Below are 72,089 nucleotides of genomic sequence, written 5' to 3' on the forward strand. Positions count from 1 at the left end.
GGTGTCACATCTGCAATTAAGTTCAAACACTTGAGTGACCGTCGCAAGCACAAAGACATTAACTATTGTGTCTAATACAAGTTGCTCACAAAATTGCAGCTAAATTGATCGAATTTTCATGAGAACCAGATAAGTGCCAAGATTCAGAAAGTTGCAGGAAGCTAGCTGATGCTCGAAAGGAATAGTCCAAGCTGACAGAAGAAGTTTAACAATTCTCCAAGTAAGTGTGATATCTTGTATTGATTAAAGTTATGGAACCTTCATCTTCTTCTAAAAAGAGTAGGAAAGGAAAAGAATTAAACCTTGAAGAAAAACCCAAACGACAGAAGAAAGAGGGTAGAACTCTAGTTCAGGATTTGTTGGACCAATTTCCAACTTCCAGTGTAAGGTCCAAGAAAATAAAAAATGAGGAGGAAGGATTAGAAGACAGATTTGAACATCTGGGAGACATATGGACTGAGATCAGAGGACATGAGTTGTTTTTATTTGGTTACAAGAGAAGGGAAGCTCCTGAGAACATAAGCAACCTGTGGAAGAGGAACTTAGGGAAATTGGTGGTGCCGAATGTATTTGTAGATGTTGAATTAATGAAAGCCCTAGCAGATTCCTATAATCCAGAAACCAAGACCATATATGATTACCGAGGAAATCCTATGGTGGCAATCAACAAACAGACAATTGATATGGTGTTTGATTTGAACTGGGATGTAGAGGAGAAGATTGACATGCAGAAATTGTCACAAGAGTTTTTCAATTTAGAGGACATCTATAGGAAATGGAGATTACCCATTCACCGGCCAAAGGTTGAAGGATCCATAGTTCCTTTCAGTACAGTTGACAAGGTGCCCTTTGATGTCAACCAATTCCATCCTTACTTCAAGTATACGTACTATGTCGCAGCCCAAGCTCATCCTCTCATGGATATTGGGGTTATAGTTCTATGTGCTGACTTGCAATCAAAAGACCCTAGGCCGTTCGGTTATGCCACTTATGTTGCAGAAGCCTTAAATCATGGGTTGGAAAAGATAAAAGGAGACCTTGTAAATATTCATTTCTCCTTGTATTCTTTGTTGTTGCATGTTATTCTTTATTGTGGACAAGAGTCCAATTTCTGGTCAGATGATTTTAGCATCAGAGCTTATGATAAAAGTGGTTTGAAGAAACCAGTCCAATTGTGGGTCTCTGCATGGGACCAAAGATTTACAAACAACCAATATTGGCACTTGCAGGAATACTTTGTAAAACCACTCAGTGCAGCCCTCGGACAACATAGAGACTATACTTTGTCCCCTGAGATCAAAAGATTCCTCAGACCGAAAGATTTCTCTCCAGAGTCTCAGATTGATCATAACTGGGGTGATTGGTACTGTCACCCTAATCATAAAGAAATCAGAGTATTCGGGTATGAAGGGAAGCCATACATGCTCATAATTACAGTGCCAAACAGGGTGGCTAGTCTGGAGATTGTAAGACAATTGTCTGCTGTCAATGCCAAACATCTCACAGATTTTGGTAAACAATCTATTGTGCTAGGGCTGCTAGTATTTTCTGATTTTATTGTTAAAAGTTCCAAAAGTTATCATTTACTCCAGAGTAAGTTAGATTATTATGGCATGACTCTGGGTAGTCCTAGAGAGAAATTTGATCCTGAGGGATATGTGAAAGCTGCAAGAACATCTCAGAAACTAAGGGCTGGAATACATGTGGCTCAAATGCCAGATGATTTGATCAAGAATCTTGAAAGGGAGAAAGCCAAGGCCTTGAGAGAAAGATTTGAGATGACTTGGGAAGCTTTCAAGTGGAAGAGAGTGAGGGGGAAAGTAGATGGAAATCTACTTGGAGATCTCCAAGATCCCTTGGAGGTAGCTAAAAAACTGATTCAGCATGAGGCAGAAATTATGCATGGAGTGCCCCCACAGTTTCTCCATTTTATCAAAACTGGGAGAGACAGTGAGCCATTGGCTCACATTTCACCAAAATCAACTGCTAGTAGCATCCCTGCTGACTCCCCTAGAGAAGACTATCCCCCTGGCTTTGAGGTAGAAGTGGATATGGAAACTGGTGAATTCAATATCAGGGCAGTGGTTGATATCAGAATGACAGAGCATGAAGATTTTGTTGCAGAAGAAGGGTTCACTTCCTCAAAGGAATTCCTTTCATTCTTATACCAGTACAAAGGGGCTCATGTGAGAAGAATCATGGCTGGGAAACCAGAAGAAGAGCATATGAAAAGGCTGCAGGATGAGATTGATACTCTCATGAAGGATATGACCCCTGAAAAGGGGAGGAAGATGCTAAAAGAGGCTGGTGTCATTATCTTTTCAGGGTGGGACATGAATTCAGCACTTATGTTTGACAGATTCCTGAAGAAGCAAGACCCGAACTAGCAGGTATTACCCCAAGAGGTAGATAAGTTGTTTACAAGTTCAGGATATGATCCTGATCAAAAGGTTCTTTTGTAATGGGCACTGTACCCGAAAGGGAAAAGGCCAATTATTATGGATACAGAAGAAACCTTTGGACATCTTATGGTCCATCAAGTAGGGAAGACTGACCCTAGGGTCACTGCAAAATTGAATTTAGATGTAGCCAGGCTAAATGTAGATCAGACAGAGTTTTTGGTCAGGGAAAATATTACTTATAAGGGTTTATATGAAAAGACTAAAGATGAAAACCAGAGGCTACAAACAAGGATACTGCAGCATGAGACAGGAACTCCCATAAGTGAATATGCTGCATATCCCACAGGTCGAAGCTTGGATGATATTTCAGATGCCTCATACTGGAAGTACAAAGCAGAAAAGGCTACCAAGCAGGTTGAAGATATGAAGCAAAAGATGTATAAGGTGGTCAATGACATAATTGATCACAGGTTCAAATCAATGATGCCTGCTGCGGAAAAATATTGGTTTACATATACTGGAACTATAAAGGCTTTCGATCAGCATAAGCAGCTTGCATCTAGAGTCAAAGGGATCACTGATGTCACGCCAGAGGAGCAGGCAGAGATTGATACTTTTGCAGGACCCCATGAAGAATTTGGGAGTATGCTGGAAAAAGAAATACGAACTTTGGATAAAGGGAATACCCCTAGGGTGCCCTCTTTTTATAGAGAAGGTATATTGATTACCTTGGATCAGTGGAAAACAGAATTGGTAAATATCAAAGAGCAATCATTTCAGGAACTGCAAAAGAAAGAAGACCCGACGACATTAGCGAATTACATCCTGTCGAGATACAATATACAAGAGTTTGAAATGAAGAAGTTGGTTGACACTGTCAGGCTTTACAAAGATGACAAATATACCGAACACATGGGAATGTTTAGTCTTCTTGTGTTTAGATTAGTTAACAAATCGTCTTCCTGATTAATGTATAAACAAAAGGACACGTCTCTTGTCATGACCCTTCGTTTACATATATAAAGCGAAGGATTTTTGTATGAAAAGACAATGAAAACATACGGCCAGATAGAAACACGGCTTTTTGGGCTAATCAAATGTAATCGAAGATTGAAGAATCAATACGAGATCAAATCTTTGTTCCTGTTCCTAATTTGCAGAGTATTCTTCTTTGTGGCATTTGTGTGTGATATTATCATAATAGATAAGATTGTTTATATTCTTTCAGTAAAGTACTCATTCTGTGTTATTTCTAATTGAATTAAAAGATTTATTTGTGGATTGTAATCGTTCCTGATAATTATTTCTTGTGTGGTCTCATAAGGTTTGGGTTAAATGCACACAAGCAATTTTATAATACAAGTGATTAACTGAGCTCATAAGGAAATAACAATTGACAGACCTATAAGGGATAGGTTTAATCATTGTCTCATACAGCATATATTAAGTCCATAAAGAAGTAACTGACTCTGTAGCCCAGAAAACATAAAAGGCACTGATCATTAAATATAACCCTCATTACAATTTACAAAATTCACAACTGAACAAACAATAATAGGAGTAGTTGAGTAGGAAACATAGAGTAAGTTGGCAATAGTGTATACATATAAAATTCTAAGCACAAAGATCAAGTAGCTTCTACAACAACAATCTTGAACTCATCTGCTATATCTCCGTCCTAGGAATTTATGCCATACTGAGACTAGGAGATATCAGATTAAGACACTAAATCTGCTATAAAAAGGCATTAGTTGAAGGAACAACTAGTGAGTAGGTATACCCGCCTAGGTCCTGCAGAGCCTAAAGTGAGAGAGTTAGTAACCAAATAGGTTCACTCTATAAGTTGGCCAAGTCAATTGGAGGGTTTGATCATAGGAGTTGGCATTTCCTTAGAACTTATCCAATCTGTTGATTTGAGACCCAACAGGTATCACTATTAATCAAATGTGGATATGGTTCCTTTACATATTTAAAGAACTTTGGAGAGTTAAATGCATAAAATGTCTTTCTTTTATCATAAGGAGTAAATTATCAATAAGATCATTATTGTCACGTGTCTTTTAATCTTCATGTTGGCTACTTTCTAATTCTAAATACTAAAAATCAATTTGGAAAGTTATATATCCCCTATGAAAATGATACAAAGGTATGGAAACTATATCTTGGCCTTTATGCACCCAGCTAAGAAGGTTGGGGGCTTGGTAACACAAATCCATGGATTTAAGGTAAATGTTTAATTGCTAAATAGATTGTGCTTTCTCTTCAAAGAGATGCCCCTTGGAAAAACCTCCATTGCCATCAAATCTTCTAGGCTATTGTAGGAGGTCATTAGAAAGTATCCACCCTATAGAACAAAGTAGTCAATTCCAAATGCTTTTAGTTGAAAGATTTTCCCTCTAAATATACCGTTTGGAATGCATGACAAGAAGTTTCAAACTTCCTCTTATTGAAGATTAGCTATCTTAAACATGGTCTTATCTTCTCAATATATTCTAGTTTATTAGAATTTCTTGATCACTTCTAATGAATCTTTTACCTCGATTCTAGATTTCCAAGACAAGAAAATCCATATAAAGGACTATTGGCCATTTAAAAAACTTTGACACTTGCATATTCTTTAATATAAATTGTGATGGTCATTAATTATTGAAAAAAAAACACAAAGACCAACATATCTTAACTATATTTTCTAGCCTAGTTGATACAATATAGTTTACAATATAATTTATACATGACAATATACAATTACAAAGTTGATTACTTTTCTTAATGGAGATTAATCCAACATTGACCATCTTGTTGGCTAGTGTTCACCATTTATTTAGCATTTCAACACCACACACATTTTATCCAAACCAAAAAGAAAATGTTAAACACATGTTTTGAAAGTGGAAAATTTCTAACTTCAATTAAAGTTCCAACTGGTTCAACCTTCCAACTCTCTTCCCCTCAAATTTGGGTTGAAAATATGCTCTTCTTGATTTTAATTTTTTTCATAATTTATCCATGAAACTATAAGGTGGATTATTGTTAGACACATATGTTGCAAGGTGTGTGCCCTTGGTCTCCTTGTGTTGTGCAACACAATGCTCATGTTTGTGACATGGCTTAACCAACACCTGTGGATTCTATAAGTCTAGTAGTTGTATCAAGCATTAATAGGTCGATCTTTTGGTGCAATGGCAACCATACTTCTAACAAGTGGTATCAGAGCTTGAGTCACAGGTTCAAACCCCCTCGTTTGTGATGAGGGGGGAATTGTTGCAAGGTGTGTGCCCTTAGTCTCCTTGTATTGTGGAGCATAACACTCTGTGACATGGCTTAATTGCCTCCTATGGATTTTATAAGTCTAGTGTGGGGATTGCAAGAATAGATTTTCAAACTTGCTAATATCTAGACAAACCTTTCCATGAACACCAAAATGGGAGTAAATCACAACACCTTGATCCTTAGAAAATGAGTTATTATCTATGTTGTTTCTCATGTAGTTGTTCATTCTTTTTGTTCTTGTTATATTTTCTTTTAATTTAGCTAACACCTTTTTTGGCATATTGAAACTTTACTTTTTCGATATTTTAAAAAATATATAAATATAATTTTATTTACACTTTTGGCATGAAATGAAAAGGATATTCTATATTTTTATTTACGCTTTTGGCATGAAATGAAAAGGATATTCTAATGTTTTTCTTATATTAATTATAATTATAATTTAAAAGTTTATTGAATGTTCAAACATTATGTTTATGATTATCTATGTTGAAAAGTAATATTATTTTTTATTAATAAAGCAGTGAGAACAAGGGCACTGACCCTTTACATAGCAAAACTATTAAAAATCATAGCGCAGAAACAACACTATAACAACAATTAACAACAACTATCAACAAAAAGGAACCAAGTCTTTAGAAATCAGAAACAATAGCAGAAAACAAAAATCAAACTACTGGGGTGCCTTGCGCACCCCAATGGCATCCATAGCACTGTTCCATTCATTTGACAGGAACTTGTAGAGGTCCCTAGTCTCCTGCTTGTCCTCCTCAACGTCTACATAGTGTTCCATCAGCAAAGAGAAGGTGAACGCGGAGCTATGTAAAACCTGCACATGGAATTTGTTAAGGCCCACCATTTGGGCTTCCCAAGCCTCCATCTTGTTCTTGAGTCGGTTGACATCCTCCTTGATAGTCTGCAAATCAAGCACGAGGTCGAGGTTTTCAATTCTCTGTGTGATGTCCAGCAAATCCGTGCTCAGCGTTTCCATTTGTTGAAGAGTAGGGACCTCCTAGGTGTTCTTAGTAGCCATGTCATCCGTAGTTTCTTCGGTCTCTTTGGGCACACCACCAGCAAGGGAGTTATCACTATCATTAACCAGGCCCATCAGAGGGATAGAATGCATCACTTGTTCAGTCATTTTTAATTCCAGGTCCAAATTACCAGATTCCAGGGCTTTGCTATCAAAGATTTCCACACCCATAAGACCCTCAGTGCCTGTGTTCACAGGGGTTGTATCCTTAACATCAATGGGGTCCTAGGTTTGCATTTCAGAGATACTCATGTCAACGGCACCAACAGTGATCGGAACCATGGGGTCCCTAGTCGCATTCACATCCTCAGCATCCCCATCAAGGGCCCCATAGTGGTATTAGGGCCCTCTTCCTTCTTGTCCTCAATGGGGTCCTCCTCAAAGTCCAGATTCTCAATCACCGAGGTCTTCCTTTTGCAGCTTTTGGAAGCAAGTCTGGAGGATCTCCTTTTAACCTCGAAATTCGGGGAAGGATTGTCATTCTCAGCATCCTCAGAGGAAGAATTGTCATCAAAGACAATGCGTTTGTGTTTAGCGGGGGTTTTGTCTTTGCCCTTGGACAGGGAGCGGGAAGCACTGGGAGATGCAGATAGAGTTAAACTAGGGGAGACTGTCGATAAGGAAACAGTCGAGGCATAAGCAGGCAGGGACATGGTGGTCGTAGCAAAGCCCTCAAGGGATATTGGAAGAATCTAGGGAAAGCCATAGACAGGGCCGCAAGCTGCTGGGGAGTCGGCATGGGGGGCTGAGAGAGCGAAAGATTCCGAGGGGGGCAGAGAGCCTCATGGAATTTATACAACCTGTAAATGAGGCCCTAGTGGAGGAGGTAGGGTGGCTTATCCCCATGCTTGGGGTCTATGGTGTCTTTAACAGAGCTCTCTATAGAGTGCAATAAATAAAACGACAGATAAAGCAAATCATTGTTACGGAAGTGATTGAGGAGGGGCAAATGATAGTAGTAGAATACCTTATACCTGCCTTCGAGAGTGAAGTACTTCATGATCATGAGGCAGATCATGTTCCACGGGTGCTTGAGCTCCTCCCGAGCAGACCCACCTTGCAGCTTGACGGGTTCTTCGCGATTACGGAAGAACCGTTTCAAACCTTTGTTGTTTTCAACATGACTGGTACGCTTCCAGCGGCAGCCATCAAGGGTCGGTTTTGTAGCTTGGGCAATAGTCTCCTCAGAGACATCAAAGGCAATGCCGCCAACCGAGACCCGCCTCCCAGACCAGGAGGAGGCAAAAGCAACCGAGAGTTGTTCATCATGGCCCTTCAGGCAATCCAGAAAATCGGCAACCCCACCTTCAACATAGAAGTTGCAAACAATGGGGTCGTTTTTAAAATCATCTAGATTATCCAGTTCATATCTAACTCTGTCGCCCCCCATGTCCTCCACCAACAGAGCTTATTTAGTCATGACAAAATTAGCACAGAGAAAGTTGCAGAGACCCTTCGAGAAGCAAGCCAAGAAGAAATAATGGGAAGTGTGCGAGCCCGGAATCAATAAATGAGAAACGAAGTTGGGCGCATGGCAAAAAATAAAGTCACTTTTAGAAATGATTTCCTGGTTACAAGGCATTAAGAGCCAGCAAATACCGGTGGCAACCAACACTTTTCCAATCCAATCGTACCTCATCATGACTTTGCAAGCCCAAGTGAATTGCCAACACAGCAACGCGTGCGTCATCGCCAGCCTGGCCAAACGAGTCACCACCACATCAGAAGGGATCAAAGGGATATCCCCAATATTTGAATTATGAAACCACCACCTCCAGACTGCCCCAAGGGAAGAGAGGAGGGTAAGGGAAGCACTTGACAGCCGCTCAATCATTAGTGAAGATTTTGGATTTCTCTTCCTAGAGAAGGAAGTTAGCATGGTCTGGGAGGGAGTTGTGACTCCTCCAACATCTCAACCCTGAGAGGTTTAGGCCAATGGCTGCCATGGCATCCACCACACGGGTGTCTTCCCTGTAGATATGCATAATTCTGAACGAGTCAAGCCCGGAGATGAGCCTCAAGGTGTCCCTGATGGTTCCCTCAATTGTCCAATTAAGCTTATTATGCCCTTTGGCAGCATCAATGATAAGCTTGGAGTCCCCCTCAATGTCCATAATCCTGATTCCCATGGAGAGGGCAATGCGGATTCCCTAGGCTAAGGCCATCGCTTCGACCTAATTAGAGGAATGCCCATTCAGGTTACCCGCATAAGCAGCAACAAGGGCCCCCAGATGGGATCTAATAACCCCTCCACCAGCAGCCAAGTCCCCCTGGCAACCCCATCAAAATTGAGTTTAAAATTCGTAGTGGGGGGGAACCAAACTGTGCTTTGTCTGAGAAGTCTCTTAGAGAAGTCAACAAGAGAGAATGAGGGGGGAAGGTTCCAGCATCTAGCAATTTCTCAGTCCCAGGTAGAGGGGGGTTTGGACGCCATCCGGGTTTTAGAAACAGAGATGTTCTCAAGAATCAATTTGAGGAATCGAGCAAACACAGTTTCCATAGAGGCCTCTTTGTCTCTGAATATCCTGTCATTCCTTTCCTTCCAGATACACCAGCTCACGTGGGGGGGATCTGCTTCCACGGTTGTGGATAAGGGGGTTGGAAGAGGGGCCCCGAAACTCCTGAGACAGATTTAACAAATTATCGTTCATAACCCAATAGATATTAATCTTACTGTAGACCATCCCCCATAGCTCTCGAGTGAAGGCACAGTGGAGGAAGAGATGGGCAGGACTTTCTTCATCATTTTTGCAGAGGATGCATTTGTTAGGGAATTGGAATCCCTGCTTGACCAAGTTGTCTTGGGTCAAAATTTTGTTGAGGAGAGTAGTCCACTAGAATAAATTAACCTTGGGGAGGAGTTGGGGATTCCAGACCTCTTTCCAGATAGAGGAGTAAACGGGTTCTCTAAGTAAGCTGGTGTAGGTAGTTCTAACAGAGAAGTCTCCAGAGGGGTCCCACTTCAAAATAAATTTGTCCTCCCTAGGAAACAGGGGGAGGAATATACCGGCCAAAAGCTTCTGGAGCTCTCTAGCAGCAGGGAGGAGGAAGGGATGGTCAATGCAACAATCCTCCAAGGCCCTCCAAGTGCAATTGTTGAAGTAATCGCTGACCCTTTCACCAAAGAAGCCTTTGGTGGCATCCTGTAGCTGTCTCAAGGAGGGGGAAGAAGCAAGGGGTCTCTCTCCTAACCAGCAATCTTCCCAGAAGAGAATGTTCCTACCATTTCTAATAAGCCACTTCAAACCATGAGATGTTCCTACCATTTCTAATAAGCCACTTCAAACCATGAGATAAAGGGTCCCTACAACTCGAGATGTTATTCCAAAATTTGGAACCCCTGGGAAGGCCCTCCTCTTTCAGAACAGAGGAAAAGTCCCCATAACCCAGGCAATTTTAGTCATAAGGGCCTTGTTGAACCTTGAGATCTTATAGGTTCCCAAGCTGCCCATGGCCTTGGGAAGACAAACTTTGTCCCAACCCACCAAGGAGAGCCTCTTCTTTTCTTCCATTCTTGTCCAGAGGAAAGTCTTTTGAATGTTTTCCAGCTTAGCAGCCATAACCGCAAATATCTTGAATAGGGAGAGAAAGTACAAAGGGATCCCCTGGAGGGAGGAGGAAAGCAACTGCAATTTCCCAGCACTACTCAGGAATCTACCTTTCCAACCAGCCAACTTCTTCTACATTCTTTCAAGGAGAGAGATCTAGAAGGAATTAGAGACATCTTTAACAGTCAAGGGGAGGCCTAGGTAGGTGCCAAGGAGGGAGGCCCTTTGACAACCAAGGATTCTGCAGACTTTATCTTGGAGTTGGACATTAGTGTGAAAGAAGTAAATGTTTCTCTTTTCATAGTTAATGTGTTGGCCAGATGCCAGAGCATAGGCGTTGAGAAAGGATTCAAAGCCTTAGCTTCCCAAACAGAGGAGATACCAAAAAGAATAGTGTCGTCAACGAACTGTTGTAGAACATTGGGGGGTGTCGTAGAGACAGGTTTGATGCCCAGAAGAGCGCCCCTGCGAACAATAGAGTTCAAGTTATAGGCCAACACTTCAGCAAGGATGATGAAGAGGTAAGGGGATAGAGGATCCTCTTGTCACAACCCTCTGGAGGCCTTGAACTTCTCTAGGGGGCTCTCATTTAGCAGCACAGTGTAGGTGAAAGTAGATATGCATTCCCCAATAAGTTTGATGAGTTTGTCTCCAAACCCCATAGCTTTGAGAACTTTGAAAACGAAGTTCAAGTTGACCCTGTCATAAGCCTTGGAGATGTCAACCTTGAGTACCATCCTCGACTGATGACACTTATCCATGGAGTGAATAATCTCATGAGTAGAGATGACCGCATCAAGAATCTTTCTACCTGGAACAAAACCCTTCTGGGAGGGGCTAATCAAAGGATCCAAGAAAGGTTTGAGCCTATTAACAAAAACTTTGCTGAAGATTTTATAAATAGTGTTGCAGAGACTGATAGGGTGGAAGTCCTTGAGAGTAGATGCCTCCTGGGTTTTAGGGACAAGGGCAATGAAGGTGTGATTGAGTTTGTTAAGGAGCCTTCCCGATCTGAAAAAATCTCTAGTAGCCAGAGCAACATCAGGGCCCACCACATCCCAGAAATCTTGAAAAAAACAGGGGAAACCATCAGGACCCAGGGCTGTGAAGGGGGCCATAGCAAAAACAACAGACTTGACTTCCTCCTCAGAAACAGGGGCCAAAATAAGGTTGTTATCTTCCACCGAGAGGGGTGGTGGGAGGCAATTGAGAAGATCCTCCCCAGCAAGGGCCCTCGAGTCATCATCATCCCTAAATAAAGTGGCAAAATAGTTTGTAGTCAGTCTACTCAAACTATCAACATCGTTGACCACCAGATTGTTGTCGTTCATGAGGGAAGAGATGTGGTTTCTACGCCTGTGGATAATAGCAGATCTATGGAAGAAAGTTGTATTTTTATCACCCTCTTTGAGCCATTGAACCCTAGATTTCTATTTCCAGTAGAGTTCCTCTTTGTGGGAGTTTTCCTTCCATTTTCTTCGGAGGGCAGCCTCCTCCATATGGGTGGCTTCAAGGGAGTCACCTTGATCAATACGCTCTTTGATAACAGTCAGTTTACTATTGATCTCCTTTTTTTGCTTGAAGATATCCCCGAAGGTGTATTTGTTCCAGCCCCAGACGTTTCTTTTGACCAAGTCGAGCTTCTGGGCAATCCTGAACATAGGAGTACCAGGTATGTTGATGCTCCACCATCTTTTAATGCAACCCTTGAACTCTGGATGAGAGTTCCACATAATTTCATATCGAAAAGGATGATTCTTCCTTGCAGCATTTGTGGTATTCCAAAGGAGCAGGGGGTTGCAGTCAGAGACCGTTCTGGAGAGGGCAATGAGCTTCAAGGCGGGACCAATTCCCCAGTTGCTCGAGATGAGAAATCTGTCAAGTCTTACCTGAATAAGATCCTTTCCCTTCCTAAGATTGGACCAAGTGAATTTTTGCCCCCGTAAGTCCACATCCATCAACCCGTTCCTACCAATGAAGTTGGCAAGATCAGTCATGCTGTCAGAGTACTCTGGAAGGCCTCCCAACTTCTCAGAGGGGATCAAAGGAGAGTTGAAATCACCTGCAATCAACCAGTGGGCATTGGCATTATTTTGTATTAGAGCAGTTATGTCGTTCCAAAGATTTCATCTACCAGATCTGACATTGGGGGTATAAACATTAACAACAATGCAAGAGTCCATCGGGGAAGAGAGTTTAGAGACCAATCGGTTGGCCGAGGAGAGAAGACTGCCAGAAAAAATGGTAGGGGTCCCACATGGTGACCAAGCCACCAAGCCAAATTTTCCCAGCAACAAGGGAAAAGGAGGACATAAACATCTTAACTTCTTAGAGAAGGACCATAATTTTATTTTCAAAAATACACTTCTTAAGAGCATATTGCTTTTGGGGGTTGTTAAGGCCCCTCATGTTCTAGGAGAGAACCTTCATTTCTTACCTTTTATGGACATCTCCAAGGTCCGTTGCCTACCATTGGCAACATCCCTTGCTGCTTTCTTTTGTCTTGATAGTCTCTGCGATGGTCGGCCCTCTTTGAGATTCGTCCCCACATCAAGCTTTGCATTCCTGGACGTGTGTCTTTGAGTAATCCAACCCTCGTCAACAGGAGTCATGCAGCCACTGGAGGACACACTAGGAGCACCAGGTGAGAGGATACCCTGGTTCAAGGTGGGAGACACCAACGGGGAGCGAGCTGTCTCTGGGGCAAGAGAGGGGTCCCTCACAATCTCACCATCTTCCAGTTGATCAACTAGTGAAACCGAGCTGATCGTCGGGGAGATGCATTGTTCCTTCCGGGCCGAATTAGAGGCTTCCTCCACAATCTTTGCAAGAGATTTGAGAAGGTTGTTGATACTCTCAGCAAAGGGGTATTCTTCCATAACTGGGTCCTCGACTGCTAAGGGAGGTAGGTCCAGGCCACGAGTAGGAGTCACAACAGGCCCCACAACTAGGTCTTGATGAATAATAGGAGAATTTGGCACAAAATCTTCCACCAGGGCCAGGCCCTTAAGCTTGAGGGACGGGGGGGCCACAACCTTGCATTGGGAACTAACATGCCCAGATTTGCGGCATTTTTGGCAGAAGAGGGTGGCATTTTCATAAACCGGGGCTTGAGTCCAGCTACCAAGCCTGGATTTGAGGGTTATGAAGTTGGGGAGATTCATGCTCACAAGTAGCTTGAACACAAAAACGAGCATAGACCAGGTGCGATTTGGTTCTGGTGATATCATCAACACCTACAAAATGACCAAAGGAGTTCCCAATCCATTTAAAGATGGACTTATCCCAGTATTCAAGGGGAAGCTCCGGGAGTCGAACCCATACCTGAGCAGTTTTCTGCAAGTCAACCACAGGGTCAAAGCCAACCTTCCAACGACAGAGGGAAAGGTTGTTTCGACCATAACACCAACATCTAGAGAGGACAAGGGCGGCATCCTCCTCAGCAAGGAATTTGAAGAGGAAGAGGGCGCCAGGCATGGCACTAACAGAAACACTCCCTTTCAGTTTCCATTTGTCCTTGACCCATTTTCTGACCATCTCCACCATGGGGCGCAAGGAGAAGAACTTTCCCACCAGAGTATTGGCCATGTCCTGTAAAATGTGGTCCAAAACGACGTCAGGAAGCTCTAAAGACGTTCCCTCCTCGGTTTGCGAGTAGACGGGGACAATGTTGGGTTCCACAGTCTCAGCATTTCCAACCAACACATTTTTCCAACCTTTGAGATTCGTGTTAACAGCTGGAGGCTCCGTGGTTAGAACAATCGACATGTCGGGAATAGGATCAGAATCAGGTCCTGTCCTTTCTGTGCTTAAAAAGAGACTATCACGCATGTTTTTTGGTTTTGCCCCCATGCTCAATGATTGTGGGATTACCTTTTTGCCAAAGTCCCTGTCCTGTTTTCTCCGCTTTCATCTTGGAAAGCTGTGCTGCTCGGGCTAGCCTCACACCTAAATATCATATCACAAACCTTAAAGCACATTATATAAAAAACATTTGGAAAATTTGCTGTCTCGCTGCGTTCTCCCACACATTCTATACCATTCAATTGGAAGCCCTGATCATTTGTACCTTTCCCCCGAGTCTATTTTGCAATCTTCTCTCCAATCTATTCCTGATTTGCATGCCACACTGGGGGAGATACAAATTCAGTTCAACACTTTTGAGGCCAGACAAACAGGGGCTGACCGCAGAAATAATGATTACACTACTCTTCCAATTAGCTAATTTCCAGACTGGTAGGTGGAGATGATATACAATGGAATCAACAAGCTCTATGTCCTATGCAATGGATCTCCAGGCAGCTCTTATCTTGGGAGTGTTTTGACAGTTCGTGCAGAGAGACCAGAGGTGCAGATATGTAGCAACTCAGATGCAGATATGTGACAACTCAAACTCAGAGCCTCTTGTTATTATTTTTGTAGCCTCTATTCCTCAGCTATTAATCTATCCAATTCCTATTTATCAATCAATTGGAGAGACTACAGCTTTTATAGCACATACCAAGAATCTCTGCGAGCTGAAAGTGAACGAAACAGTGAGCAATATGTCGGTGATCAGCAACAAGATGAATACAGTGACAGAAGTCATAATATTGTAATTGATTTTAGCACTACTGTACTCTCTGTTCTGAGGAGAATGTCTCATTTTATGTATTGAGGTTGTAGTTTCTTGAGTTGTGATGCTACAGCAGTTTATATTTTTGCTGCTGTAGCTTTATTTCTGTACGAAGTTGTATATTGCTGTTGCTTCTGGTTTGCTGCTACAGCAGTATATATTGCTGCTGTTGTTTCTATTTCTGCTACTGTTGTTTGCATTATGTTTTTATCTCTTACTCCGATAATAAAAAAAAAAAATTGCTCTCATGTCGACTTCATAGCTCATGAATTTCCATCAAAACATGTGATAAACCCCATAATTTGCTATGAGCAACCACGATGCACCACACACTTTTCGATCCGGTGGTTGCATATTGACAAAAGAGAGACAAAAGATGAACAAAAGATCAACCGACAAACCAAGCATTCATGCTTGTTTCATTAATATCAACAAATATATGTGGCGCGTAACTTCCCAACTCTCTTTCCTGGAAGAAATGAGGCGTCACGTGTGACCTTTAACCTTCCAATCTAAGTATAATTCTCAATACTAACCAATACGTTCAAAATTATTTTCAAACATTAAATCAACCAATTCCTAATAATGCAGGTAAATTAGCGGCCAATTTATTATGCTTCCTACCCAATGTAGCGACCCTCGAAACATAACCAATAAAATTTAGCATTGAATATAAAATAGTTAATTGCCTTAAATTTGGGGAAAACGACCCTCGAAACATAACCAATAAAATTTATTATGCTTTCCACCTAAGGTAGCGACCCTCGAAACATAACCAATAAAATTTGGCATTGAATATAAAATAGTTAATTGCCTTGAAGTTGGGGAAAACGAATGATGATATTGAAGATACTCATATCTGTGAATGTATACATTAAACAAGTTCAGCGTTCGGATTGTGGCAAATAATGACAATCTATGAGGCTATTCCAGGTACAATTCGAATTATCATTTTACTTGCCAGACTTTGCAAATCTATAGAATAATATACGGGTACGTCAACAAAGATCTCACAAAACTTCATTTTTACTTCGGTTACTTTTTAATAAAAAAGCAGTCAATGTATACATTTGATATTCTCAGTGCCTCCTATTTTCTTGTAAGGTTCCCATTTTTGGCATACCCTTTCTTGGTTATTTTTGGCTTAAGATGTATGTTGAAACTCTTGCATGGCCTATCTGAAACATGTTGAGCGTAGGACGCTGTATTGTCATCGTGCTTAGGTAGAAGTTCATATAAAGTTAAACACAATCCTACAGCAGATAAAATCTTCTACGATCATGAAATATATTCATTGATTGTTTCTAATTTTGAGTTAAAAAAATTATGTTGAAATGAAATAATGCACGCATTAAAAACTGTTTCTGAACGTAGGTGTTCTATAGTCCCTCCTGATTAATAAAATCCGGAAGAATAAAAAATTCCCAAATCTTAGTCTGCTAGAACTGCCTTCTTCCCGATCAAGTCCCATAGTCGGCACAAGAATCCAAATTGTATCTGCTAAGCATAGGATTAGACCATAACAGTAATAGAGACCAAAACAAAGATCCATGTAGTTCAGAATCTTCAGATTTACCTAGTGGACAGCGTAATAAGAAAATAAAGGAAATAGAACCAGCATTGGCACTAGTCAAGAATTGTTCGATGTGGACAAACTCGGTTTGCCAAGACTGTATACACCAAAACAAAGGCACGGGGAAATAAGATGAACATTGCAATAATGAGAATGCTCAGGAAAGCAGGGATATCTTCTGCAGTTCACAAGGGCAGGTTTTATACTCTTAATTTACAAGATAATTATCATGGCATTGACAAAATGGCTATGGCATAAGTTAAGTTGGAAATTACGACAATATGTGTACTTGCAAATATAACAACATACTAAATACTAACATTAGCCACTTTATTCGTTCCTATCGAGGCACCCGTGGCACCTACATGTACTATTCCTAGTCATAAGTATCACCATACTTCAAATGTTCTTGGGAAAGATTGATTTATATATATAAATGTCCACGCAACATCTTCCCAAATATATTTTCAGAAGAGCAGTCTTTAAAATTGTTTCTGATAGTCATATATTTCAAATAAGATCGCAGAGCAGCTTGCATCCACTGAGATATTCAACTCATCTAAGACACCTCTCGTAGCTGCCACACTATTTAGTTTTTATAAAACTCCAGTGAATCTCAGTCCAAACAAACCAAAACTTAATAATTACGTACATGCATTTTATGAAAAGAAAGTGTATCTTTACAGAAATGTAGTTGGCGTTTAGCATAAACTGTGACCACATTGTATGAATCATTATTAGTAGAATTATCTGTAATAGCACATCTCAATACAATATTTCATTGCTATTTCTGTCACATGGATAAAATATACAAATCATGGGCAATCTACAACTCTATATATCATCATTATGAAAGTAGAAGGGATAGTTTTCACTTTTCCATGAAAATAATAAACATTTACAAAGCCAGTGGGAGAAATGCTTGAGAAGGAACGAAGTGATGAAGTTGCTACAGAGCCATATCTGGCAGACTGGCAGATCTAAAAGAGTAGCTTAGTCTTTTTTCTTAATCAGCATATATACCCACCTTTGATTCAGCAATATGAAAATAACATTTCCAAGCACAGTAGACTAAAGAATACATCTATCCAATCCTTACGGGCAGCAATTTCAGGATGCATTCCAATCCCTCACATTTGTTCCTCTGGAGCTTACTTAAGGCTTTTGTATAGATCATCAATAATTTCCTGGGGAAAGCAAATAGTAGAACTGAATTTGTTAGCAATCTACGGTAAAACTGTATAACAACCTGCATAATATAAACTTTACACTGGAAAATTGCTTTTACTCAACTTATAAACCCATACACAGACTTTACCATATGGTCTTATGTTCAGTATAACACAAAAGTTTACTGGAAATAAATTGTTCGCATTAAGCTGGGGGATAAAAAAAGGGGGATAAAACAAAGATCATCTTTCCAGGTCTATCCCTTATACCTTAGCAAGGAATCTAGAAAATGAAATGACTCAATGCGTATTTTTCTACCACATCAATACAAAAAATGCTTCCGTACAAAAAAAAAAAATAGCAACATAAAAATCATGGAGATATACAAAGTGCATGAACCTACCTTATAATATTTCAGTAGTTGTGGCCGCTTCTTTTTAAATGTTGGAGTAAGCAAATCTCTTTCCATATCAAATGGCAGAGGATCAAGGTGTATAGCTTTCAAAAACTCAAATCCTTTCAGCTGAGTTTGCAAAACAACATTCACAATTGTCATATTTCATACAAGTAGCTATGTGGAATGCGAAAGTACCGTATAAGAACCAATATGATGAATTCAAGGAATGTTCCATGATTATGACTTTATGCAATACTCGACAAGGGAAGACATATTAAAGGAACTCTCATGACCACATCCTAAAATAAAAAAGAATGCAATCACATGAATATACCTTGCTGTTTTTAGCTACTGCATTCAGTTCTTCCAAAATGTGTGCCTTTGCCTTGGGATTTTGGCACAATGCAGCAAAATCTCCAGTCTCTCCATTAGCTGTAGCCCAATTCTCAAGTGCTTGTTGATTGGGTGTAACAATAGCAACAAGATAAGACTCGAAACTATTCCCATAAACCCATATCTGTGTCAAGATTGCAGATCATGTGCATGTGCCAAAATCAATATCCTCTTATAGTATATATCTAAATGAAAATCTGAAAATCCAGTATACAATAGATATATCCATATACTGGAGTGCTATAGGATGAAATAAATGAGAGAATAGGGTACCTATCCTCTTCACTATGCTCTTCACATAATAATGGAAAAAATAGGATAAAAAGAAATGTATCTACATGCCAAAATAGTATGGAGACAAAAATACATTGTGATATTTAATGACTCTCGGAGGTACAATCACACGAACAATTTTTTTCCAATTGGCTAATTATGCACAATATTTTTAAAAATTAGATTTCTAATTAACAAATTCTTGAAAAAACTATTCGTGGTTTTTCTCACAAATAATGATTTTTAAATTTATCAAAATACATGTATAAATAGTAAAATCTTATCCTTCTCACCATTTTCCTACAGAACATCTAATTCTTATTTTTCAACCTAAAAAGATTCCCCTTCTATTGGTAACTTTTAGAAGGACGCATTCCTCAAAATCTTCCCTGGCAAGAACATGTTAATTCTGTCTTTCAATATCCTGGTTGTTCTTCCCCCTCATCTACGTAAATCTACAGGGACAATTAAATGCATGGGCAATGCTTTTATTGCTGTGCTATCAGATCATTTCGTACTCAATGATTTTCTACTCAATTATGGCTTGTGCCAGTACATTTATTCACATTTTTTAAGGGAAATTTGAAACTCTGGTGACAGAATGTGCCTATGGTACTAGTAGTCTTTGGTCAATGCCTGAAGAAAGATGTCTTTGGGCCTATGTTTCAGCAGAATGAGCTACTTGCACAAGATTTGAGTAATATTAGCTAGCAATTTGTAATGCAGAATTATATATCCGAAGAGGATTCACGATGATATACACACCACGGAAAATAAAGAGATAGAGGTATAGAGATATAGAGTGAATGAGAGAGAGATAATGAGATATAGATAGAGAGAGGGAGGGACAGATAAGGAGATAAATATATAGGGGACAAGAGTGAGAGAGAAAGCAAGTAACAGAGACAAGTAATGGAGAGAGGTATAGAGAGGGAGATAGAGAAGGGGAAGATAGAAATAGAGATAGAGATAAGGAGTGAGAAACATTGTGTGTGTGTGTGTGTGTGTGTGTGTGTGTGTGTGTGTGTGAGAGAGAGAGAGAGAGAGATGGATATGTATAAACAGATAGAGAGAGTGAAATAAATAGAGAGAGAGAGAGAGGAGTGGAGCGATACAGAAAGAGGGGGTGGTAGGGAGAGAGGGAGATGTATGGATATAAAGGAGAGATAGAGAGATGTATATCTTAGGAAAGATAGAAGGGTGAGAGAGATAAATATATATAGAGGGAGAAATGAAAGAAGAGAGGGAGAGGGAGAAATAGAGATAGAATGAGGGAGAATGAAAGAGTAGGAGAGATGGAAGGAGAGAGAGAGAGATATTATGAGATATAAATAGAGAGGGAGAGGGAGAGATGGGAAGATAGCTAGAGATAGAGATAGGAAGAGAGAAACATGGAGTGTGTGTGTGTGTGTGTGTGTGAGAGAGAGAGAGAGAGAGAGAACAAGATGGATATATATAAACAGATAGCGAGGGGGTAGATATATTGAGAGTAGAGAGAGGAGTAGAGATATATAGAAAGAGGGAGTCATAGGGAGGGGGAGAGAGAGGAAGAGATAGGGACAGAAAGAGGGAGAGATATGGATAGAAAGGAGAGATAGAGAGATGTATATCTTAGTAATGATAGGAGGGTGAGAGAAATATATAGAGAGAGAAATGAAAGAAGAGAGGGAGAGGGACAAATAGAGATAGAATGAGGGAGACAAAAAGAGAGTAGAAGAGATAGAGGGAAAGATGGAAACAAAAAGAGAGTAGAAGAGATAGAGGGAAATATTAATAAAATATATATTAAAAAACAATTAATAAACTACTAGCAATATTAACATTAATTGAAAGAGAAACTCAATATTTACAAATCAAAATTGTTTCTAAATAGAAGGTAAATATAGTCAAACTATTAAATAAATTTAATTTAGAAAATTAAAATTGAACTTTCAATAAAATATTAAAAATATTACAATTGTTAAAACTAAAATTTTAACTTTTACATTAAAACTTAGAAGTAAAACCAAACTTAAAAAGTTAAAAATAAAATGAAACATATTAAAAAGGTGAAAAATCAATTCATAATTTATATATAATGATATTTATATTTATTAAAAACTTAATTTTTAACCTATATAATTTTAAAAATTAAATACCAATACTATTAAAAAAATATTATTATTATTAAAAACAATAATTTATATTATAATATAATAATTTTTTAAATATATTATAATATGTGTGTTTTATGTATTAAGGGCAATGAAACTTCAAATCATACTCTACTTCATTGTAAATTTGCATAAGATATTATGGTATGGTTCTTTGACAAAATGTGAATTTCATTGGTATTCCTCGATAACATATCCACTCATGTGAACTGCTCTTATTGCTCTCCAAAAAGAAACAATTGAAAGTATTGTGGATAAGTACATTATAGATAACATGGCTTACTGCAAAAGAGCAACAAGAGAATTTTTAAAGAAAAAGCTCTTACAAATGACTTGTTCCTAAATGACCTGAACAGTGAGTGCATTATAAGAAAATTTTCTAGATAAGGTCCCATCTTCATCATCACAGATTGTAGGTGAAGAACAACATATTCTTCTATGGTGTCACGTCCATGGTGATGCTATTATGTTTTTTGAGATCAAGGTGCTGGGTGGTCTATTGTTTATTTGTCAATGAATACACCTATTGATGGTTTCAGCCTCCTTGTATTTCAAAGGTGGCATGGATATTCAGTATTTTCAGTCAAGTCAATTCTAGTTTTGAGTTGATTGTTTGGTGTGTATGGGCATACCTCACCCATCAGTGATGTTTTTTGTATACTATCATTGCAGAGATTTTATCTGTAAGCTTTACTTTTATTTAGAAATCTTTGTGATTGTTGGATAGTTTAGGAAATTAGCAGTTTTCTTTGGTATACATGTGAACAAAACATTGATATATTCAGTTTGGAGCTGTTTGGGTTTTTGGCTAGGGACCTATAATAATAAGCCCAGTTTGTTTCATTTAAAAAAACAATACTGTTTGAATTTTACTTGTGCAGTAAAAATTCTTCCTCTCCTTTTGGCAAATGGAGTTCATTTCCTCTTTTAGTGACATCCTCCTTTCTTTATGGAAGTGAACCAGCCTAGTTCAATTGGAGTAACATCAACTACTTAAAGTTCGTGAGATCTGATTGGATTTGGTTTGCCTCGAGGTCAATGAGGAAACCCTAACCGCCCAAATTTTGAATTGGTTTTTGGCAGGAAAACCGGTTTATAAATATGCAAGCCAAAATCGATGAAGATTTCCACTGAATAAGAGAGTGTTGCTGCTGAAGAAGTGAAATCAATCAAGTGCTCAAGAAGAAGAAGAAGAAGAAGAGACTGAGTGTGAGAGAGGTCAGGGTTGAAGAATTCAACCGGCAACAGTGAGGCAACCGGCAGTCAACCATTGAGTTTGACAGAGGAGTAAACTGGTAGTGACGAACCGGTAGTGAAGAGTTGCAGAAGATTGTAGAGAAGGCAAGCAAAGAACCGGTAGAGTGTAGTATCGGTGGAGAGCAACAGTGTAGCTGAGAGAAGAGAGAACCGACAGAGAGCAGAACCGGCAGAGAAGGAAAAGAGGCTGAATCGGCAAAGGTGCAGCAGAGAGTGAGGTGCAGCAGAGAATGGGTTGCAGCAGGAGATAAGGTTGCTGCAGAGAAAAGGTAAATAGAGAACCGGCAGAGATCTATAGAGAGGAGAACCGGTGGAGAGACATACTTGAGAGTTACAAAATTATTTTGTAACAAGAAGATAACTTTGGTATCAAAATATGATTTTGTAATCACTGAGTTGGAGCTCGATGCAGGGGTTGGTGCTCCTTGGGTTGGTGCCCTAAATCAGAGGTTGGTGCTCCTTGGGGTGGTGGCCTAAACATTGTAATCAGAGTTTCATTGTGAGGTTGGATTGGAGCAGTAAACTCCATGAGCATTTCTCACCGAGGTTTTTCCCATCTTGGGTTTTCCTCATATATGGTGGTGTTATGTGATGTCCCCTTTATGTGTGAGTGCATTTGTGATAGTCTCCCATCAAACCGATAAGTCTACTTTCTGTTAGATCTGATAACTGGTATACACACATAGGATAGATAAAGGGAAAAGTTTGCGAACCACTGATTGACCCCCCTCTCAGTGGTACATTGTGTCTAACAGTCTAGAAGCCAAAAACTGAAAGTCATTTGTAACTAATTATGAATTCTGATACCAAAAAATGTCTGGCGGATGGAACTCTTGCAACTACAAGTAACCAAATGCAATCTTTAACCAGATTATTTCAAAAAAAATTGTGATGTAAACTTACATACCGAATCAATAAGAGAGCACAGTCCATAAACATTCTCAAGATTTTCCACTGCAATATATTCTCCTTGTGAAAGCTTAAATATATTTTTCTTTCTGTCAATGATTTTCAGTGCTCCATCTGGCTGCCACTCCCCAACATCACCTGGTACATCAAATGGTCATTTTTCGCTTTGAACAAAACTTTATATCTATATATTGTGATATTCAACACTTCATGAAACAAAAAAATTACATCAACCATATCCAAGTAATCTTTTGCAATTTGTATCACAAACTTGATAACTAGAGAAAACTAAAGACCCCAAGAAAAAACATTTACCTGTATGAAACCACCCATCGACCAAAACCTCATTTGTAAGGTCGTCACGCTTGTAATAACCAGAAAACAAGGTTTTGCCTCGTATGCAGACCTCTCCACGTGGCACTTGTGAAAGTGCATCATATCCCATATCCGGGACAGACTCAAGGCAGGCCTCAACATTTGGTGCAGGTGGACCAACTGTACCCATCATTGACATGACATTTGGAATTGAAACAAAACTTCCGGCACAAGTTTCTGTCAAGCCTGCAGTATAACAGTAAAACAAATCAGGGCTAAGAAATAAATAGACATTGCTGAAAATTATTATTCAAATTAGACAATCCAAAAATGAAAAAATATTAACAAGCTAGCAACCAATAGAATCATGCACTTTTTACACTATAAACTGGACAAACATCAGTAGGTTGTGATGTATATATGAGATTTTCCACCTTGGTTAACATATGCAAATAGAAATATCTGATACATACACATTATTTTGGATACGATGATGAAATATCCAATAAGGACGTTGTTACACCCCTCCCATGATACAGTTGATATTTTCCTTTCTTGCACAAAGATGTTGAGATGAATAAATGGGAAGATATATATATATATATATATATAAAAACTGGAATGTATGAGTATACGTTTCAAACAATCAAGTGTAATTAATGTTTTGATCAATGTTATGACACATGGTTTATGATTGGGCTAACTGCATTTGTGAATGCAAGTGGATGCAAGAGACTTCACCACCCTTCCAGAAGAAGAGGGAGAGCATCATTGGGGAGAGGGTTATAGACAAAAGAAAATGATCCAGTTACCATTTGAGCCAAGTACTACTCTTGTTGAGATAAGCCAACCTTGATCAACTCTAGTAGGATGTGCTCCTTGTTTTGCTTGATTGTGTCAGTTGACCGTAGAGTTGAGTTTACACATCAAACCCTGATCTAGTTGGAAAGGGTAGTTGTTGTCTATGGATCATATATAATAAGCACTAGGGAGGCTGAAAAGGAATCCCTCCAAAGGGTTGGTGGCGGATGCTTTCAGCATCGAGGATGCAATCCGAAACGAAGTGATCGCTGTTATGAGGGAGTGTCTTGGGAGGAACAATATGGAAACATATGAATACATGATTAGTGTCCACAATGAGTTGTTTACATCTGAGCAATTTGAGTGATCCCTAGAAGTCATTGAGGCCATCAAGGTCCTAGCTTTCACTCTCTACTAAACTATATGTACTGTTTTTTGTTCTCTGTTTAATGAAATGGGAGCTATATATATATATATATATATATATATATATACAGTATAAGTATTTGTATATGAAATATATGTGTTAATGTTAATAGTGGTGTGAACCGAGTAATATATATACCAAAGTTTTGTTATTATTAATTGTAAACTTTGAAAGAGAATAATGCAACCACCGCATCTACTCCTTAAGACAATAGCATCAAAGAATAAGTAATATTACCACTATTATATATAATTAATACTATTATCAAGCCTTGTTTTATTTTAACATCACCATTTGCAAGACCTATTCCCATCACATTGCAAATGGATGAGTTAAGTGATCGATTTCCTGAATTTCTGGCAATGGAGTGAAATGAATTTATAACTAGATACGATGCATCAGGTTATGACTGCTTTCTTTCACCATTGCATTGTAAAAGGAGTTGTGCTTCATTAAGGGGGGATTTTTAATTGGCAATATCTCGGTCTAGAAACTGCACGGAGCAAGAGAAGTTCAAAAGTGGGAGCTAGCTAGCACATCGAGTTGAAGAGGAACATGTAATGTCCACTTATGGTCAAACTTAGTAAATTGGGACAATTATCTATCAATGATCAATTGCAAGAGATTTATTTCCTCAAAACTAATAAGAATCAATTGCAAGAGACTTATTTCCTCAATAATCTTAAATAGTGCTTATGGTAATAATAATGGAAGTTGATATCACTTTGCAAATGATTCTTATTGTGGACTATAATGGATATTACTTATATGCTAATATTATTAAATATATATGAAAACTAAATTGGCTGCTATCTCTGATATGGTTCTAATGTTTCTGCAAGATGATTTGGTTTACTTAATACAATAATGATAAGATTAACTTGCTATTTCAGATATGAAAGTTTGATAAGTGTGTATGGTGAAAAGTGAATAATGGAAACAACAATATTGAAAGACTAAATGAATTCAACCACAAAACCCTAGCCTAACAACAACAAAGATCCACCATAACATATGAAGATTACCGAAAACAATGCAAATCAACAAAATCAAAAAGATTATATCATCACATGTCCACTTGGATTTGAATCTCCATTCTTCCTATCTCCATTGATCTTGTTTGATATGTTTGCTCTCAGATTTTATGTGTGCACAAGAGCTCAACTAAGAACGGAAATGTGGTTGATAGCTTGATCGCATAAGATTGATTAGAATGCTCATTAGCTGAATAGGATGCTTAGGGTTGATAATGGAAGAAGCATCTCCTTATATAGAAGACACTTTAAATAAAAGAAGGGATAAGATTAAGAGGTGTAAAGATAAATGGTCAGCTGGGATTAGAGGGTAGGTAGGAGAAATAATAAAATAATGAGAGGGTAGGTAGTGTAGGAATTAAGAGATGAATGACATGTGTCATGGGTAAAAAAGGCTAATGACTTAATTAAATAAATAAATATTTATTTAATTAATAGAAGAAATGTGATAATTAAATAAATAAAATATTTAGGAAAAAGACAATTTAAATAAATAAATGTATTTATTTAAATGAGGAAAAAGGCTAGAAAAGGATAAATGAATTAATTAAATAAATAAAGAATTTATTTAATTAATAGAAGACTTAGGATAAAATAATTAAATAAATAAAAATATTTATTTAATTAGACAGGACAATTTTAGGTATGAAAGTTTGATAAGTATGCAAAGAAATCTTTATGGTCTCGCTAGATTTACTGATGTAAATCTCCTACCAGCATGTCGATATGAATCTGCAATGTCTTGTTGATGCTTTGTCTGATTTGGTTCCTTAAATTCATGCAAATGTCTCCCAATATCAATATGAAGGTCTGCTGTCTCTTATATGCCTTTATGAATATGCATATGGGTATGCTCATATCATTCACAGTGATACATTGCTGTCCCTGATCTGAAGTTATGTTCTTGTGACAATAAGTAATGGTGCTAATTCTGATATAACTGCAGAAGCCTGCAACAATGTGGTGCTCTCTCTCATTTCTATCTTGTTCCTTATGCAACTGATTTCTGACAATGACAATGCTCAACTTGAGCGTCCAATATGGATAAGAAATAAGAAAATAAGCTAATTTGCTGTCTTGATAGAATGAGAACGATCTTCATTATGTTCGATGGGAAATGATTATCTCCTAATAATCATGACTCCTCTTAATTGTGCCTCTCCCTTCGCATCTTTTCATAGAAATCAATTTGTTTATCACAATCAGCATTTAACATTTAACTATTCCAAATCGTTGTCTTATTTATGATTAATCATTCGATTAGTCAACTTCTTCTAAATATCGATTTGTTTTAGCTTATAGACATGTTCGATCATCTTGATCATCTTGTGCCTTGGTGATCTAAGGATACTTGATATCTTACTGATTCAATATGCTGATTGCTGGCCGGCTGTTCATTTGTCGATACCAAGTCTATTAATCGATGTTTATCTGATTATTATGCTGTTTGATATTTTATGATGATGCCAATGGTAAATGGTTCTCAATCAAGCCCTCTGCTATCTTCTCTTCACAGTGATAAGGTTAATGAGTGTTTCATATGTCTTTGCTATGATATTCATACCATCTTCACGTTATCATGATGATTGCTATCTCTGTCCTCATCATATGATGATTGTTGCAATGATATGAACACTATTTGTGTGTGATGGAGATAACTGGTATATGTTATCTTGATTCATTCTCATATTGCATTTTCTGATGTGCTCCAGGATGCTACATAGGAAAATCATCTTATTGATAAGACTTAACAATTTTCCCTGATACACTTGATGCTTATTAACCTAACTATCTATTGAAACTCTTGCTATAAACAATTAGCCACTAACTATCTTGAGGTGTTCAAGGTCTGCCACTCCTTGACCTCATATGTGATTTATTGCTGTTGCATTATTAGGACAAAGATGGGGACCTCACAGTCTCCCTTTCTTGGAGATGCTTGTCCACAAGCATGTTAAAATGATGAACTTTTATGAACTTTTCCATCTTTCTTCCTTATCTCATTGGGTATGGAACTTTTATGACTCTGCCTTAACAATCCTTTGAAGAATTCTTGTATACCCTCCTTGAGTCTTTTGATGTGCTTGAAAGGAGTCAAAAAAAATGGAGTCGTCCTTTGCTTGTTGTTGATTAGTTCTTTCAAGGTGGTTGCCTACTAGCTTTTGGTGATGATGTCGTATGTTCTTCTCACAATTCTTAAGAAGCCCATGTCTTGCTTTAGATAGATGACTTCTCTTGAGGAATTTCATCAAGCAGTCTCTTCAAAATGATCCTCTCACAATTAACCTTAAATTTGGGTCATGGCCTTGAAATCTTGTGTGAACTTGCCAATAGATTCCATCCATTGTATGCCTAATATCATGTCTTTGTTGCCCAATTCCATCATATGAAAATCATCACAAAACTTATAACTTTCAATGGTGACCTTATATCATATGTCTCTGCTCTGAATCGATATTTACAAGTCATAAGTAATTGCAATGCCATATCAGGCCTTTTGGGATTTCTTCCATACAGAGTCTGTGACACAGCAGCTATAGTTTTTGTAAATTCTCATATATAATACAAAGTGCATGGGCCCTGTCCCACAATTTACGAAAGAAAATGAAACAAAAAATGAATGTACCATATTCATTATAATTTTAGATATTTTCAAAGGAATGTTTTCATAAATACTCGCTACAAACAAAGAGAAGATAATTCCTAAAAATTGTTTCTCTTCACTTCATTATTGGGAAAAATGTTCACATGCCAAGTAGTATAATGAGAACAAATAGACTCCTTTGAATATAATTCACAAAATTTACCGTAAAGAGTTTGAGAAGTTGAAATTCAGTTCTTGATTAGCTTTGAAGTAGTCTATCATATATGTGTTCCTAAAGTTTCCCACTTTTCAGCTTGACAGAAATATCTATCAGTAGTTATAATATTATATATAATTGCAAATATGAGTATGCTGCAGTGTAAGGTGAAGCAAACATGTTAAGAGATATTTTAGAGTTATGAGAAGAACACATACCATAGCCCTGAACTACATGGCAACAGGCAACTACACGTAAAAATTCTTCAACATGTCTTGCAAGTGGTGCTGCTCCTGATAGGATTACACGGACACGTCCTCCGAGAGCTTGTTTTACCTAGAATTGTGAAAAGCATGACCATCCAAATCTTTATAATACTACAAAACCAAAAATTAAATGAACCTCTTTCTGCATATCATGAATGCAATTGTAACAATATCACTAAAAGTTAAAGACCCTTTCACCAACTAACCTTGCTAAAAACAATTTTATCAGCAATTGTAGCAGCTTTCTCATGTTTCCATCCCTTCCGCATGTTATTGAGCTTGCTGTCAATTTTATTTCAAACAAGCATTGATTATAAATCTGGAAACCCAGCAGTCTAGAACTCAAAGTGGATATAATTTTCAACTGCCAGGAAAATAGTCTTCATTCTAATCAGAGAATGCCTTGTTATGTGATATACTCAAATTAGTCATTTAACATTATAATCCACTGTCCACGGGGATTGCGATAGTTTCAAATCTTACTATTTATATGCAAGCTCAAACACCTTTCTGCTCAAAAAACCTCCAGTAGATATCTTCTGGTTTAACCCTGGCAACCAAGTGACACCAAGATGATAAAGTAAATATGTGTAGATGGTTCAAAAACACCATTAAAAGTAAGAATGCATGCATCTGGATGCAAATTTGTTTTGTTTATTATGCATATGGGACCTGAATATATGCGATCAAAGACACGTGGAACACCACAGAAAACAGTTGGCTTCAACTCTGCAATATCCTCAACCAAAAGCTTGGCATCCTGAACAGATAAACAACCATAAGCACTGTACAGTTAAAAACACAAAAAGAGTTGGGTATTTTAGTTAAAAATGATGAGAGAGTAGAGAATCAAATGATATAACATTATGAGTGTACCCCTCGGTAGAAACCTATTGAAGCACTCTTTGATATGAAATATTCTTCAAGAACCCGATCAAAAATATGTGCTAGAGGAAGATATGAGATATAAACATCCTTCTCAGAAAGCTGCAAGGGGTTGCACAACATTATTGTACGAAACTATAAAAATTGTTAGAATCAAAACAAAAATATGAATATGAGGACGATTCTTGTTAGACACTGTCTGAAGCCATTAGCGATTCTCAATATCTCAAAGATATGTTAAAGCATATGAAGCTTCAAACTATAAAGATACAATAACTATAAACATAAGCCATGTGAATTAAGGGGCAACCTCTTCATCTTGACATTGAAGTAAATGATTAATTCCAGTAACGAGAGTGACAATGTTCTCATTTGTTATCAGTACACCTTTGGGTTCTCCGGTTGTGCCACTGGTGTACATTATTGTGCAGATATCAGTCTTTTTTGGTGCTGAGAGAGTAAAACTCTTTTTCTCACCCTGAAGAGACAACAAAATGATAAATTCATGAGATACATGTGCCACTGGTGTAAATTATTGTGCAGATATCAGTCTTTTTTGGTGCTAAGAGAGTAAAACTCATTTTCTCACCCTGAAGAGTCAACAAAATGATAAATTCATGAGATACATATTTGCTTAGATTTATAACAAAGCTATGAACATGATCAAAAAATTAACTTGTTGAAACTTTGAAACAGTTAATTTGCTAATGCATTCAACTCAGAAAGAGTTCCCCAATTCTTCTTGTGCTATGCTTTGACAAGCTTTTGCCTCTAATTTTACAGAACATAGAAACAGCTGCAGAGTCATTTCTTGTCTGGACATGGTTATGTGAGGGGCATCTCATGGACTTCTAATTTTCCTTTCAGAAAAGCCAGAATTCATTATTTCAGTAATTATTTTGTTTTAATTTCATTTTGTGAAGTGTGTTGAACTTAGTATATAATTATGTGTGAGAGAGATTGAAATGTGAATATTTTAAAATTTTGATATCTTTATATTAAAAAATAAATGTCAAACTGTCAAACTTTAAATAGTCTACAAGCACAAACACTGCTATAAAGCATGGTTTTCAAAAATTTAGATTAAACAGATCACAAGAAGGAAGTGCTGTCTCCTGTCAAACAGAATAGAATAAGCAGCAAATTATACTTGAAATGAAAGTTTGTAAAGTCAATTTACTGTAATAGAACAAAGGCCCCTATGCATGTACGGCTTGTATTCTACAGGCCAAATGTAGTGTTTTTTGACAAGTTTGAATAAAAACATTGGAACGAATCGTTGGCAACTTGGCATAATATTTTTAAAATCACAGAGGGAACTACAATTTGTGCATATGATATAATCAAATAAGTGTCTAATATAACAAATAAGCTTAGAGGTAAATTGGGATATACTAGTGAAAGAAAATCTTTCCAACTGTATAATTTCGCTCCATGCTTTTCAGCTTCTTCTCTCTGTGCATCTGAGATGTTACCAAAGCTCACAAGTGCTGCATTCAAACACTGAAAATCAGATTTTACTTAAAAATATAAATCTCTGTAATATTAAGAAACTTTAAGTCCAAATATTAGATTATAAATTACAATAAAAGAACACTCACTCTTTAAACGGTCGACACATGCTGGCAAACTTTTTAAGATCTACAAACAAAAAATCATTACAATTATCAGCAAAGAGAAAGCCGCTACTGCTGAGATAATAAAAGAAAATCACAAGTCAATCAGTACTATAATAAACAATGTTATGGAACTCCTGGTTGTCAAATAAATAACAATGGAATTAAATAAACATAAACCATTAGAAACAAAACTATATATTAATAGACATCAGGTTTCCACAATCCATGAGATGGTAATCAGCTGCTTCCAGGGTAGATTGTGTGTAAATTTTTGCATCAATGTTTCGGATCACACTCCGTGATCCATCATCAGGATGTAGAGCTAGACAGCAAGCAGAGTGAATGATGGATCACAGATTGTGATCCGAAATGTTGATGCAAAAATTTACACACAATCTACTCCAGAAGCAGCTGATTACTAAAACTATATATTGTTCAACTTGAGTATTCTCTCAGTGATTGAGCATTGCATATCCAGTATATGGTGGTGGTAATGGTCACAAATAAAAATTCAGAGATGTGATGCAGAGCATCCGGGCGAATGGGTAATCCACATCAACCAAAAACAAAAGAGATTTTAGTTTGAGTTTTGTGGTTTGCTTCAGTTTTCAAATTTTGGTGTGCATTTGTTTAGGAGTCCATGGACGGTTAAGTCAAAATTGTGGTTTCAATATCTCTGGCATAAAATTCCGGCATTCATTTATTGTTCACTAGCCAAAATTGATGAAAGAATAAATTAATCTCTTTCTTTTTTAGCATGGAAAGGTATTAGAGGAGCATGAGGATTAAATGGCGATGAAATATTAAGAGTCAACACCATTTTGTTTAAAAAAAACTGCAGATTTAAAAAAAAAAAAAATACCACGCTAGCCTGGAAGATGAAGAGCGAGGGGTGCTGGAAAAACTGGAAAAAAATGCAGCAAATAAAGAACCGAGCACAGGGAAGAAACAAAGGAGAGAGCACCAAGAAGAAAAAGAGAAATGAAAGGCCGTGGGAAGATAAAAAGAACAGAATTTGCATTATGGAGTGGAAGCACATAGAGGTGTAAAGCAAAAAAGTGGCACAGCAGTTTAAGAGAAGAATTCGGGCAAATGGTTAAGTTTCCCCTACGTAAAGGAAGGTAGAAGGTTCCCTTTGGAATGGGGATTAAAAAAAAGTTAAAGAAAAACAACAGCAGCAGGTTTGCATAGTAGAGGGTGAACAAAGAAGAAGTGTGAGTGTCGCATAAGGGAGGAATCAAGGTGCACTGCCTGAGCATTTGATTCATACACAAAAGAACACCATGAATTAAAAATTTTGCAATTCTAGTGAAGAAGAAAGCTACAGGGTGCAGGAATTCATAAAAAGGGAGAAGGGGTTAAACCGGTTTCCTGTGAACAGAGATTTAGATTGCAGATTGAATAAGAGGCATTATAGATTTTGAAAGTATTATGCCAGAGCATGTATGAAATAATTACAGTGATTTGAAATAAACTTGAAATTGTTGTTCTTGACTGAGACTTTGCTGCAAACTGTGACAGTTTTATAGAACACTCTTGGTTTGAATTGCTTCAATTAGTATCGGAGCCAAGTTGTGACTGTGTTGAAAAGAAACCCTCAGAATGTGTTGTAGGTGAGAGAAGAAAGAAGAAAACCTACAAATTGTAGAGGGTAGCCAACATGGCATATAGAGGACGGGCTTGCCAAGGTAGAGGACCCAAAGGCAGTTATTAGTATTGCAGAGGCAATAGGAGATCTCACAGTGTGATTAGATGCAATGGAGACGACTCAGAGGAGAGGAGTCCACATAGAGGGCATAAATGAATATGAGGAAGAGCTGACTGTTGAAGGAAGTGAAGAAATGAATCCGCCAGGGCTCAATCCAGGAGAGGAAAGATTTATCAAAGCCATCACAAGGATAAATTCCAAGCCCTAATTTAATCCCTCAAATTAAAAAGGTGGTTTGAATGCAGATGAGTTACTGGATTGGATTTCTGGTATGGAAAAATACTTTGAATATGATAATATAGAGGAAGATCAAAAAGTTAGATATGCAAGCACAAAGTTGATGGGTCATGCATCTCTATGGTGGGATCATTTGCAAACAGATAGACAGAAAAAAGGAAAGGAGAAGATAAGATCATGGGATCGAATGGTGATGAAGATAAAAGCCAAATCCTCACCGGAAAATTATCACACTAATTCGTTCAATAAACTTCAGAATTTATAGCAAAAAGAGTCTAGCGTTTAAGGGTACACTGAAGAATTCTACTGGTTAACCATAAGAGCCAGTCATGTAAAAGATGATGCCAAGGAAGTTGCAAGGTATTGAGAGAAGAATTCAGACAAACGGTTAAGTTTCCCCTACACAAAGAAAGGTAGAAGGTTCCCTTTGGAATGGGGATTAAAAATTGAAATTGATAGTAGAGGGTAAACAAAAAAGTGTGAGTGTGGCATAAGAGAGCGTCAAGATGCAATGATTCATACAGAAAAGAACACCATGTATTAAAATATTTACAAGTCTAGCGAAGAAGAATGCTACAGGGTGTAGGAGTTCATAAAAAGGGAGGAAGGATTAAACTGGTTTCCTGTGAACAGATACTTAGATTGCAGATTGAATAAGAGGCATAATAGATTTCCAAAGTATATGCCATAGCATGTATGAAATAATTACAGTGATTTGAAATAAATTGAAATTGTTGTTCTTGACTGAGACTTTCCTGCAAACTGAGACAGTTTAATAAAACTCTCTTGGTTTGAACTCCGTCAAGATGCCAGAAAATTCAAAATCTAGTTACAAAGCATCAGACTACAGAGTACCAAAGTTGTCATTACAACAATCAGCCGAAATACAATTAATCATAAGACAAGTCAAATTTTGATTCTAGCAGACTACAGTAACATTAATGTAAAACTCTCCCATGGATCCACTAATTTCATTCTGAACACAGTTTCCAATGTAAACAATGCCTTCCTGCTCAACAATAGCAAGCTTATGTGAAACAGGCCTAGGTAACTTAAAGAGTCAACTTCTCTTCTATTAACAAAAACTGCTAATCACAAAACTTTATAAAGCTTCAAATAGCAAAAAAGATACTTTATATGTTTGCCAAAAGTGACTATGTCATTCCTATCATGTCACAAATTTCATCAAACTATCCTATTTGTAGAAACATAGTTAAAATGGAACAGAAAGAAAAGCAATCTCCAAATTCATGTACTGCAATTGCTTTGTGTAACATTGACTAAGATCAAAGTGCTTTTAAGGCTTTAAATGTAACCAAGTTTTGTTGATTGCATAGATTTACTAGGATCCTTGTAAACTCAGGCTAATGAGAATACTAATGATAAAACATGTGCAAACATTCAGAAATAGAAAATGAATGCAATATTTCTTATCTTCCTGTACCCGATATCATACAACTACTTGCTTCAGTGGTCCTCCTATGTTACAGGCACAAATAAACAGAAGCCAATGGACTAAGATGTAGAAGCAAGCCATATATCGCACTAAGCTTCTAATCAAAAGGAACCACAGTGGCAATACAGCAAATAGATATTATTTCATAACAACATTTGGCCAAAAAACAACACGAATGGCCACTGTCATATGTGTTTCAGACAAATAAATAAATAAAGAAACTTCTACGTGTAAATGAACTAGCACAAGTACCCATTACTTAATGGGCCCCCTATCAATGTCCTAAAAAGCATCCAAAAAATAAAAGACCATTTTTAAAGAAAGATATAGTTGCATATAAGCTCTGCCACCCGCAACATCAAGCTCCTCATCTACATACAAGGAATGTCTATGGCGAATATCCATACTCCTCAACCTAACAGATTATCTTCAGAGAAATTGTTTGGAAGACGACAACATATTTCCTCACCATAAATTTCTTGATCGCTGCTTTGAGGGAATGTAATATTACTTCTCATTCTCCTCCCAGAGTCTGCTTTTGCAGATTTCTTGCAGATCCTGACATTGAAAAACAACCTGAAGGACCTGTCTTTCTTTCCAACTCATTTTAAAACTGACTATGAGCTCTTATCTTCTTGCATTAACCCTGCATCCATGAGATCTGAGATCAACCCTCTGGTATATCTTTTGTTGATAGACATATCTATTATATTTGAATCTTGATGTTCGAACGATAATTTCCTGAATTTGATCATAAAGCATTGTCAACTTCCCTTTTCAGAGGAAGCCATTTTGGATCTTCAAATACTTTATTGTACCTTCAAAACTCTGTATCAGTGCTAGCAATTCATTATTAAGTTCCCAGATTACTTATAACAACAAAAGGATGTAGCCTTCAAGATGGTATTGTTTGCATTCTAATTTAGACCTAAAGTAGTGTTCCCCTAGATTCAAAGAAAATCATCTTTATGCTTTCAGATATACATTCACATTGTACTCCCAAGAATTCATTAGGGCCCCATGAGAATGTCATACATAGATATGGAGAGGGTTTCTTCGTCATGATAATTCTCCCATATCCACAGGTTATGCATCTCCCTCTGGCTTACGTGACTTGGAGATTTCTAACCACAACTAATAAGTGAAACAGTTAAGCTGCTCTACACAATCATTGAGAAAGTTATGACAGATACAAGAATTGCTGATTTCTGGGTAGCTCGTTGTAAGGTTCATGGAAATCTCTTTACATTAGTTACATCAAACTGGCACTGCTTTCATAATTCTGCTATTTGGTTTTTTGGCCTTAAAACTCTCTTACTCCGGATCTGCTTTTCTCCAGAATTATAATCGCAAATTGAATTGAATCAATGAAGTTATTGTGAAAGGATGCTCACTGTTAATGATATTTATACATGATTCTGAATTCTCTGCACTACTTTTGTTGGTGTTGGAAATAAGCCACACCCGGACCAACGATGGACTGGTCCAAGAGGGACCAGTAGCTCAGTGGTAGAGCACTCCAGCAGATGGAAGGTCCTAGGTTCGAGTCCTAACTGGTCCATGTCTCAACATGGTATCAGAGCCAGGTCCAGGCTAGGAGCCCCAAGCACACAAGAGGTGTGGCTTAAGGGGGGGTGTTGGTGTTGGAAATAAGCCACACCCGGACCAACGATGGACTGGTCCAAGAGGGACCAGTAACTCAATGGTAGAGCACTCCAGCAGATGGAAGGTCCTAGGTTCGAGTCCTAGCTGGTCCATGTCTCAACAACTTTTAATAATTTGTTGTGGCTCACTGGCAATTCCTTTTCAATATAGTAACTTCTGATTTTATAAATGAGCTCAGGCATTTGTTTGCTGGTCCATTCCACACCTATGTTATTACACTATCTCATCCTTTATTATTATATCAGAGGCAACCTCCTTTCAAGACGAGATTTTATCCCTTGATTACTTGCAACTCCAGAGACAGAAATCCCAGCTCTCTTTTCATCCATTTCCTTTGTGAAAATCTTCACCAAAATAAGCATTATACTTGAACTTCTTGCGTGTTGCGGCCCTTCTTGATTATTAGTGATGTTCTTTCCCCTCAGCCAATTCATTTCTTGGCTTCTGTTTTTCTCCTCCGATGCCTTCTTTCTCAATAATAACTCCAGCAATCTCTCCACTAGTAGACAATCAACTTACATATGTGGCTTCTACTTTATAGTTTATAAGGTAATACTCCATTACTGAGTTGTTATGTACTTAAGCGAGTTGACTTTAAGTGAAGTTATCTTGTCTAAGTTGCTGATCTAGTTTTTGTAGTAGTCCATGAAAATGTATTAAAATGCTTCTGGCAGACAACCATGTAGTATTTTTGGAATCAAAAAATGCTTCAGTCTTCTACCAGTTTGCCATTTCCTTTTCACCCAGTTCAGTATGGCTGGGTTCAGCCATACAAGATATATAAGGTATTAAATATTTATAAAATACCATAAATTCAAAAAACATGCAGAATTAAATAAAGAAAACTTTTGATTATTGATAATCCAATATCAAATGTAAGAAAACTTGCAAACCCAAGCAAGTAGCAGTGAGTGGTAGGAATGTAGTTTGTGTTCTGTGTGTCATTAGTGAATTAACAATTCCTCTTTCAGGTTAATTGGGCTTCAAATAATTACTTTTGTTTTTTATTCCTTTTTCATTAAAATGAATGGTTTGTTTCATTTTGTTACAGGTTATGTTGGGTTGACCTGAGTTCAGCCAAAGTTCATCCAAGTTACTACCTGAGCCGTACCTACAGACCCCAGGCAGCACTTGGACCAGGATCCATACCCACTATGAATCTAATCTGGGCACACCTTGCATTTATTAAGGACCCAGTAACACAGCTTTGAATCGGCTATAAATGATGCATACATTTTGGCTGCTTCTTATTGAACATCATATCACATTAAAATGACTTATCATCCGAGTGTAAGGATGCAATGGCCAACTTCTTGTCTGTGAGCTTGCTATGGACTGCCAAAGTAAATAAAATTTCAGATATAACCATCAAGGTAATGTCTGAGCTGGAGCACTCTATGAAAATGCCATTAACAGCAGATGTTGAATTGGCAAATAGAGAATTGCCCTCTGCTATAATTAGCATTAATGTTAAACAATATGATGCTCCTATGATTTAGCAATTACACAAGCATACTTTTTAGTCGTGCATAGAAATGTGAGTTTAATTGTTTACATTGAATTTGAGAACATTATTGTTTTCTTTGTGCACAAGAATGACCAAGAATATTTAAGTCAAGTTGCTCTTGAATCTTGATTATTTTAGCATTTCATCTGACAATATAAGCAAGCTTTAGTCTTGGTAACATTCAATGTTCACAAAAAGACAATTTTCATCTTTGTCCAGACTCCAGAGTGCTTTTTAGCTTGCATCCATTGAATTCTCCATAGAAAACATACAATGTCCACAAAGGCATTGCAAAGAATGCAACCTTTCTACAAATAATGCAAAGAAGTGTTATACATACCACAGGAATTTTTGCCTCTTGGACAATGGCAATTGAGACTTCAGCATGATGAATGATGAACTCAACTGCATCCGCACCTTCAACCAAATAAATAAAACACCAATAGAATGGCTGTTATTATGGAACCATATCAAAAAAACAATTGAAAGCTAGAATTAAAAAAAAAGAACTTGTTCACATGGGGATTTATCAAGCAAATTGACAGATACAAAAAAAGAATGTGGCTAATATACTAACCAACAAACACCTTTTTACATCATCTAAAGCACAAACGAACAATAAATAAATAATACATTTAGAAAATCAAGCATAGTATGCCACAAGAAAATCTGAACAAATACAGTGAATGTTAGATCTATAGAGCAGACTGCATTGAAAAATAGAGCCCAACATTATAAGTCTCACTGCAGGATCCATCATCAGCTAAATTCTTAAAGCCACTGCCTGATTATGAGATATATAAATCCTGTTATAAATATTTAGTGTCAAAGTGGAGGTTAAAAAAATTATTACAATGCTGAACGTAGCTAATAGGCTAAGTTTATGAATAAATAGCTCCCAGGTCTAAATTAGATTCCAATGATCATCCCTAATTATATTTTTTTGGATGCTTTTCTGTCTCCACAGATTCCATAATTCTTCTGTCCATCCAACAACTTTCCATAGCTAGAACTAGAAGCATGGTGTTTTCAGATATCTGTGACATGTTACTTAATTCTAGTTGAAGATAACAAATGGTCATACCAATATAAGGAATCATACAAGAGTAAGCACTTCAGAAGCAACTTTTGCCAAGATAAGCTCAAGGTAACTATGGCCCTTTGAAGGTATGGCTAAGACAAAGGCAGGTAAAGTACAAAATCTTTCACCATTCTGTCTGTGGTACAATGAATGTAAAGTAAGAGAGTTTTTACTATTGCGCACGTCAATCTGTCCCAGGTACCCTTCTTCCTACTTTTGTATTCCTAGAGGCCTAAAACTGTAGGATAGTTAAAAATGCAGGACATTACGAACAATCAAATTGTAGAAAAGAAAATATAGTGAATATACAAATAACCAAAACAAACTTATGTGTAGAAATTCTGTATAAGTAATCTATGCTGGTTTTTTTAAGTTAGTCCACATCGTCAATAGTTATTGTAGTTGGAAGCCAGGCTTGCATAGAGGAAGCAGTTATGATGGGTAAAGGTCCTTTGCTACATTACAGGTCAAACATCAGTATCACTCAAGCTCTCAACATTGTCCTGCCTCATAATTGGGGGAGAGATCTGATTGCAAATATTTTTCAAGACTGGCCTTGTATGAATGGTATTCAGAGTTTTCTCATATTACTCCACAATTTTACCCAGTTGGTCCACACAAAATGGCCAAGAGTCAAGTCTTATTGTGTTCCAGCTCAATACAGCATACCCCAGGGACACATTCTATCCTTCCCAAAGTTCTGCCCAAAACAGCAAATTATCTCAATTTAGGAAAAATATATATTTTAATATCCATACCTAGCTGGTGAGGGATGATTTCCTCCTTTTCTTCTCTATTCTATGGAAATTCCTCTTTGCTAGCAACCTCTTCTTTATATCTTTTTCCTCCTGAACCTCATATATGTCTTCACCTTAGCGTGATTGTTTATCTAATGTCTGAATCTGCTTTGTGTGGGATCCCTATTTATATTTAGACCTCAGAAAATAAATCAATTTTTATATTTCATTTCAGCGACAATCAACATCAATATGAGGGTCCTTGGCCTGATTAGATTGAAAGAAGATTTTATCATCTTTCAAATATATCAGAGACAAATTAAAGTGGATCTCTGAATGTAAGTGCTGTCATCCTTGTATACCAGTTTTGAGATATTCCAGACAATACTTTTGATGTGCTTGTCTAGTAAACACAATATCTTGCACGAAGTGAGAATATCTCCAGAATGTGGCATGGTTCATAATATCCATAGTGTGAGTTATGATGATGTTTTGATTCTTTGGATGAAGTTGGTGTGTGTCATGTTTAAAACTATTTTGTGAAAGAATTAGCATTCAAATCCCATGTTATACCAATCGATCCTTTGATCTTTGTCTGCAGTAATGTTGTTCGTTGCTTTTGGATCCTAGTTAGTTCTTGGACAAGAACCTGGTCTTGATTGAGACCTTTATCACATATTTTCTTTCAGGTTGCAGCCAACTGGGCCTTTTGTTGTCACTTAGGACAACACCGACCAAAAACCCTCATCATTATATGTCATCTATGCTCATAGTCATTCATGGTTACCTTTTTCAAAAGCTTAAGAGTGCAAAATATAGGGTGAAGTTCAGTCAAAAGTCTCTTCAAGTTTTTGTCTCTGATTGTGAGGAAGCTTAAGATTCCTAGTAAATTTGGGATATGCAGTACATTCTCCAATAGAATTTTTTATCTTCTTTAAAGCATTTTCTTACCAAGATTTGCTTGGAAGAAGAGATAAGTGTACCCAAACAGAGAATGCGCAAGGATGATATATCGTTAGGTTGTACACTGGAGACTAATGCTTCACAAGGTAGAGTGATTTCTTCGGAAACCATGATCCCCATAACAAAGTTTAGTCTTTATCATGCTTTGCATGGTAAATCACCATTAAGTATCCCTTTGCCATCATTATCCTAGGAGCATTCAAATTTCTTAAATCACCATTAAGCATAAATGCATGTAAGGCGGGATGCAGTACACATAAATACACACAAGGCATGAAGTATACACACAAATATACGTAAGGCATGAAGTATACATTTGAAAGGCACACACATATAGAAGTGCAATGTTGGCCTATTTGATTTTATTCTTTGATTCACTTGAGGGGTTGAATAGTTAACCCCAATTGTATGGCAGTTAAGTAGGTTTGTCCTATAGGTTGGCAGGATTAATACTCTGATACCAATTGTAATGTCCCCAAATTAAATGTGAAAGTACCCTACATCTAGAATGATTTTTAAAAATAGCAAGCCTAGTTTGTTGAGAGAAGCCACAATATGGACTAAATATGGAAATCCAATTTTTGACCATAATTGCAACATTTGACAAACAAATTAGAAAAGAAAATAAGATAGAAAGTATGATGCACCACGTGTGCCAAATTGAAGTAAAGTGGAGCTGATGCCTACATGATATAGTGTGTTTCATCAAAAGAAAAAAGTAAATGCAAAATAGTTAGATATGAACATGATTATAGAGGACCTTGTTCGAGCAACTAGTGTGTGTATGTTTTACTTTTCAGTTTCAAAGTAGTGTGCTTATCAAAGCTATGTGTGTGGTGGCATGTGAAAAGAACCAATAAATCTGTTGTGCCTCAAGTAGGTGATATCATTCACCCAACTTGTGTAAGGGTAAGGTAGAAACCAGGGGCAATCCATCTAAGTATGCCCTTTGTGAAGTTATGTATATGTAAATAAAAGTTATGAAAGAGCCATTGAATCATGATGTGATGGTTGAAGTGTTTGTGTTCACAATGAATGTTAGTAGTCACGTCTTGTACAATGCTGTGTTGGTGATGTTTTGTGGCAAAGTTATTCCACTAAATTGGATGCACACCATGTAATTAGAAGTCGAGAAATGGAGGACCACTACTGAAGTCTTACAACAGTTCTTGGGTGTGAGACTCCGAAGGACATTAGTCCCCATTGACTCTCCCATATGTAGACTCATACTCGTTGGTTCATAGCATAAACCTATTCCTTGATGTGCCTACACCACAGGTTGAGAATGAATTTCTACAAACCATAGTGATGGGATTTTGATCCCACTTTTGAGTACACATATGGGATGCTTCAGTGATACAGCTTAATGATCATCACGGTATGGCATAATTGGTATATATTTGGTTTGAGACCACCTTGATTCAGCATGCTATTATTTTATGTGATTAGAGACCACCATTCAACTCTCAAATCAAATAGTGATGTATTTGTGGTTAGTTGAGATGTATTCATGTCTCACACAAAAAAATTGTTGCGATTTCTAGTAGGAAGTTTTGGGCATGAAGCTGAGTCGGTACCAAGTCTGGGTGCCAAGTCCAGGTCTGACATGCACCTATATTCATAATATTATGACATATACTAGGGTTGTTAAGAAGCCAACATGTAGCACACATAACCTCATGTTAGCTACAACTCAAATCGGTAGGTTGTAAATTTAAATTTACCAACCTAAGTAAGTCCTATTAAGATGGCATGTGCATGTAGTATTCATATCATTTCATTTCCATCATGTTGTGCTCTCTTATGAAAGAACTTTTGGAGTGCATTCTCATTTAATTTAAGGATTGTTCTGTGGTATAGCCCCGTCTAGTAAACAGAATCATTACAGAAAAATACATGACTCAATCTTTACTCATCTGAATTTCTGCCAACATTATCTTTCCTAAATATGGAATACGGAAAAGCAGAAGAGGGAACATCCAAATTGAAATTATTCTCAAGATAGTACGTACCAAGAGTATCATATAGAGGAACACAATAAATGCCATGGGCATTACAAGCCTGTACAAACCAAAAAAATTAACATCAGCGTGTAGCGTGTACAAAGCAGTTACAGACTCGCCACGACATGTAAAGAAAAATCAGATAGGCAGCTATTTCTGAATTACTGTTATCTTCTACAAGAGAATAATCACGTTGGGATATTCATGTGTCTAGCATATACCAGAGCATGAGAAAACAGAATTGAATACAATGCATAACGTTTAAAATCTGCACCATAGTCCCAAACAATATCTACCCTAACAATCTATGAACACAATTAAACATGTCCTTATAAAATGCTCCAATGATAACATAATACCTCCATGCTAACAATCCATTCAGGACAGTTTACTCCATAAATACCGCAACGTCCTCCCTGAAGAGTGAAAGATTGAAATTTTAATACTTGAAATTAGATAACGTCCATTTTGCCATATTGTAGATAAAGAGAAAAAGCAAAAATATCAGTGAGGAAAGGCAGAAGGATTAATTGATATATCCAATAAAAGACCTTTTTGCATGTAAAGTTATGGGAACATCATTTGGATTCCTAATGTTTATAATTGTGTGGCAGACAATTTATCTACCATATAAGTGTTGTCCACAAGCATAAATGGGGGAAGATGGCTAATGAGTTGATCCACAATATGAAGTTCAGACATAGTGGATTGATAGTTCAAAAACTCATGGAAAAACTCGCTGAATCACAAGTACTCATGAGGCAAACCCCCTCAGCAAGTTTCGATAAGGCACCTGTTCTGGTTTTAAAAAACAAATAATAAAAATTCTTTTGGGCCTATGTTTTCAATGAATGGAACTTGTAAAGATAATTATACGGATTTGTAATTTATAATTATATGACACTATGATGTGCATTACACTCATTTTTTATCTATAAATAAAGGAAATACTAAAAATGACTTTTGTAAATTCGGTTTTAAGCATAGTTTATTGTTTTACGAATTTATGTATATTTAAATGTTCAGAAATTTTGCCAAGTCACCAACTCCAAGTCAAATTTGGGTCTGCCAAGTTTCTGCTGAGTCCGAGTTTTTTTAACTATGGTGGATTCCATCTGTTAAAAATGAGATGAGTTACTGTATAAGAAATGGTCAAAAAAAAATAATTATAATGTCCACAGATTACAATCAGCAATATACAAGACTGGTAAATGGCGTGACCAATTAAACTGCAAAAGCGGATTACTCTAAGCATAGCATGTAAAGCAAAGCCAGTCTAGGTCTGTAAACTATATAAAAGCAAATATATTACAGTGAGGACAAACAAAGTAAACTAAAAAATTCCCTAAATTACTAAGACAGCATTCTCCAAAGATATGATCTATAACATTAAATGAGTTAAAGAAATCTGGCAATTCTACATTCAAAAACTCTAATGAAAAAGGAAAGAATTAATTTTTTCAGAAATGAAAAAATGTAGAATGTGCTAAAATGTGAAGTTTAAATTATAACAAAAGAAAAGATATAGAAGTAGTTACATCTTTCACTTACATGCTCAATGCCACAGCTCCGAAGAGCAGACCCAATTTTTAGAACCATGTTGTAAACTTCCTGGTATGTGAGCCATTTGTATTGACCTGCCTGTCCCATCACATAAAGTCATGGCTCAGCAAGCAAAGAACCCTCACAAGAAATACTACATACATGGCACTATATCTGCACTAGAGCATGATTAATCTACAGAAAAATGCACAAGCTCAGCCTATATTCATTATTCTAACCTTTCCATTTATGGTCTCACGCTGTCCTAGCATCGGATTATGTGGATGCTTTTGCACAGCATGACTGTAGAAAGGCAGAAAAAGATTTCAGAATTATTGTTGCACCTTGGCAAACTGACCAAGTGACCTATACAGCAATTATAGCATTAATATAAAGAATGATAGAAACTAGAATCCAAAGGATGACAAACAATACATAGGGAAATGGCATCACCAACCACTAAATTCAACATTGACAACCTTATTTTCAATAGATCATTAGAACCTATTTGAATTGAAGAACTTTGGACGAAAAAGAGATTCTGAAAACCAATCTTCCATCAACCAATAGAATCAAGTTTATCAGATATCACCTTCCAATACAATTGAACAAGCGATTACATTGAAATTCTTTCTGCTTAAAACCTCCATGCGTGACTAAGTATCACACAATTTCAATGGCATGCCAATGAAACTAATGAGAATAGTGGAAGAGGGTAGAAATAACTGAAATTACACTAAACCAGCTATTCTATTGTACTGGTATCCCAAATATATGCCAATTTTAATTTTCTTCCAACAGTTTCTTTCAGCCAAACTACTGAAGAACAGGACATTCACACCAACAAAAGTTGTAATCTACAATTTTTTTTTCAAAGTCTAATAAAGGGAAAAGTAGGTTTAGAACAAAAAAGTCCCAGAAAAATCAAGTCATCCAACAGAAAACTTCGCAGAGTGTAATTTTGATGGAGCGTCATAAGGAAATCCACAAGAACTGTAGAAAGGACGGAGATTATTGAATTATGAAGGGAAGAGTTTAATACTCAATGCAACCTACTTAGGCAAGAAATGCAAAGCAGCAACCTAGATCAAAAATACTAAGATTGCTATTGACCAGACACTATAGAACCCAAGAACTAAGATTGTTATTGACTAGGACACTATAGAACTCAAGAATCTAAGGAGACCTGCCACTAAAATTAATTGTGTTAACTGGAACCTCCAAGTTCCAACTTTAGGCAAAGATTTGATCAGATTGAATAGCAGATTTTCTAGAAAAGATTGGGGTTTGCCTACAAACGAATCTAAAGAAATTTTTTTGGCTCCAAGATTTCAACAGCATGGATGAATGATGCTAGGAAATTTTAGTACCTAAGAATACAGATAAAACAAGATGTTATAGTTTACATAATCCAAGTGGCACTGTATTTAGAAGGCACCATACCTTCCATCTATGCTATGTACAACCACAGAATAATCATACATATGTTTATTGTATTTACTCCATTAATCCTCAAAACAACAAAAGGTTTTGAATTTCAAGTTTCAATCTCCAACAGCTCCTCCCCAAAGTGTTTCTAACTAGTACTTTCAATCTAAAGTAACATAGATTAGATTATTGACTTCCAAAATATGGATGCAAAAATCTGTAAAAGTTAATTTTGCAAAGATTAATTTTCGCCATTGCAATTTGATCAATCATCACACCCAGATCATGCAGTGCAGTCCAAAACATTAATGCGAAAATTGGTAATATATTTTTCCAAGGATTCCTTCCTCTCAATTATTATAGACTGTGGAAGCCTCAAATATCTATCATAGCCATTAATGTTCCATATGTCCTCGTAGTGCTTGACATCAAAAAAATTCTCGCTTCCAGCCTTCAACAATTTACAATGCAGGTGCTAGAAATGGAAATTTCTCTAAAGAGTTAAAAACAAGTTTGGAAAATAATCATATATTTTTAATAAATAAAAAATATTTCCATTAAAATGGTGGCAATTATCACAAACACTTTAGGCAAAAGACAAAATATCCTTGACCTTGATTACTTTTCTAAATTTTTGATTTATTATTTATGCACACTGTAGACGTATAAAAATGTGTCATCTTATCATTTAGTTTATTGCATTTCTAAGATCATACATAGCTTAGCATACCTTTCACACTAAAAACTATCAGTGCATCCCTCGTTCTTGCATTTGCCATCCCTAAACCATTTTGCTCAGTGATCTGAGAGCAAAAACATTGGTTTGAGGGACATTGTAAGATAGAGAACCATGGGACCCACCTTGGGAAGCTGAGTAACACGTCGTTACTCCATAGCTTGCACCAAGAAGTCCTGTGTGTGTGTGGACAAGTCATTTGTCATATTTTCACATATTAAGTTTTATTGACCCACTTTTCCCGCATACACACACTAATTACATCTATTAGATAATCACATCAAATGGATTATCAAGTTTTTCTTTCATTTATTGTTTTTCACTTTTACTACTCATAATCTTATTAAATTCATCCATGTTAGAGATTGTTTAAGTCATTAATATTTACAAATGGGCTAAATTTTTCCTTTTTTTCCCAGATCATTACTCTATTTAAAATGGTGCATCCCCTCAATTTCTATAAGGGAAATGCAGATGATTGACAACTTGCCAGTTTTACTTTATGAAATGTCTAGCAAAACCAGGAGATTAAAACCTGTAATATATAATGTCCCCAAAAATAGAATTAGATTTCGGTAGTAAAAATGTTTACTAGGATTTATAACTTCTAAATATGTTTATCTTTATACCGCGTACCTTAACCTTGCCCTGTTTTTTTTTCAAATTTCATAACATATTAATATTGCTTACAAACTATTAGATATTGTTATCAGGACCAACATTTCCAGAACTTTATCAGGCCAATGTTTTCAGAATTTTAAGGGTCTATGCTTAATGGTAAAGTGGTGCATTGTAAAGAGGATGACTGAAATTTAAATCTTTGATTCTTTTATGTGTTCATATTAACAACTGGAATAAACATATTAAATTACCTATCTTAAACACTAACCAGATAGCTTAAAATAGCCTAAAGAAAGAAAAATTTAAAATCTCTGACATCAAACACTACTAATTTTAATAAAAGATGCACACTTTGTAATACAAAATTTCAAATAACGAATTAAAATAAATGAAGTAAAATAAACTTTCCCTACTTTAAACACTAAATAATTTTTATGAAAAAATAGATACACTTGGCAGTAGAAAATCAAATTAAAAAAAAAATCAAAAGAGAATAAATTCTCCACCTCAAATACTAAAAATTTTCATGAAAAATAGGCCTGCCTCAGTAGAGCAAAACCTTAAATTAAAAAAAAAATTCCCCACCTAAAACATTGAGAATTTTTCTCAAAAACAAAAAACAATTCACAACCTCAGATTATGAAAAAAATATATATGAAACATAATCTCATGCGGTAAATCAAGACTCGCTTCCATATCTCCATGAGAGATGTTCGTACATAGCATTAATATGGACAAAGTTTGAAGGTCTGATTAGGCAAAAATTCAGACTATAGTTGTGGATGTATCTGTATCCATCAAGGGAGAACAATCCACGTGAAAAATTCAACAAAAATTGAAAATTACAGAAAAAGCAACAAAATAATTTCCAATAAATGTCATGGCAAGGACTCCGCTGATTACTGTGCTGGCATCTATATCGAAGGGCACCTTCCCTTAAATAACGAGGACATTCCAGAAGGAAAATTTATAAATGAAAATGAAAATCTACCTAATAAAAACATACAGTATAAAGCCGGAAAAACGGCTCACAGAGAGAATTTACTTGCAACGAATAACATTTATGAAGAAAACAAGATCAAAGACGCAAAGGCAAATTAAAAACAAACTCAAGAACATCTCAGATTCAAAGACTTCTCGCAATAATTTATTTGTGTTCTAAATAATCATGGAAAACAACTTTAATGAAATTGAATTTTCCTACTTGAAAATATCCCAGCAGCTCTCGATGCCTGCGACAGGAGCAGGAAATCCGTCCTTACAATAAACAGAGCGGTATACAGGACCTGCAGAAGGCCTGCCATTGGCAGCTTCTTTAGCCTTTTCCACCTCTACAACGTACGACTGCATTATTTCTTACCTTAACTGCAAATGAACGCAAATCGATTCTTCAGTTGCAGTGAATACTATCCCTGCAGAAGATATACTAATGAATTAAACGAGTTATGGTCTGAACAAACAATCATTTAATAAGATACAGAAACGCAGAGGCATTTATTGAAAAGCTCAATTTGTTTGCATTGCAGATATGCAGCTTACCAATTTTTTCCGTAGATTTGTTCGGTTGATGGTAAAATTTCGTGTGAATCGGAGAAAGCCCTAAGATTTGTTCAACCACATCTTCTTTTGCTGACTTTTGGTGGATCTGAACTTTTCTTTGAAATTTAATTTTCAATTTTTTTAGAGGTTTTTTATATTTGAACCGTTTTACGAAAACGTCGGCCACTTTAGCTGCTGTATTTAAAAAGCTAAATGTGGGCCCCATGGTTTTTAAGTCTTCAGACATTTTTTGTTTTCATCCTGAATTTTATTAAATATCTGAATTAATCTCGCATTTGAATGCGCTTGTTTCGACAGCACATTTTATTGACGGGAAAAAAAATTTAAATCTTGAAAGTTGTATTTAATGTAGAGACAAAGTATATCACAAGTTGTAAGTCCTTAATTTTAATTTTGTATAGTTTTTTGTTTTTATTTTTATTTTTATGGAGGTCCAGACCTGTTACAGCTCAGTAAGGGCATGAAATCGGAGCTGGGGCGCAAGTCAATAGATTGAACTTTTTCGGGTAAGAGTAAATTTTATAAAATAAAATTATGATTAAAAATCATAATTATATTATAAAATTATTATTATATATTAATTTATTTAATATTTTCTAATTGGGTCATCATTGCTACTAGTTTATATTTAATAATATATATAAAATAAATGGAGAGATATATTTTTTAAGTATTTTTTAATCAATTTCTCAGGTTAATGTCTAGACAAGGATATCTCTCCACTCATTTTATATATTAAAAAATATATAAGCTAGTTACATGATGTTTAAAATTATAATAATTGCTTGAGAGTTGTATTTAATGTAGAGACAAAGTATCACAGGTGTAAAGACATAATTTTAATTTTGTATAGTTTAATTAATTAAATTTTATAAAATAATATTTTATAATTTTAATTAAAATTAATAAAAAATTATGTCCTTTAAATTTAATTATCTATAAATATTTATCCTTAATGTTTGATGTTTGATGTGATTGTATAATGGATTTGTTTTTGAAAGTTTTTATAAATTGTCGTTAAAAAGTAAATGAATAAATATAATATATTCTAAAGTTTTTAAGAAAATGATATTGTATTCAAAAGTATGACGCATTTGATTTTGAGTTTCTAGAGAAAGGCAAGAAGTAAAAGTGAAAATTGAAAGCATAGGATAAGTGTGAAACTTTCTTTATGAATTTGACTTTTTAAATTTCTTATCCTTGAATATGGATTCCACTAGTTGAAGTATTGATTATTACATTTGTTTTCGGTGATTAATTTTCAAAAGTAATTTATGTGCTTTATATTAAAAATAGTTTTTAAAAGAGTTGTTCAATCTCCTCCAATCCATGTAATTGGTTAGAATTTGTAATTATTAATGTTTAAAGTAAAATATCTATATATGATGAAAGTTGATATCTTGAGGAAGATTGTGAATTTTGTGAAATGTATAAAAATTGATGTTATATTATTATCTTGTGAGATTAGGTGTATAAAAAATGGCGCTATTATTTATCTTGTGAGATTAGGTGTATCTGAATTGGGACTCCATCTAGTTGAAATTTTGAATTAATGAATTTGTTTATCATGATTAATTTTGTAAATAAATTTTGAGTTTTACATTAAAAAAAAAATAAAAGGTTAGTATTTTAAAGTATTATGTATAAGTGCAAAAGAAAATATTTTTTACGATTAATTTTGGTTAATTAAATATAAATGATTTTAAGTTGACTAAATGCAATTAGTTATAGGTGATAATTTGATAATTTGTTTTTTATTATATTTTGATAATTTGTTACTTTAACTAAATACAATTAGTTATAGGTGATAAAAAAAAATTATTATAATTTAATAATTTGTTATTGTTCAATTAAAAAAAATTAAAAATAACTGTAATGAAAGTTGATGTTTTAGGGAGATTGTGAACCTTGTGAGATGTATGCTTAAAAAGTGATGCATCTCTATCATGTGAATCTTATTCGATTAGATGTGTGAAATTTTATTTAAGAATCTTAAGACTTTTCATTTCTTATATTTCAAGTTAGATTTCACATTATTGAAATTTTGAATTATTGGATATGTTTATCATTATTAATTTTGAAAGCAAATTATAGTTTTACAATAAAAAGGTTTTTTCTAAGTGTTATGATAAAGTGTTTTTTATTCAAAAGCAGTGATATCTAAGGCGCTAACCCTTAAACATAGTTATAGACTATCCATAGCACTTCAACAGCAAAAAAACTAGACGAAGGTTCAACAAAAAATAACCAGAAACGAGTTTAGCAGAAATTAAAAATGACAAGGGCATACCCCGAATTAAACTTAACATCAACAAAAACCTTGGAACTGAGGGGCCAAATAGCATGCCCCTATCATGTTCATAACCTTCTCCCAGTTCTCAAAGAGGAACTTGAAGAGTTCCTCGATAGCTTGTATGTCATTCTTGTCCTCAAAGATTCTGTCGTGGAGCAGGGAGAGTGTCAAAGCTAAATTGTGTAGTACCCAAATGCAGGACTTATTGATACTAACATGTCGTGTGTCTCTCGCGTCCAACCTATTGTTGATAACCCAGATTTCCTCTTTCAATTTTTGAAATTTCTTCCTCCAGTCTTGGCTTGTGTATGCAAAGGTTCTATAGCTCCCCCATCATGGAATCAGTGGGTTCAATGTTCCTGTCACCCTTAGGGTCCCCATCCTTGTCCTATTTCTTCTTTATCTTAATTTTCTTTCCTTTACCAGTTCCCATTGAGGTGTCCACAACATTCTTCAACGTTTCAGGGTTAGAGGCTAGACCTGACTCCAGACCCTCAATAATATTGTCTAGGTTCACACTCATTTGGGTTTCCAAGAGTTGAGAGGGAACACGCCCCATTAATGGATCGGGGTCCACCAAACTAGTGTAGTCCATGTTAGCAACGATATTCTCATCTTTTTTAGGATCATTATCAAATTTCCCTTAGTCACCCCCATCAAGATCGTCTTCGGTAGCCATGTTAGTTCAAGCTTCAACCTTCTTATCTGTAAAGCCCTTGGAAGCCATCTTATGGGATCTTCGTCTACCAATAGTTTCATCTATAGGGTCTTCCTCTTCCGACCCTTCAAAACTAGAATTATTTATGATAATTCTCTTTCATTTCCTGGTTTTTCCTTTTCTTTTAGAGCTCGAAGGTTTCTTCTCCAACCCCAAAGAGGACGAGCAAGAAGGAGAGCTTAATTTGGTGATGGTGACAAAAGAAGAAGGCAACACAGGGGAGGCAAAAGCCTCACTAGAGAGTTGGACTAGAAGGTGCAAAATCATAAGCAAATGCTGCCAAAGAGTAGGACACTGGTAGGGGAGGTTGAACCAGCATAATGTTTAAGCAAAGGGACAAATGGTATTCATGTAGCTTGTAAATCAAAACCTAGTGGAGGGGAATTAGGGGTTTGCCTTCATTTTTTGGGTCAAGAGAATCCTTGATAAAGCTCTCCATAGAATGGAGTAAATAAAATGGCAAACAGAGCAAATCAATATTCCTAAAATGCTTCAAAAGAGGCAGGTGATAATATTCAAAAACCTTATGACGATCGGGCTCTAGAGTAAAGTATTTCATGATGAGAAGATATACCACATCCTAGGGGTACTTGAGTTCCTCCCTGTCGAATTTGCCTTAGATTTTAACCGAGGTTTCCTTCCCTCTAAAAAATCTTCTCAAACCTTCGTTGTTGGCAATGTTATGCATAAGTATAAAAGAAAATATTTTGGGGGATTTGATTTTGGATAATTTGGGTTAATTATATATAGTTAGTTAGAATTGATATATTTATATTTTTAGCAATTACATTAGGAAAATAAATGTAATGAAAGGTGGTATTTTGAGGAAGATAGTGAGACTTATGATTAGAAAATGATGATTCTCTATCTTGTCAAATCTTGAGAGATTACTTGTGTTAAATTTTATTTAAGAATCAATATTTTTATTTCTAATCTTTGAACTTGGATTTCACTCGATTTAAATTTGGAAACATTAGATTTATTTCTCGCAATTACTTTTGAAAATAAATTATGGGCTTTACATTAGAAATGGATTTCTAAAGGGATAGTATTGAAGTGTTTTTGATTAAAAAGCAGCGTTAACTAGGGCGTCGACCCTTTGACATAGCCATAGACTATCCATGACACTTCAATAGCAAAAAATTAGACAAAAGTTCAACGGAAAATAAACAAAAAAGAGTTTTAGCAATAAATAAACGACAGGGGCATACCCTGAATCAAAAACTAGCAAAAAAACCTAAGAACTAAGGGGTCAATTTACGTGCCCCTATCATGTCTATGATCTTCTCCTAGTCACCAGAAAGAAACTTGTATAGTTCCCTGGTAGCTTGTTTGTCATTTTCTTCTTCAACAGTTTGATCGTGAAGGAGGGACAGTGTCAGCATCGAATTGTGCAAAACTCATATGCAAAACTTATTGATGTTGACATGTTGCTTGTCTTTGGCATCCAACCTGTTGTTAATTGCTCAGATTTCCCCTTTTAGTTTCTAAATTTCCTCATCCAGCCTAGAGTTATGAATGCAGAGGTTTTGTAGCTCACCCGCATTAAGGTCTGTGGATTCTATGTTCTCATCTTCCTTGGGGTCCCTATCCTCGTCCTTTTTCTTTTTCTACTTATTTTTGTCAGTTTATTTACCAATGCCTTCTGAGGTACCCACATCTCTCTTCCAAGCTTCCATCTTAGAAGTCAAAACAGTACCTGACTCCAACCCCTCAATGATATTGTCCAAGGTCTCCTTTATTTGAGGCTAAGTGGGTTGAGAAGCCTTAGGCCCCACAGAGAGGTTGAGGTCTTCCCAATTAGTACAATCTATGCTGGTGGCAATAGTATCTTCCCTTTGGGGGTCTTTTTCAATTTCCCCCTCGTCGCCCTCATTAGGATCTTCTTCAATAACAATATTAATGAAAGTTTCATCTTTCTTTTTCATGGAGCCCTTGGAAGCCAACCTACGAGACCTTTGTCTTCCAACTATTTCATCAATAGGGTCTTCCTCTTCTAACCCTTCAAAACTAGAATTATCGATGATAACTCGCTTACATTTTCCTATTTTGCCTTTACCTTTAGAGCCAAAGGGTTTCTTGTCCCCCTGAGGAGGGAGGAGGCTAAGAGGGAGTTCTTAATTCGGTGATGGTAATAGAGGAGGAGGGAAACATAGGGGAAGCAAATGCCTAATTAGAAAGGTGAAAGAACCTAGATGGGGTAAAACCAGTAGCAAATGCCACCAAAGGGTGGGAGGCGGGAAAAAGGGGTTGAACTAACATGATGTTCCTAGGTGGGAAGAGGGCCAAATGGTAGTCATACAACCTATAGATTAAGCCTTGATGGAGGTAAATTAGAGGTTTACCTTCATTATTAGGCTTGAGGACATATTTAACAGAACTCTCCATAAAATGGAGTAGGTAGAAGGGAAAACATAGCAAATCATAGTTCCTAAAATGGTTCAACAGAGATAAGTGATAATTATAAAAAATCATATGACAACCCTCCAAAGTAAAATATTTCACAATTAAGAGACATACCACATTCAAGTGATACTTGAGATCCTCTCTAGCGAACCCACCTTGAAGTTTAACTGGGATCTCCTTCCCTTTGAAAAATTTGTCTAGACCTTCACTGTTAGTGGTGTAGCTGCTACATTTCCATCTTCTTCCTTCTAAGGAAAGGTTGGTTTCTTGAGCAATGACTTCCTTTGTCATCTCGAAAGAGATTCTGCCCATTGGGACCTGCCTATTATTCCATGAGGTCGTAGACAGTATGGAAAGTTGTTCATCATGGCATTTGAGACATTCCATGAATTCTACCACTCCTCCCTCAATGTAGTATTTCCATGCCACAACATCCTTCTTGAAATCCTTCGGATTATCCAGCTCATAGCAAACTCTATCCCTTCTCATCATAGACTCACTAGCATAGATAACAAGATTTTTTTTCTTTAACTTAGGACATATGCATAGGAGCAATAAAACAATGCCTTGAGAAAAGAAAGCTTTCCTTGCCTTAAAAGATTAAGGTGTCATCCAATCCTTCTGCGAAATAATTGCCACAGTAATTCGACAGACAAAGAGAAGCATGTGAATAGTACCCCATTCCTTTTGAAGAGATTAAAAATAATAAGTAACATCTTGAATTCAGAGCATGAAAAATCATCATTAACCAAGCTACCACATGTCAAAAAATCCCCAACTTTCCCTCCAGATGCATAATCTTCCATGTGAACCTTATAACTCCCCGCACATGTGGATTGCATCATCATGAGATACAAGAGGAAGTGCCAAAAAATGATTAAAGGATGAGTGTAGTGATTTATGGCACAAATGGAAGTCCACCTCAGATAGTTGTTGGTGCTATTGGACATGCGATTATACTTTTTAAAATTTGAAAATTCCCTCCTCTCCTGCTCTATGGTAGTTTGAGGTAAGAGAGGGATAAGCTCAGTGGATTTCCCATCCATTGAATTTCATTATTTAGCTCTCCTTCGATATGGAATCTGATATTGGGAGGTAGGGAGTTGTATTTTCTCCAGCATCTTAGATGCTCCCCATTGATTCCAAGGGCCGCCATGGAATTTGCCACGCAATTACCCTCTTTGTAAAGTGTTATGTATAAGCGTAAAAGAAAATATTTTGTTGGGAGCTCATTTTGTTAATTATATATAAATTGATTTATGTTAATTAAGTATACGTAGTTAGAAATGATAATTTGTAATAGTTAAATCATAGAAATGATAATTTGTAAGAGTTAAATTATAGAAATGATAATTTGTAACGGTTGAATTAGGAAAATAAATGTAATGAAAGGTGGTATTTTGAAGAAGATTGTGAATCTTGTAGAATTTATGCTTAGAAATAATATCTCTCTATCAATGAAATGCCTCAAATTACATACTAGATTTGTGTTCTATTAGAGGACAAGTTTGTAATTCTAGAATAAGTTACGTCTTATTATAGTCTTATAAGTCTAGATTTGTCCATGCGCGCAATGAATTCTACTCTTTTGCTTTCATAGTGCACCTTTATGTTATCTACCTATTTTGCTATCTATGAGACTTGTAGTATTTTAAAATACCTTAAAAGGGTTTTTTCATGCTTAAGACCTAGACAAGCATGTGTAGTACCCCTTATCTCTAGAATGATAGTTACAAAAATGTTTATCATTATATAATATAGGAAGAAGCTTTTAAGATCCAGTGCATGAATGGGAGTGAGTTTAATTAAATTAACACCAAACAAAATTTGAATCATGCAATACATGGATTCTTGAATATTATTAAACTTCCCAAAAGCATTTGGTTTGAAATAATGAAAAGAGGAAGCAATGGGAACTTGATTCAAAATTTCCTTCACACAAATATTGTTTGAAGAGTTATTTTATTTGTTATTTTTAGAATTGTAAGAAACATTTTTTGAACACTATCGAATGCTAAGAGGGGAGGTGAATTGGTATACACTAAAACTTGATCAAATTAAACTAATAAAACCATGACATCCATTCAATCTAATGTGAATGAAAGTAAACAACTGAATCAGCAAATGTGTCCACAAAAAAACACCAAGATATATATATATATATATTGTTTACAATATTTTAGGCCAACGACCAGAGAGTTCATTTCTCCAAACTTGCAGACCAAGGTGCACTGCCTTTTATATATATATATATATATATATATATATATATATATATATATATATATATATATATATATATATATATATATATATATATATATATATATATATATATATATATATATATATATATATATATATATATATATATATATATATATATATAAATTGTTTACAATATTTTAGGCCAACGACCAAAGAGTTCATTTCTCCAAACTTGCAGACCAAGGTGCACTGCCTTATATATATATATATATATATATATATATATATATATATATATATATATTGTTTACAATATTTTAGGCCAACGACCAGAGAGTTCATTTCTCCAAACTTGCAGACCAAGGTGCACTGCCTTAGAGAAAGATATAAATAAAGGACTTGCACAACCGAAGATCACTTCTTCAGGGCAAGATACTTAACAATTATCTAGATACAATAGAAGTAGAAGATTTTACTATAAAGGAAACTAGCATCTGACAATATGTTGATAACAATTCACAGATTAAATCTCATTTGTCACAACAACACTTCTGAACCTCTGCTTTGCTCAAACTCATGCCACATATCAACTCATTGTTGCATATACTTCTTTGCACACCATTCTATATCTATGTCCACAACCTAACTGAATTACTTATTATATACCATCTAAATCAACAATAATCTCTACTAGGTTGGCATAAGGAAAATGCAATGTGTACATAACATCGACCCAAAATCATTTTATTTGGAAGGTAAAGAATAAATGTGATGGTTCACACCAAGTTGTCACACCTTCCAAATATCACCAAAAGACTTTACATGCCACCACTCTATTAATCCTGTGAGGATTTGATTAATACTGAGTGGGGGGTGAAACAGTATTAACACAATTTATAACTTCAAATCAAAATACCATTTACAACATATCTGAAATCATTTAATACATGAATCTATCCCTTTAGCAGTTCTCATACACTTGTTACACACTTGTGCAATCTTATTAATCAGAATGTTCACCAACTAGATATCTGATCAACACATACTCATACTGACTTATTATCATATTAGAATACTTTATCTATCAATTCATTAACATTATCGGTAACCACTTACAGATCTCTGATAAACAACAGTAAAGTTATCATAACCGGTATTCAGAAATAATGCATGAAAACATAAACACTATGAAAAGACATTCCACGCATGAACACCAGGATTTTTTGACGTGGAAACCCAAATGGGAAAACTCGCAGTGGGGATTGGTACCCACAATAATTTGTACTCTTTCGAAGTATGCCCTGTTAGGAGCTTAGCCCAGTTAGGAACTTACAACACACCCGGTTAGGAGCAGACCCTGTTAGGAGTCACTTGGTTAAGGGATTTGCCTATCACTTCAGCTAGGAGCTTAATGATTTATTAGGATCAACCTAGTTAGAGGATTTAAACACTCTTTTGTGAGCTGCCCTGTTAGGGTACTTAGATGGAAAAGGCCTATTAGGACCTACCCGGTTAAGGGATTTATGTTGTTGTAACTATTAGGGAACAACAGTGAAAAATGATATGTTACTTTGCACTTTCAACTTAGTAAATCAGATCCAGTTATGCTTCACAGTCTGCAATACTCAAGCATATCTCTATCTTCTCTGGGATGACTTAACTCATTCTCCTAATGCCACCGACACAATAAACATCAACTGTGCCAACCTAAATAGCCATCTCAACTAGGTTAGCCACAAAACCTAATTACATCATGAATGTACAATTAGATCACATCATATCAATATCCAAATCATTACAAAAAATTACAATGTAATAACAGTCGTTGATTATTCATAACCCATCACAAAAATCCAATCTGTATCCTCAAAACACTCTACTAAGCATTTCGTTGATTCCCAAGAAAATCTTCCTTGAATCACATCAAAATAATAATTAAATATTTCACACGGGCTGTGACGTGTTACCAACTTTATGTAGACTCGTCTCCAATCACCGTCATATCAAAAATCATTACTTGTTGAGTGAATTCATCACCGGTCCTAAAACCCTAGCACAACTCCATCAGAAATTCAAAACATGCCTTCTAGTAATCAGCATAGAATTGGGTTTCGATCACATACACAAATCCATCATTAAAGCTTATATCTCAAACTACAAGTCTCCAACCATCACCAATTTACCGATTCCAACAAAATATTTTCTTTTACCGATTGAAGTCCTAATTCTCAGTCCCATCGATAAACCATATCATACTTACAAATTCTAAATCCAGTAGACAGAATTACTTATCCAACAAGTCAGACATCAAATTTCATCTGTAACCATCATCAAAATTAATTGATATAGGTTTCCATTAATGATAACACAAATAACTGATCATGTCATCATCATTCTTAGAATCTCAATCTCTTCATCACAAATAGACAGTTTCTATCCTTTACCAATGCAGACACCCAACTCATCTGCATCAGTTATGCCAATCATGCCAACAATCCCCCCCTTTGGTATTGATGGCAACACCAATCAGTTATACAATCAGTATACAATCATATAGGCCAATCATCTGCATCTTAGCACATTAACTGTCAGTCTCTGCATCTGCCGCTCTTCATTGTCTTTTCTTCTCCTCAAGCCTGATCATCAAATTTCTTTTTCTTCTCCCATAACTGATTAGCTAATTTCTTTTTCTTCTCCCCCTTTGACAACAATGCCAAAGTTAAAAAAAATGCATCACTTGACTTCAATCTTATCAGAAATGTAAATCATATCATATTGCATTAGAGTGCTCCCCCTATGGAGTAGCTCACATCTTCATCAATCCTTAGTGAAGAATAAACATGAAATCCATAGGATTGATGCAACTCCAGCATCTTAGTTCTTTCGGTGTAGGGGTCTAACCCCTAATTTGCTTCTAAGAAACTCAAAAGTAGTCTTTGGTAATGGTTTAGTAAAGATATCAGCTAACTGATCTGTACTCTTCACATACTCCATCTTTACCTGCTTCTCGTGAACTCTTTCCCCTAAGAAATGATACTTCAACTCTATATGCTTGGTTCTTGCATGAAGTACAAGATTCTTGGAAATATTTATTGCACTCATATTGTCACAATAGATAGTCAATGGTTCAGATATATCTATCTTGAATCCTTCTAGCACATGTATCATCCATATGACATGCGTGCAATTCATGGATGCAACAATTTACTTAGCTTTAGCTATATATTGAGAAACACAAGTTTGTTTCTTTCTTGTCCATGCTACAAGTCTTCCTCCAAGTAGAAAAGCTCCACCGATTGTGCTTTTCCTATCATCCACATTGCCTGCCCAATCTGCATTAGTAAAAACATCTAAAGTGAAATTTTGTTTGTAGGGATACCATAATCCATAGTCTAATGTTCTTTTAAGATATCAAAAAATCTTGTGAACAGCCACCATGTGACTTTCTTTAGGCTCTTTTTGGAATCTTGCAACTAACCCAACAACATGATCAATGTCCAGTCTGGTTTGTACAACATAATGTAGTTTACCAATCATAGACCTGTATTATTTTTCACTAACATCAAGTGAATCATGTTGTTTTGTCAACTTGTAGCCTATTACCATCGATGTGCCTACCGGTTTATAGTCTTCCATGCCAAAAGTCTTCAGCACCTCTTTAATATAATTGCTTTGACAGATAAAAATACCATCATCTAGTTGTTGGATCTGTAATCCAATAAAGAACTTTATTTCACCGATTAGAGACATCTCGAATTCCTTTTTCATCTCATTAGCAAAGTCCATACTCATATTATCATCTCCACCAAAAATTATGTCATCTACAAATACTTCAACTATTAGCATCTTGTCTCCATCAGTTTTTAGATAAATATTATTGTCCTCACTGGTATACTGGAATCCAATCTTGATCAAATGTGCATGTAATCTCTCATACCATGCTCTCAGTGCATGCTTTGACCATACAAAGATTTATGCAATTTACATACCATGTCCTTATCATCGGTCTAGGAAAAACCATCTGGTTGTTCAATGTATACTTCCTCTTCAAGAATTCCATTAAAAAAGGTTGACTTGACATCCATTTGGTAGACTTTTAATCCCTTATATGCAGCAAATGCCAGTAGCATCCTTACTCCTTCCAATCTTGCAACCGGTGCAAAAGTTTCACCATAGTCTTCACCTTCTTCCTATGCATATCCTTTGCAGACTAACCTTGCCTTATTTCTTACCACTTTTCCATCTTCATTTAGCTTATTCCTAAAGACCCATTTAGTTCCCATCATATTCTTGTCCTCCGGTCTAGGAACAAGTGACTCTGTTTTTTCTCTATTTGATCTAATTCCTCATTCATTGCTTTCACCTAGGTTTTTGAGTGCTTCCTTAACTATCTTGGGTTCCATTGTAGAGATAAAACAATAATTTTCTCTAATCTTCCTCCTGGTCTGCACACTTGCATTCTTATCACCAATTATTTGGTCTTGAGAGTGATTTAATCTCACATATCTAGGTATAGTCCATGTTGGTTCTGCATCTGATTCATTAGTCGATTCACTACTTTCTTCTTTACTGTCCTCGCTTATCGATTGAGAACCTAATACTTCATTTGCTGGTTGATCATTATTCAGTGATTCTGGTTCAAAAATCACCAGTCTTTCTTCATTATCATCTTTTTCAGGTTCAAGCCTGCAAGATTCTTCGTATTTATTTGACAAATCATCCACCTTCATATTAACACTTTCAACTATTTTCTTAGTTCTCTTATTATAGCATTTATATGTTTTGCTTTTAGAAGAATAACCAAGAAATATTCCTTCATCAGATTTTGCATCAAACTTTCTAGTGTAGTTATCATTTTTAATAAAACATTGACTTCCAAAGATTTTGAAATAACTAACACAAGGACTTTTACCATACCATAGCTCATAAGGTGTCTTATTGTTGCCTTTCTTTACAAGTATCCTGTTTAATGTGTAGACTCCAGTACTTACTGTAGTCACACAAATCTATCCAGCTTAACTAAATAAATATTCGCTATTTATTTGATTAAAAATCCACTAGCCACCAGTTAATTAAATTAATATTTAATTAATTCATCCCCAAACATTCTTCTATTAATTAAATAAATTATTCAATTTATTTTAATTAATTCATTAAATCAAATTCCAATCAATTAAATAAATAAAAGCTATTTATTTAATAAAATCCCCTTTTCCTCTTTTAAATAAATTAAATAAAACATTTATTTAAATCATTATCCCCCCCCACTTGTATTTTCCTACAAATGCAACTTGCCCACATTTATTGAAATAAATGAATTTTTATTTTAACAAAATCCTATTTTCCCTCACCCACCAAATCCACTTGCAAAATCTAAACCCTTTCCTAATTAGCCTAATCCATCCCCTAATTATTGTCACATTCCTAAGCAAAATGAAGTCACTTCTCAAAGATTTCAAAAGTCTTTGAAAAGCATTTAATGCTTTGTGTGTTCAACAAATTAACCCCCAAAGTCTTCCAAGACCACTAATGGCTCTTACATAACCATTTATGGTTATTTCAAAATTGTCCCCCCAAACATTTATTGTTTTGACCATATTTATCCATTTCACATTTGCACAAGAATTTATCCATTAGATAAAAGCTTTATTCTTTGAATAAAGAGTTTATTCATTCAACCAACCTTGACTTTAACTTCCAAAGTCATGTCAAACATTTAATGCTTATTCCCTCCCCTCTCAGCCTATCTCACATTGACACTTGTCATCCTGGGATTGGGTTGAAAGCCCTCACATGGATTTGAAATCATTCAATCCTGACCCTTGTTGAGATTGCTCAATCTCAATCATCCATTGCTCCATTTTTCCTATAAATAGAGCTCATTCCTTCATAATCCAGATCCTGAAAACTTGTATGCATTTAAGCTATAGGCATTTTAAGAGAGCATTTTAGCATAATTAACTCATATATTATCATTTTGGATAAAATCAATCATTTTAGTATCAAGAGCTTAGTATTAGCTTTTCATTTCAGATTTGGAGCACAATACTACAATCTCAATCCTCCATAAGCATCCATAGTGCAAAAAGCTGCTGAGAGCTACACTATTTTGGAACTTGTAGAGGAGAGGAACAAGGGAGAAGGAGCTAAGAGCATGTTAGGAGGTATTTGGAGATGCCTCATCATATTTGCTTATTTAGTTAAATATGCTTTCATGTTTTTAGTGTCTCTCTTGGTATGCCTATTTAGATTAGTCTTTGATTAAATAACACTAATGATTTTCTTGTATGTCTTGTGTTGTTTGTCTCTTAGACTAACCTTGTCCATTTTGCAGGGCATCATTTGGTGAACCCGACATGAATCGAAACACCAAAAAAATATCATCTGTTTAGCAAACTAACATGTCTAAATGTTGAAAATGTCACACAGGTTGCGTTTTGGCGCTATTGAACACGTTCTAGCGCTACTGACACTTATTCTTTTAGCGCTATTGTTTTTACAATAGCACTATTGTCAAAATTTCAGCGCTTTTGGACTTGTTTTGGCGCGTTTGGACTTGTTTTGGTGCTATTGACCCTCTTTTAGTGCTTTTGACTTTTATGTCTTTCCCCTTCTTTCAGCGCTTCTGTGTTAAATAGCGCTTCTATTCAAACGTAGACTAGCGCTATTGTAACAAAATGTCGTAAAAATTGCCTTGTAACCAAAAAAATGAAGATTTTAGGCTTGTGGAAGCCCCCCTTGGACATCGATTTTACTAACACATTGTTGTTTGTACAGGTTAAAATGCACCATTAAAAATCACAAATTTTCCTTTGGTGCATTAAAACTTGAACACAAACAAAATTCCATTGCTTTCTAGTTAGGATCACTTGTCTTTTGGTGCTTAAAATCAACAAACAAATTTGATTTCCTTGCATCAAACTAAAAAGATTTACAATCCACACTTTCAAATTTGGTGCACATAAAATACACAATCCATTTGTTTTGATTTTTGCAAACAAATTTTACTTCAAGCAAACGTGTATTTCATTAAGTTGACTAGGATTTCCAAATTCTAGATTACAAAACACATTGCCTTTGAAGTTAAAAAGAACACCATGGCTGTTGGAGCAACATCTCCAAATAGTTAGATCACATTGCAATGGTGGGTTAAAAAGAACAAGTGTCTTTCGTGCTTGGCACACTTGTGCAAAAAGTCAGTCGAGTGGTCCTACTTCTAACACACACTATCCTCTCCCTTGGCTTTCGTGGTCCTAGGTGCAAGAGAAAAGTGTTAGTAACACTCAAATTTTATCTTTTTAAGAGAGGCTTGCCAAGGGATCGATACTCTTGGGAATGACCTTGAGCGGTAAATCCTTCGAGCCGCTATAGAAATTAGGTGAGAGCGAAAGTTGTAGCCTTGGGTATAGCTGTTCCTACAGTGTAACTGGCCGAAAGGACAAATGGGCCCCACCACCAATTACAAGGCTCTTAAGTGAGTCACTGCAGAATGAACTTATGTCCAAAAACATCGAACATGACTAAACACCTTTAAGTAGTATCCCACCCGTTCTATTGATTGAGAATATTTGTGATATAATTTAGTGCAAGAGCATAGATGGTTTTGCTCCCAAGATACTCACCATACATATTTCCTTGAGTAGAAACATAGCTTTTTGAAAAGTCACTTGTGGCTTGATAAAAGTGGTGACTCCCCCATCATAGGGATCATCTATTTGTTATGCTCGTGCAAGACTTAGTATAGCACATCCTTACCTGCCACGGCGGGATTCATAAGGTATGTAGTACCAAAGTCGAAGAAATATCAAGATGTGGGCTAAATTTATCACAACTAGCCATTTGACCTTAGGGATAAAAAGTGTTTGAAGTGTGTTCGTTTTAAAGACCAAGTGCAATTTGAGCCGACTTCAGGCTTTGGAAATACACCTTAAAATACATTTAAAAGGAAGGGTCATATACAAATCCAAGGATTGGGTTAATCTAGACCCATACTCATTTGTGCCTTTGAGGCAACATTCTTGTGTTTGTGTGCTTGCTTTATTTTCTTGTAAAAAAAAAACATCAAATCAGAAAATCAATCCCAAAAACAAAGTATTCATCCAACATCTTACAAAACAACCAAACACATCAAAAACAAAGTGCAAACAACAAAGAGTCAAAATTTTATGACCATTCTTCACATCTTGCAAAAGAAGAAGCGTCATCAGAATATCAACTTGAAAAGAAGACCATTAACCTCAAAGGCTTTGATCAAAAGTAGGAAATTCTTCTATATCAATAGACAAATCTTTGTCTCCCATAGAGTTTTTCTGCGTCACATGCGTCTCTACCTTCAAGGCAAAACAAACGAATTTGATTCAGAATCATTGAACTGCAGAGCTTTTATGCAATATAGAGCTCTAAGTTATCACAAAAACCAAGGAGGTAAGATTAATCCCAACTTTTTCCCAAACGTCTGTATCACCTACGTCACAGCTCGAGAAATATCATCAACACCTGAAAGGGAAGAGGTAGAGTTTGTCCCATTTGTAACACAAAGCTTTTATTGAAGTTGAAAACATTTCATCCATCATCTTGCTCATACATCATCATTTCATCATCAATCCATTTCCAACTCTCAAAACATTAAGAGGTTCTTGTCCCAAGTTCTCTTTTGGATATTGCTTGAATCAAACTTCACATCACTTTTTAGATTGTTTCTACATCTAGGATAAGCTCATCCTAAGAGACACATCTACGCAGGTTAAAACTAGTTCATGAGTGAATCCTCTCATTACTAGGTAGTTAAATCTGTAACACATCTCAGATTTCTCTACACCTTATCACATCCAAATCTTATCAAACAAACAAGCAATTCAAAGAAGGAATTTCGGTTACATCTACCTTAAAAGTGCTAGAGATCTACATGCAATACCATTCACCAACCATCAATCTTTCATTTCATCAACAACTCATCATCATTTTCACTCAACTTCAACAAAGACTCATAAACAAAATTGCTCAAACCCGATCACAGTCAAGGCAATGAGAAATAGAAATAGAAGAAGAAGAAGACGAAAATCTCAATGAATTCCAAGAAGCACTTGGAGGAAATGCGAATGACAAAAACCCAAGTACTCGTACTCCTGCAACAATAGAAAGGGCTTAGCATAACCCTCTCTTTAACAAACTGTTTGACGAAATACTCAGGAGAAATGCGGATGCTCACTTCTTAAAACTTGCTCAAGAAGGAGCCAAACTCCCCTCTGACTTCAATCTTGCCCAATTAAGACAAGCATCAGAAAGACAAAGTCGCCATGAAGAGGAAAGAGGTAGAGATCCCATCAGATATAACATTCCTCTAGGTAACCCACCACCTCCTCCTCCAACTGAAATGGAGATGTTGCGACAACAAGTCGAGAATCTCGCCCAACAACTTCATAGTGGTGTCAAAACTAACCAATTCTCACTCAATGACATCTGTCCCTATCCTTTTGATAGGAATCTTTATATGCCACCCTTTCCACAAGGATTCGAAACACTCAAATTCAAAAAATATAAGGGAAAGGGAGATCCCCATGATCATGTCAGAGAATTTCATTCTGCTTGTCTCGAAGTGGCATATGAAGACACCTACCTAATGCGCCTTTTTCCCCAAAGCTTGGGAGGAACAACCACATCATGGTTTTCTCGACTACCAGGTGGCATTAGAACATTCGAGGAACTCATCCAGAAGTTTCTAGCTCATTACTCTCATAACATTGAACGTGACATTACCATGGTTGATCTGTGCAACACTAAACAAAAACCAGGTGAACTATTCTCAGTATTCCTGCAATGATGGCGCCAAATGTCTAGCAGACATTCTCTTCAGTTACTTGAATGAGAACTAGTGGAAATATTCATTTCCAACTTAAACGAAGAAATGGAATTTCACTTGGATGTCAAAGACACAGACTCTTTTAATGATATGATCACCAAGGGTTTGAAGTGTGAAAGGGCACTTATCAAGAAAGGACTCATCAAAATCTTTAATAAACCAAAAGATGGTCCTCGCCCATGTTTCAATAGTGATAAACCAAACTTCTGGAATAAAAACAAGAATATCATCAATGATGGGGTTGTGGATGCCCGGACTATCCAGAATGCACAACCTGTGGTTCGGTTTGCAGGACAAAATCCTCCACCTTAGAATAACACAAATGTTCCTTCCAATCAAGGTCGCATCACATCTCATGATGAACCTAGACCTTGTCAGTAAAAACAAAAATGAACATACACTCCCTTAGGGGAACCCATTGAAACAGTATTGCGACAACTCATTTCTCAAAATTTGGTCACTCTACCTAAACTATCAAACTATGAGCCTCAGGTCAAACCGGCATGGTGGAGAGATACTGAACACTGTGAATTCCATCAAGGAAGAGGACACAAGACAAGTAATTGTCACCGATTAAAAGATCTTATTCAGGATCTTATTGACCGAGGAGAAATTGAAATTGAAGGACATGACCCAAAAACAACAAATAATGATCATCTAATGTTCAAAAATCCACTTCCATCACAAGATCAAAGGGGTCCTTCCACTTCCAGGTGAGGCACTGATACCACGGATTATACACAGGCTGCGTATAATTACACTGTAAATCATCTGTATGATGCTAGTGAACAAGTTGCAACTATAACCTTTAAAAATCCCAACTCAAATTGCAATGTTGTTACACGACGTGGCAAGGTCACCATAAAGGCAGCTCCACAAGGCACCACCTCCATCCAAAAGTAGTACAATCTTGTGGAACAATTAGACAAAACCCCTGCGCTTATATCCATTTTAGAGATATTGCGCCTATCACCCTCTCATAAAACTATCTTGGATCAAGCACTCCAAGAGGCGTCAGTCCCTACAAATCTGAATATAGACCAATTTCAAGCCATGGTTGGTAGTCTAAAGTCATCAACTTGTCTCACTTTTTCCAAAAGTGACAACTCTTCCTTCCAGCAACCTCATAACGCTTCGCTCCACATTGAAGGATTTATTAACCAGCATAGGATCAAGCGAGTCTTGATCGATAATGGAGCAGGCCTAAATATTTGTACACTACAGTTGGTCACAGCATTGGGATATGCAGTAGAATCAATGGATCCTCGTAAGAAGATCACAATCAAAGCCTATGACGATGCAGAGCATTCATCCAAAGGAGCTGTGGTACTACCAATTCGAGTGGGCCCTATGGTAAAGCACATCATCTGTCAGGTTCTGGACCTTCCTTTGCCATATAATCTATTGTTAGGGAGACCCTGGATACATTCCATGCAAGCCATTCCATCTACCTACCCTCAATGTATCAAGTTCCCACATAACAGTGTAGAGATCACAATACTGGGCGATGCAAATCCCTTTGCATATTGCCATAATATCAGCCATCAACCAGAGATTACCATTCCTAATAATAGAGAAGCCATTTCTTCCACATCATATATAAGTCCCGCCTCTCTTGCCAGTTCAAACACCACTATACCAAAGCAAGAAAAGCTTAAAATGAAAATAGCAGAGGAAGGTCCTGGGGAATACAACTTGAGTCAACTCTTTTGTGTGGGACAAATGCCCATTTTTCCTAGAACCCATGGTAAACCACAACAGTTACTCCAGCAACCACTAGTCACGCCAGCATGTGCTTTGACACCTTTCATCCTTGGAAAGAGTCAAGAAGAAGAAACCCAAGATGAGGACTTAGCAGACTAGATCTATAAAGATCCCATCACCACTGATATACCGAAAGTTAAACTTCCTACAGCTCAGTATGGCAAAGGTCTCCTCATTATGCAAAGAATGGGGTATGATGGTCAGAGTGCTTTGGGATATTGCAAACAAGGACGAAATGAACCTCTACTGCCGGAATTCAAGCCCAAAGGTAATACAGGCCTAGGCTTTGAAAAAGAGATCTTTCCTAAACTCAAGTTCAAAGGCAAACCCAGCAAACCATTATGTCATCCTACTGCAAAAAGGACACCTTTCATTATCAAAGCAGCATCAAGCACCATCACAACTGCCCCATCGAGGCTCAAAATCCTAGTACAACCATCACTGAAGCCACTCATTCCACCAAACGAACCTATAATCCCATCAGCAGCACCATTAGCAGCAGCAACTGTATCAGAACCCGCAGTAGCACCTATAGCACCAGCAGTTCCAGCAGAAGTAACTAAGTCAATATTACCGATACTCCCCATACCAAATTCTTTTATCCCTGTCAACCTTCCTGCAGCACCAATCACTACAAAGGTACATCAACCAATCACACCTGCAGTATTTAACTCAAAAGACATCCCAGTATGGTATAGTAATCAGATGCTGGAAAGTGACTCAGAGACCGACTCACATGAGTGGGAATTTGATTCTGTACAGCTTAACACTTCAGATGAGGAAGATACATCACCACCTCCACCACGCAAAGACATCCCTATTTACGGAGAAGCACAGATAAAGAACACTTGGGTTCCTAAACTGGAAACATCTTCCACAGACCCTACGTCTCATCCTACGCCTGATTCTGACAGGGAGAGTACCATTAACGACCTTCACCATAACATCTTAACCCTCACTGATACATCTAACGCACTTAACCTAATCGATGAAGTAATGCCCATTATCCACCCTGAACTCATCGAATGGAACCAACCAAATCCCCCATGTCTTGACTTCTTCCAAAATGATGAGGCCATCATTGACTTTTTGGAATTAAGGGATAACCTACCAAGCGGGGATCACAAAGTTGGATTCGCCATTGAACTTAGTAGTGTAGCATACTTCGGGGTGGATGTCAAACCTTTCAGCTGCGAAAATATAACAATAAAACATGGATCTTCCAGTGAAAACCACACCGTGGCACTGTTTGATTCAATAAAAGTAAAAAGAAAGAGCGTATCCAATGGTGAAATCCTCTCTGAGGCGCCTGAGGATGAAGGGTTTGACATCCTCCCCGCTAGTACACAACAGGAATGGTCAACGATTCTCATCGAGGAAACCAAAGAATACAATGTGGGGACTCCTGAAAATCCTCATCTCATACGTCTGACATCTCTTCTCACTCCAGAGGAATAGCCTAAATTTATAGAGTTCTTCTAGAAGCGTCAGATCAATTTTGCATGGTCATATGCAGACATGCCTAGGCTTGATCCTGATTTAGTCATGCATCACCTCACCGTAGCAGAAGGAGCCAAACTTGTCAAGCAGAAGCTTCGCAAGATGCATCCTCAGATTGCAATGCTAGTCAAAACAGAACTCAAGAAACTCCTAGATGTTGGTTTCATTAGACCAATTGATTATGTAGATTGGATCTCCAGCATTGTGCCTGTCGGCAAACCAAAAGGGGGCATCCGCATTTGTACCGACTTCAGAGATCTGAATAAGGCATGTCCTAAGGATGACTTCCCCCTTCCAAATATCGACATCATAGTGGATCTGACAGCAGGACATGCCATGCTTTCACTCATGGATGGCTTTTCAGGATACAATCAAATAAAGATCGCACCAGAAGATCAACATAAGATAGCCTTCACATGTCCATGGGGCACATATTGCTGGAATGTAATGCCTTTCGGTCTCAAGAATGCAGGAGCAACCTATCAAAGAGCAATGACCACCATCTTCCATGACATGATGCATACTATGATGGAAGATTACGTGGATGACTTACTAGCAAAATCACTCACCAGAGAAGGGCATCTCCACATCTTAGATAAAATCTTTGATAGATTGGAACAATATCATGTTCGACTCAACCCAAAGAAATGTGTCTTTGGAGTAACCTCCGGGAAACTTCTAGGATACATTGTCTCAAGCAAAGGTATTGAGGTCGACCCAGCAAAGGTAAAAGCAATCATGGACATGCCACCACCAAAGAATATCAGTCAGCTAAGGACATTACAAGGGCGACTTCAATCCATCCGAAGATTCATTGCACAATTGGCTGATAAGTGTCACCCATTCACACACCTGCTACACAAGAACATCTGCTTTCAGTGGGATGCCCGATCCAGCAAGCATTTCAAACGCTTAAAGACTATCTCATGAATCCACCATTGCTGATGCCACCAGATCCAAGTAGACCGTTGTTACTCTATATCTCAGCAACAAGTACAGCATTGGGTGTACTACTGGCACAACATAATGTAGAAGGAAAAGAGTGTGATGTTTACTACATCTCTCGCACACTAGTGGGATATGAACTCAATTACACCCCTATTGAGCGAGCTTGCCTAGCAGTAATCTTGGCAACCACTAAACTGAGGCACTATCTGTTAACACACAAGGTACAACTCATTGCAAAGATTGATCCACTCAAGTATTTACTCAGCAAAGCAGCATTGACGGGTCGCTTGGCCAAATGGGTGATGATTTTAAGTGAATTTGACATCGAGTATGTAGACCGTAAAGCTATCAAAGGGCAGGTTATTGCAGATCAGTTGGTTGATGCACCTCTCATAGGTGATCATCCTCTCATTTCCAATTTTCCAGATGAAGAGATATTCATGATCACAACAACACAAACATGGAAGCTATACTTTGATTGTTCATACACTAGACATGGCTCGGGGGCAGGCATTCTGTTTATCACACCCCAAGGTGACAGCATCCCAAAGTCTTACAGGCTCACATTTCCATGCACCAACAACATCGTAGAGTATGAGGCCTTGATCACAAGACTCAGGTTAGCCATACAATAGAAATTACAAGAACTACAAGTATATGGCAACTCCCAACCGGTCATTCAACAAGCAACTGATGAATATCAGACCAAGGATGATAAACTCATGCCATATAAGAAAATGGTGGACACTCTAAAGACATCATTTACTACTATCACTTTTGAACAGATACTAAGAGATCAGAATCGAGCTGCTGACGCTATGGCCACCATTGCATCTCTACTAGATCTTCCACAGAATTCAACACACTACGAGTTCTTGGTAGAATAGCTTTGGATTCCCGCTTATGATATCCCTGAATCCGAAATGATATGTCACCTTATCGGTTCTGAATCCCCATGGTACGGTGAATTCTACACCTATCTCCGCGATCACACCCTTCCTCCCAACCAATCGAATAACCAACGTAAAACCTTCATTCGCCAAACTGCTCGATATACCATTATTGTCAAAACCCTATACCGATGCGGTCTTGATGGTACTCTCCTTTGATGTCTAGAACAAGGTGAGATAACAAAGGCTTTGGAAGAAGTCCATGAAGGCATTTGCGGGACTCACTCAAGTGGTCTGTCACTCGCCAAGAAACTCCTACGCAATGGATACTATTGGCCATCTATGGAAAAGGATTCCTACTACTTTGTCCAAAAATGCAAGAAATGTCAAGTTCATGGCGACCTGATACATGCACCAGCATAGGAACTGCAACCAATCACAACACCATGGCCTTTTTGTCAATGGGGCCTTGACCTTGTGGGTAAGATTCATCCATCTTCATCTAATGGCCATAAATTCATTATTACCGCCACCGAATATTTCACAAAGTGGATCAAAGCTATTCCACTTACCCAAGTCATCGGCAAGCAAATCGCCTCATTCGTCCTCAACTACATCATCTACTGGTATGGTGTGCCCATGTCCATCATCACAGATAACGGTCTTCCTTTCAAAAATCAGTATGTCCGCGAACTTTGTGAGAAATTTCACATCCAACATCGCTTTTCCACTCCCTACTACCCACAAGGCAATGGTCAGGCCGAAGCATCCAATAAAAACATATTGAGGATCCTCAAGAAGATAGTCAATGATGTCGGTCGTGATTGGCATATTCAACTGAATCCAGCACTATGGGCATATCGAACTAGCATTCGAACCCCTACAGGTGTAACTCCTTATTCGTTGGTCTATGGTACAGAAGCTATCTTGCCTATTGAGGTTGAGATACCATCATTACGAGTTTCCTTGCACAATCTCATCGATGATGAAGCATATAGAGTATCCCATCTTCAGGACTTAGAGTTACTCGATGAGAAGCGACAAGTTGCATACAATCACCTCAAAGCCTATCAGCAGCGCATGAGCAGAAGCTATAATCACCAAGTTAGACCTCGTAC

At 36.7% G+C, this 72,089-nt stretch overlaps 1 protein-coding gene across 2 annotated transcripts; it reads right to left on the minus strand.

The window, feature by feature from the left end:
* Nucleotides 1-17,206: 17,206 nt before the first annotated feature.
* On the minus strand, nucleotides 17,207-48,540 carry LOC131076415 (long chain acyl-CoA synthetase 4). Of its 2 annotated transcripts, none has more exons than XM_058013587.2 (20): nucleotides 48,365-48,540; nucleotides 48,030-48,237; nucleotides 44,280-44,343; nucleotides 44,050-44,139; nucleotides 42,858-42,914; nucleotides 42,508-42,556; nucleotides 38,055-38,131; nucleotides 31,124-31,163; nucleotides 30,918-31,012; nucleotides 29,833-30,000; nucleotides 29,514-29,624; nucleotides 29,310-29,397; nucleotides 29,121-29,187; nucleotides 28,844-28,919; nucleotides 28,590-28,707; nucleotides 23,309-23,554; nucleotides 22,992-23,131; nucleotides 18,343-18,525; nucleotides 18,015-18,134; nucleotides 17,207-17,628 (listed from the first exon to the last, which is right to left on the minus strand). In XM_058013587.2, the coding sequence occupies exons 2-20, from the start codon at nucleotides 48,173-48,175 to the stop codon at nucleotides 17,593-17,595; spliced, it is 1,971 nt and encodes a 656-aa protein (XP_057869570.1). In that variant the 5' UTR covers nucleotides 48,176-48,237; nucleotides 48,365-48,540; the 3' UTR covers nucleotides 17,207-17,592. The 2 variants fall into 2 exon arrangements, with proteins under 2 accessions (XP_057869570.1, XP_057869571.1); XM_058013588.2 differs by having other exon boundaries at nucleotides 48,030-48,251.
* Nucleotides 48,541-72,089: the final 23,549 nt, after the last annotated feature.

This window comes from Cryptomeria japonica, chromosome 7 (genome assembly GCF_030272615.1).
Source record: "Cryptomeria japonica chromosome 7, Sugi_1.0, whole genome shotgun sequence".
Taxonomy (NCBI): domain Eukaryota; kingdom Viridiplantae; phylum Streptophyta; class Pinopsida; order Cupressales; family Cupressaceae; genus Cryptomeria; species Cryptomeria japonica.

Bases quoted from the DNA above. Each gene is read 5' to 3' on its own strand.
- LOC131076415 (XM_058013587.2), bottom strand. From the start codon at position 48,175: ATGCAGTCGTACGTTGTAGAGGTGGAAAAGGCTAAAGAAGCTGCCAAT. The intron at 29,625-29,832 runs GTTGCCCCTTAA...AACCCCTTGCAG, and splicing joins TTCAATGTCAAGATGAAGAG to CTTTCTGAGAAGGATGTTTA. The intron at 17,629-18,014 runs GTAGGTTCATGC...TGCTTTCCCCAG, and splicing joins AACTACTGAAATATTATAAG to GAAATTATTGATGATCTATA.